This window comes from Nerophis ophidion, linkage group LG20, assembly GCF_033978795.1.
Source record: "Nerophis ophidion isolate RoL-2023_Sa linkage group LG20, RoL_Noph_v1.0, whole genome shotgun sequence".
In the NCBI taxonomy this organism is placed as follows: domain Eukaryota; kingdom Metazoa; phylum Chordata; class Actinopteri; order Syngnathiformes; family Syngnathidae; genus Nerophis; species Nerophis ophidion.
In genome coordinates, this window is record NC_084630.1 from 12,114,374 (window position 1) to 12,175,430 (window position 61,057).

Sequence of the window (61,057 nt, forward strand, 5' to 3'; positions counted from 1 at the left end):
TCTTGTGAGATGACGCTGGCTGCTGCCAGTTCATTATTATGAAAAAATGACAGAGAGGAAGGCGAGAAACACTTTTTATTTTAACAGACTTTCGCGCCGTCCCTTCCGTCAAAACTCTAAAGGCCGACTGCACATTTCCTATCTTCACAAAAAAGCCCTGCTTCATGCTGCCTGCGCTAACTAAATACAGAGTCTCGGAAAACATCACTTGTGCACGCCAGCTTTCTGAGGGATCGCTTGTGCACGCCAGTTTTCCAAGACTCTGTATTTAGTTAGCGCAGGCAGCATGAAGCAGGGCTTTTATTGTGAAGATAGGAAATGTGCAGTCGGCCTTTAGAGTTTTGACGGAAGGGACGGCGCGAAAGTCTGTTGAAATAAAAAGTGTTTCTCGCCTTCCTCTCGGTCATATTTTCATAATAATGATCTTCCAGCAGCCAGCGTCATCTCACAAGACCCTCCGGTACCGTGAATGTCATTTAAGTGACGTCTTGGTGAAGATTGATGATCACAAATTTTTAGGTCTATATTTTTTAAAAGCCTGGCTGGAGATCGACTGACACACCCCCCGCGGTCGACTGGTAGCTCACGATCGACGTAATGGGCACCCCTGCTGTAATGGATGGAAGTTTAGGGAAATTGGTTTAGTATTTTTAAGCCTGCTGATTGGGTCTGTCCTATTTAGTGTTTCACTGCATCACCAAGATTGCTGTGTAGAAGTTCACCGAGACGATAAAATGAGGGGAAAAAAACAAATTTATCGACCATTTTGACATAACATGCAACACTAAAGGCACTTCAATATTGAGGCTTGAAGTCATTCTGCAGCTTTTAGGAATTTCTGTCAGCTAATTTGTCTCTGCTTAAGACACTTAGTGTGTGTGAACGCACTCATCTATAAAGCTCTAACCACACATTTTCAATTAGGGCCTCTGACTGCGGGCGCCATTGCAAAACCTTCTGCTCACTCCCCTCGGGGTAGTATGGTGGATTACCAACATGTTTGGGATCATTATCCATGCTGCAAAAGGCTGATATTGGATTTTAGGATCAGGGGATAGAAGAGGGGGGTTTTTTCCCCCTCGACCGAGTGGCTGAAGGTGGCGTTTTTCAATGTGTCAGTGCAACACCACCACTCTCCGGGTCAATTTTTCTGCCTGCTTTTATAAATGCAATCATAAATACGCACCAGCTAACAAGGTTAGAACCCTTTAAAAATAATAGGGGGCCTTGATTTAACTCTTGTGTAATGTTCATATTGTTGTTAGCCAGCCAGCGTAAAATACTGAACAGATGTTTACCTTATCCCAATAATCATCTGTTCAGTATTTTAACATAAGTGTTTGATTGTGAGGCATTAAAAGCCACAAAATGCAACGGGTGCACCAGACCCACACAGACTGGCTGAGTAACAACAACATGAACGTTGCACAAAAAATGTCTTTGCATCCCACAGGGATTCTTCTTTTGTGTTTCTGCACCTGTTCCCACACGAGGTTGCAACATTGTTTGTCAACACCGTCTGCTCTCATTTTCTCGCACATTTGACCCTCTAATGTTCTATGTACCTACACTCTGTCCTCCTCCTGTCTAGGCCTGCTGTGTGTGTGTGTGGGTAGGTGCGTGTGGTACAATTTTCAAACTTTTATTAGCCCCGGGTCCAGTGGACCCGGACAGCTTATATGTAATAGAAAGAGAAAAAAACGGTAGAAAATGGATGGATGGATATATATTCTTCACAGAAAATGAGCCAAAGTCAGTGAGTCTCAGTTTGAAAAATATTATTAATTGTATCATGTTTCTTTTAATATAAAATGAAAACGGGTCCCACAGACCCAAACACCACACAAGAAGTAGTACGGAGTATGAAATAGTCAAATAAAATGCACCAATGCACATTTGAGCAGACTCGTTTTAAAAATAATCATGCTTTCATGAAAAGGATCCCTTTTATGGCAGGATTTATTATATTATAATTTTAACAGAAAATTAATTTGTATCTCTGTTTTCAAAAATGTTTTATTTGTGTCATATTTTTTCACTGGAAACACAATTATGAGTATTATCTTTGTGAAGGCAGATTTTTGGAGAAAACTTGTATTGGATTACATTGCGCAGCTGTACCTAATGAAGTGTCCAGAAATTGAACATCTTAATCCTCAGGAGACAAAGGCAAATTTGCTTCTCCATTCAATACATTGTTCTTGTATTTATGTTGTGTTCCTCCAATTCATTTTCCCGTGTTAAATTCTAAAATTTTATTTTTTACACAGCTGTATGACACACCGGCGGTTATTCAACAATACCCCAAAGTCAAGCGAGACATTGAAATTCATTTTTCATACAGCCTAGAACAGGGGTCACCAACCTTTTCGAAACCAAGAGCAACTTCTTGGGTACTGATTAATGCGAAGGGCTACCAGTTTGATACACACTTAAATACATTGCCAGAAAGCCAATTTGTTTAATTTCCCTTTAATAAATAAATCTATATATATATATATATATAAAAATGGGTATTTCTGTCTGTCATTCCGTTGTACATTTTTTTTCCTTTTACGTAAGGTTTTTTGTTGGGAATAAATGATGACAAAAACACTTAATTGAACGGTTTAAAAGAGGAGAAAACACGAAAAAAAAGAAAATTTAATTTTGAAACACAGTTTATCTTCAATACCTACTCTTTAAAATTCAAAATTAAACCGAAAAAAATTGAAGATGTGAGTGTGAATGTTGTCTGTCTATCTGTGTTGGCCCTGCGATGAGGTGGCGACTTGTCCAGGGTGTACCTGCCTTCCGCCCGATTGTAGCTGAGATAGGCGCCAGCGCCCCCCGCGACCCCGAAAGGGAATAAGCGGTAGAAAATGGATGGATGGATGGAACTAGCTAATTTGAATCTTTTTGAAAAAAATAAAAAAAATAATTTATGGAACATCATTAGCAATTTTTCCTGATTAATATTAATTTCAAAATTTGGATGACATGTTTTAAATAGGTTAAAATCCAAACTGCCCTTTGTATGAATATATAACAAATTGGACCAAGCTATATTTCCAACAATGACAAATCATTATTTCTTCTAGATTTTCCAAAACAAAAATTTTAAAAGAAATTCAAAAATTTGAAATAAGATTTAAATGTGATTCTACAGATTTTCTAGATTTGCCAGAATATTTTTTGGGAATTTTGATCATAAATTTGAAGAAATATTTCACAAATATTCTTTGTCGAAAAAACAGAAGCTAAAATGAAGAATTAAATTCAAATGTATTTATTATTCTTTACAATAAAAATAAAAAAAATACTTGAACATTGATTCAAATTGTCAGGAAGGAAGAGAAAGGAATTTAAAAGGTGAAAAGGTATATGTGTTTAAAAATCCTGAAATCATTTTTAAGGTTGTATTTTTTCTCTAAAATTGTCTTTCTGGAAGTTATAAGAAGCAAAGTAGAAAAAATAAATGCATTTATTTAAACAAGTGAAGACCAAGTCTTTAAAATATTTTCTTGGATTTCCAAATTATATTTGAGTTTTGTCTGTCTTAGAATTAAAAATGTTGAGCAAAGCGAGACCAGCTAGCTAGTAAATAAATACAATTTAAAAAATAGAAGCTGGTAAATGCTGCTATTTGAGCTATTTTTGGTCCTTACGGGCTACCTGGTGCCCGCGGGCACCGCGTTGGTGACCCCTGGTCTAGAAAGTAAAACATTTTGGATCCATTTTTTTTTTTTTTGCTCCAATCTCAACTTCAGCCATAAACAAAAATACCAAACATGTTCTGTTTTTTTTTAATAATTTGAAGGCATTTTCATCAAATCTCATTTTGTAATTAGTTGAAATGTGTATACCATGATTTATTTTACTAATTTTCAAACCTGTGACATTAGCTGATCAAAAGGGTCAACATAGATGCATTCAAGTCCCGCCTTAATTTATATACCGGTACTCCAGTTTATACATAGAACCCTTTTTAGACCAGCTGATCAGACACCTTTCTGCTCTGTTCCCCCTCAATACCAGACGGTCACGGACCATTTCTGGGGTCTGGATAAGGCGCTAGCTGACCCAAGTTGTGACCCTGAGTGGAACACTCTTTCATACACAGCTGACATGGCAGAAAACTGAAAGAACATTTCTCTATGACTATCAGTTGGCTCACAACTTTATCTAGTCATGTAACAATTTGGTAATTATACCATCTCAGCATCCATTGTAGCCCATCACACCGGAAGGTGGTCTCTAAATCTGCGGCACATTCTCGAGGTTTGTGTAGCCCGCTGAGACGAGACACTTGTGATTAGAAACGGCTTTTTTGAAAGAATCCAACAATACAATTCAGAATTGATTCTCGATTCAAACAGGTACAATAACTATACTATAATGAAGCTTTTTCATAACAGGCTAGAAAATATATTTCTGGTTGCATTCAAATGGCCTAAATACATATTTTAAAAAATGTATTCTTATAAAGAAAAAAAATGTAACGTTTTTTTTTTTACATCGATTTTGGAAAATTATGAATCAATTTAGAATCGGATTTGAATCAATATTTTATTACCCCTATAAGACAGTAAATATGCATGTGGTCCATTTTCCTCTTACTCACCACCACCTTCCTCACTGCATGCTGGCATCCTCCACCTTACACAGGTCTGACGTGTGAAGCAGGCCAGGACACTCAAGGGCAAGGGTTTAGCAGCTTGAGAAAAATAAAGAAAAACATCATTTTCCAAATGGTTTACTCCAACTTCAGTTACATTTTGAAGGTAACAATTGAGCTCCTACGGTCTGTGGTGAGCAACACAATTCCTGATGCCTGCTACACATCCGCTGAAGCGTTGCACCACCTCCCAGACCTGTCAGTGCCACTACACCTCCCACCCGTGGAAGAAAGGAGAACAAATTAAACAAATACTATCAGTTCACACAATTGAAGGGAGTGCAACATGCATTCATCAATGAACCAAAGAAAATGTAGTTTGATTACCACTGTTGGTATTTTTTTAATGTACAGTCACTTGAAATAATACTAAGTGAATACACATATCATTTAGAAAAAAAACATTCAATGATATAAAATAAAAACGCCGAGCAGTACAAGTCATGTCACTTGCCATGAAGAAAGAAGAAGCAGGATATGGGAACTTTGACAGTTCAACAGTTCCTTTTACCATTGACAGGATAAAACCTCCTCAACACAAAGAAAGTTCCAACTCAGTCCTTTCCAAGTGATGCAAATTTACAAGATAAAATACTTCTTAATGAAAATGCCCCCATTCAAAAATAAGCGATGAGAGGCTACTGCGTTTGTTTTAAACAGAGGATGCCAATGTTTTTATTCCAAAAAAGTGCATAAGAGCAGCAGCATTACTGGGACAGTGTGGGACAAAAGATCATATTTTAAAAAATTAAGTTAAAAAGGAACTTTTTTTTTTTAGGGAACCCTGTCAAAAACTGAGACAAATTGATGATTTTAATACAAAAAGGTGTCAAGAAGGGGTTACCTGCCAATGTTTTATGATCAAACCGTTTTTTTGAGGCTCTGATACACTCGCCAACATAAGTCCTTAAAAAATGTTTGATATGTTGGTCGATGATCGAGTGGATGACAGCTAATTAGCCCAACACTGAAGATATCAAACAAGTAAACTGAAGTAAAATTGCACTCAAGGCAACAGCCAGGATTTGTATACATTTATAAAAACATCCATCATTTATCCCGTCACCGATGCATCTTTTAGCGCACAATAACAGATGGGGGCGGGGTCACACGGCACCACCCACACTGGAGAAAAGTCCAACTTTTTTTTTTTCCTTTTGATTTGTATTTCTCATATGTATACGTTACTAGCTTTACATTGTACAACTACTGCTGCAATCTGTTTTGAAAAACACCACTAATCGCCCCATTTCGTAAGTGATGATATCGCTGGACCAAATCGATCCAACAGCAACACGAAAGTTAAAAACAGCAGTAATAAAAAAAAAAAAAATTGAAATAATTTATGTCTTTGTATTCTCATGGACAATAGTGTTTAGAATGATCCAGTGGTTCATTTCTAAACATAGGCACAATTAAAAAAAAAAAAAGAAAAAAAGAAATCAAAAATTATATTTAAAAAAAAACAAAAAAAAACAGTACAAAAACTATAAACACGCCATCATTAGACCTTTGTTCTTTACGGTCAAGAAGTATTTAACGCAAGTTATCTCCGGTGAGAAATGATTATGTAAAAAATAAAATATATATTACAAAAAAAATGACACATTAAATTATGGCAGCAGCAGTAAATGTGAAGTTCCAAAGACGTGTTTTGTTTTTTGCATATCCTTGCTGACGTAGTCGATGCTTGTAATTACTGTAAATATGTTGGCAATGGGAGCACGCTTTGTATAATTAGAAGACTCGCCACTTAGCTCACAGTTACATATATATATATATATATATATATATGTTATATATGTATATATATATATATGTTATATATGTATATGTATATATACACACAGACATATATTATATATGTACATATATTATATATACATATGTATGTATATATGTAGATAGACACACACATATACATATATACACATATTTATGTGTGTGTATATATACATATATATATATATATATATATATATATATATATATTATATATATATATATACATACACACACACACACATGTATACATATAAATTCATATATCTTCAGTTTTGGCAAAGAGATGGAAATATGTTCCTCGATTCGGAATGAAAAGATGAGCGGAGGGTATTAAAGTGGAACAATGTAGAGTCTCCATTGCTTCTCCTTGTGTCCGCCCAAAGACTGAGAGAAAGAGTCTCTTCTCCACCCACCTCTTCTTCTGTGGCACCACCCCCGACATTGATGGCGAGGGGGGGCGACTACTTTACAGTGTATGATACACGGAATGGGGCGGGCGGGCAGGCAGGCATGAGGGTGCAGAGCAAGCGATGGGGGTAGGGGGCTCTGGCCTCAGACCATGGCACGGTAGGGTCCCTGCATCTTGAGGAACTGGATGATGAAGGAGGGGCCCCCAGCCACGATCTGGGGTGGAAGGTGGCTGAGGGGACAATTCTCGATGCTCATGATGGACAGCTTGCTGCACAGGGCCAGCTCGAAGGGGAGGCTGTGCAGGTTGGGGTTGTCATTGAGGTACAATTCCTCCAGGTTCTCCAGTGTGCCTGAGGATGCACACCATTGTGTGTTAGAAGAAACATTAAAATGGGGCACAAACAGACCACAGAGTGACAATAAAGGACTTTTAAGAATAAGAAAATAGCAGTGTTTTGTTTTTTTTTACTTGAAATGTATCAAATATTCATGTCGAAACAGCTTTTCCAGGGTACAACTCAAGGATTTTCTATATCAGACAATTTCCAGGAGGTTTTAACAGTCACTAATTGTGTTCATATTTGTTTTATTATGGTTTAAATCAAATAAAATCTTGTGAGAGGCGAGCAGGAACACGTTTTTGTACAGCTTTATGGCCTGGTGTTTTACTACTTCATATAAAGAAGCAATCTTTCCAGCGAGGGAGCGTTATGCTGTGTATTGAAGAGATACAATTCCAAGAGATTTTGCGTGTTTAAGTACTCAATGAACCCTGGTTGTTTCTTCTTTGTCTCATCGGTAAAGCTGTCAAAAATAACGCATTACCCATCCATCCATCCATCATCTTCCGCTTATCCGAGGTCGGGTCGCGGGGGCAGCAGCCTAAGCAGGGAAGCCCAGACTTCCCTATCTCCAGCCACTTCGTCTAGCTCTTCCCGGGGGATCCCGAGGCGTTCCCAGGCCAGCCGGGAGACATAGTCTTTCCAACGTGTCCTGGGTCTTCCCCGTGGCCTCCTACCAGCTGGACGTGCCCTAAGCACATCCGAAGGGAGGCGTTCGGGTGGCATCCTGACCAGATGCCCGAACCACCTCATCTGGCTCCTCTCGATGTGGAGGAGCAGCGGCTTTACGTTGAGCTCCTCCCGGATGGCAGAGCTTCTCACCCTATCTCTAAGGGAGAGCCCCGCCACCCGGCGGAGGAAACTCATTTCAGCCGCTTGTACCCGTGATCTTATCCTTTCGGTCATGACCCAAAGCTCATGACCATAGGTGAGGATGGGAACGTAGATCGACCGGTAAATTGAGAGCTTTGCCTTCCGGCTCAGCTCCTTCTTCACCACAACGGATCGATACAACGTCCGCATTACTGAAGACGCCGCACCGATCCGCCTGTCGATCTCACGATCCACTCTTCCCCCACTCGTGAACAAGACTCCTAGGTACTTGAACTCCTCCACTTGGGGCAGGGTCTCCTCCCCAACCCGGAGATGGCACTCCACCCTTTTCCGGGCGAGAACCATGGACTCGGACTTGGAGGTGCTGATTCTCATTCCGGTCGCTTCACACTCGGCTGCGAACCGATCCAGCGAGAACTGAAGATCCCGGCCAGATGAAGCCATCAGGACTACATCATCTGCAAAAAGCAGAGACCTAATCCCGTGGCCACCAAACCGGAACCCCTCAACGCCTTGACTGCGCCTAGAAATTCTGTCCATAAAAGTTATGAACAGAATCGGTGACAAAGGACAGCCTTGGCGGAGTCCAACCTTCACTGGAAACGTGTCCGACTTACTGCCAGCAATGCGGACCAAGGTCTGACACTGATCATACAGGGAGCGGACTGCCACAATAAGACATTCCGATACCCCATACTCTCTGAGCACTCCCCACAGGACTTCCCGAGGGACACGGTCGAATGCCTTCTCCAAGTCCACAAAGCACATGTAGACTGGTTGGGCAAACTCCCATGCACCCTCAAGAACCCTGCCGAGAGTATAGAGCTGGTCCACAGTTCCACGACCAGGACGAAAACCACACTGTTCCTCCTGAATCCGAGGTTCGACTATCCGGCGAAGCCTCCTCTCCAGTACACCTGAATAAACCTTACCGGGAAGGCTGAGGAGTGTGATCCCACGATAGTTGGAACACACCCTCCGGTCCCCCTTCTTAAAGAGAGGGACCACCACCCCGGTCTGCCAATCCAGAGGTACCGCCCCCGATGTCCACGCGATGCTGCAGAGTCTTGTCAACCAAGACAGCCCCACAGCATCCAGAGCCTTAAGGAACTCCGGGCGGATCTCATCCACCCCCGGGGCCTTGCCGCCGAGGAGCTTTTTAACTACCTCAGCGACCTCAGCCCCAGAAATAGGAGAGTCCACTACAGATTCCCCAGGCACCGCTTCCTCAAAGAAAGACGTGTTGGTGGGATTGAGGAGGTCTTCGAAGTATTCCCTCCACCGATCCACAACATTCGCAGTCGAAGTCAGCAGAACACCATCCGCACCATACACGGTGTTGATAGTGCACTGCTTCCCCTTCCTGAGGCGCCGTATGGTGGTCCAGAATCGCTTCGAAGCCGTCCGGAAGTCGTTTTCCATGGCTTCCCCGAACTCTTCCCATGTCCGAGTTTTTGCCTCCGCGACCGCTAAAGCTGCACACCGCTTGGCCCGTCGGTACCCGTCCACTGCCTCCGGAGTCCTATGAGCCAAAAGAACCCGATAGGACTCCTTCTTCAGCTTGACGGCATCCCTCACCGCTGGTGTCCACCAACGGGTTCTGGGATTACCGCCACGACAGGCACCAACAACCTTGCGGCCACAGCTCCAATCAGCCGCCTCGACAATAGAGGTTCGGAACATGGTCCACTCGGACTCAATGTCCCGCACCTCCCTCGTGACATGTTCAAAGTTCTCCCGGAGGTGTGAATTGAAACTCTCTCTGACAGGAGACTCTGCCAGACGTTCCCAGCAGACCCTCACAATGCGCTTGGGCCTGCCAGGTCTGTCCGGCATCCTCCCCCACCATCGCAGCCAACTCACCACCAGGTGGTGATCGGTAGAAAGCTCCGCCCCTCTCTTCACCCGAGTGTCCAAAACATAAGGCCGCAAATCCGATGACACAACTACAAAGTCGATCATGGAACTGCGGCCTAGGGTGTCCTGGTGCCAAGTGCACATATGGACACCCTTATGTTTGAACATGGTGTTTGTTATCGACAAACTGTGACGAGCACAAAAATCCAATAACAAAACACCACTCGGGTTTAGATCCGGGCGACCATTCTTCCCAATCACGCCTCTCCAGGTTTCACTGTCGTTGCCAACATGAGCGTTGAAGTCTCCCAGTAGGACAAGGGAATCACCCGGAGGAGCACTTTCCAGTACTCCCTCGAGTGTACCCAAAAAGGGTGGGTATTCTGAACTGCTGTTTGGTGCGTAAGCACAAACAACAGTCAGGACCCGTCCCCCCACCCGAAGGCGAAGGGAAGCTACCCTCTCGTCCACTGGGTTGAACTCAAACGTACAGGCTTTGAGCCGGGGGGCAACCAGAATTGCCACCCCAGCCCGTCGCCTCTCACTGCCGGCAACGCCAGAGTGGAAGAGGGTCCAGTCCCTCTCGAGAGAACTGGTTCCAGAGCCCTTGCTGTGCGTCGAGGTGAGTCCGACTATATCCAGCCGGAACTTCTCTACCTCGCGCACTAGCTCAGGCTCCTTCCCCCCCAGTGAGGTGACGTTCCACGTCCCAAGAGCTAGCTTCTGTAGCCGAGGATCGGACCGCCAAGTGCCCTGCCTTCGGCTGCCGCCCAGCTCACAATGCACCCGACCTCTATGGCCCCTCCTATGAGTGGTGAGCCCATTGGAGGGATGACCCACGTTGCCTCTTCGGGCTGTGCCCGGCCGGGCCCCATGGGAACAGGCCCGACCACCAGGCGCTCGCCATCGTGCCCCAACTCCGGGCCTGGCTCCAGAGCGGGGCCCCGGTGACCCACGTCCGGGCGAGGGAAATCTGGGTTCATTTCGTTGTAATTCCATAGAACGCATTACCTCATGTGATTAATCACAAGAAATTATCACATTAATCATGTACACATGCAGATTAATTACAAAGGATGTAACAGTATTGTAGATACCGGGGTTTTAAGATTTCAAAATCATCACCCAGATGCCACGTTATAAAACGAAAATCTAGTGAGTGTAGTTTTTTCTGACGCTTTTGAGTTGGTCGGTATAAAAATACACAATCTCCCATAATCCTTTGCGCAGCGCGGGACTAGAAGGTGGGGGCATGGAACGCAGTAAAGGGGAAAAAAGGAGGAAGCATGCGGGAGAAGTGTGATCAGTGTAAATAAGAGGAATTAGTTTTTTATGGACATTTACTGAACATTTCATCAAAATCCACCCATAACTTTTGAGTAATGTTGCAAACACACGAACAAACCCTGGCAAAAAAACATAAGCTCTTTGGCTGTGGTAATAATAATAATGGATTTTATTTGTAAACGCACTTTACATTGAGCAAACAACCTCAAAATAGAAAAGTCTGCGGGCTATAGAGCGTTTTCCGTTCGGGCTCCAGTACTCTGGAATGCCCTCCCGGTAACAGTTCGAGATGCTACCTCAGTAGAAGCATTTAAGTCTAACCTTAAAACTCATCTGTATACTCTAACCCTTAAATAGACCTCCTTTTTAGACCAGTTGATCTGCCGCTTCTTTTCTTTCTATGTCCCCCCCTCCTTTGTGGAGGGGGTCCGGTCCGATGACCATGGATGAAGTACTGGCTGTCCAGAGTCGAGACCCAGGATGGACCGCTCGCCTGTATCGATTGGGGACATCTCTACGCTGCTGATCCGCCTCCGCTTGAGATGATCTCCTGTGGACGGGACTCTCGCTGCTGTCTTGGATCCGCTTTGAACTGAACTCTCGCGGCTGTGTTGGAGCCACTATGGATTGAACTTTCACAGTATCATGTTAGACCCGCTCGACATCCATTGCTTTCGGTCCCCTAGAGGGGGGGGGTTGCCCACATCTGAGGTCCTCTCCAAGGTTTCTCAGTCAGCATTGTCACTGGCGTCCCACTGGATGTGAATTCTCCCTGCCCACTGGGTGTGAGTTTTCCTTGCCCTTTTGTGGGTTCTTCCGAGGATGTTGTAGTCGTAATGATTTGTGCAGTCCTTTGAGACATTTGTGATTTGGGGCTAAATAAATAAACATTGATTGATTGATAAATAAATAAACATTGATTGAAAAGCGCTACCTTCGTCTCCAGCTTTCCAAAGCAAGACGGGGCGGGTCAGAGTGCACCGCCGCGGACGGAAAGCGTCCAGTCTTACAACACCGCGGTAAATATGAGAAGCCGACAAACCATCACTCAGGACACATTTTTTAAGCTCTATCGAAGCCAAACAATCATTTTAAGGGTATATATGTTATTAAAAATTAAATTGTCAAGATATTTTCTTGAAACAGTGGAAGTTTCCACACAATTCTTTGCACTTAAAAATAAATGTCTGTAGTAATAAATATAATTAGAACACTTGAGCATGAAGTTTGTCTTCGATTACAATTAGTGTTTATTCTTAACATTACTGGTCAGTGTATGTTTTGGTATTGGAATTTTCTTTTCATAAATGGAAATTGAAAAACAAAAAAAGAACTGGTGTATTGGAATTTGATTTTAAAGTACAAAAAATAACATTTAAAAAACCTCTCACCTGGATAGTAGAAGGATGAGGACGTATTACGACAAGTTGGTACACTTTGACAGTCAATTTTGATGCGGAAAAGGCAAAAACGACACGAAGAGAGACTTGGTTCCACCCCAATTTTTTTTTTTTGAGAGGATTATGAAACATTCTTCATCTCAACGGGAATATATGAACATCCTAGCAGTCGCCAACCTAATGAAAGCAGACCTTGTACAGTAAGTGATGTTTTATTATGTTTGTTGGCTTTCATGAAGTCTGCAGTGAGTAATAATCAGTGACACTGTAAAAAAAAAATTGCGAACAATGTGATGCATTTTCAAAATTAATGCGCCATGTGTGCTTAAAATGAGCAAAATTTGCAAATATCAAATGTTATAAAGGTACCTGTTAGTACATTTCATACATGCTTACATCATGTATACAAAGCCTTATTGGAGGTGTTTTGATGTTTTTTAAGCGCTTTATAGGCAGAATAGTGCAGCTCTCACATGCTCCATTGTAAGCGGACATTTGATCACATGTATTTACTATTTAGATCAGGGGTGCCCATTACGTCGATCGCGAGCTACCAGTCGACCGCGGGGGGTGTGTCAGTCGATCTCCAGCCAGGCTTTTAAAAAAAATAGACCTAAAAATTAGTGATCATCAATCTTCACCAAGACGTCACTTAAATGACATTCACGGTACCGGAGGGTCTTGTGAGATGACGCTGGCTGCTGCAAGATCATTATTATTAAAAATGACCGAGAGGAAGGCGAGAAACACTTTTTATTTCAACAGACTCGCGCCGTACCTTCCGTCAAAACTCTAAAGGCCGACTGCACATTTCCTATCTTCACAATAAAAGCCCTGCTTCATGCTGCCTGCGCTAACTAAATACAGAGTCTCGGAAAGCTGGCGTGCACAAGCGATCCCTCAGAAAGCTGGCGTGCACATCACTTGTGCACGCCAGCTTTCTGAGACTCTTATTTTGTTAGCGCAGGCAGCATGAAGCAGGGCTTTTATTGTGAAGATAGGAAATGTGCAGTCGGCCTTTAGAGTTTTGACGGAAGGGACGGCGCGAAAGTCTGTTGAAATAAAAAGTGTTTCTCGCCTTCCTCTCGGTCATTTTTTCATAATAATGAACTGGCAGCAGCCAGCGTCATCTCACAAGACCCTCGGGTGCCGTGAATGTCAATCAAGCAAGCTACGGAATTTGCCGCCAATGTTTTTCTTGTAAAGTGTATGGAAGCTGGATGAATTAGATGCCAAAAAACAACCACTTTCATGTGATATTGTACAGAAAGGACAACTTTTTTTCTCCTCCATTTGAAAATGTGGGCGTTATCATCATTACTGTCTGATTCCAATCAATGCAAGTCATCAGAATCAGGTAATACACCAACTTATATTCTTGTCTTCGTGAAAGAAAGACATCTATATGTGTTACACATGGTTGTATTATCATTAAACACATTTAACTTGTTTACAAAAATGTCTCTTTCATAAATAAATCAATATAAATGATATATATAAATGAGGTAGATCCCCTCGAGTTGGTCAATTGAAAAGTAGCTCACCTGCAGAAAAAGTGTGGGCACCCCTGATTTAGATGGTATTAAAAAAATACATCCTTGTCATGTCTTTCATATAGATTGTGAATGATAGGTAAAATTCCCCCCAAAAAAGTGCACTTCCTCCTAATAACAAATCCATTGTGTTCCAGCACTTGAAAAAAAAAGGCTTGTTCCAGTGAGTCAAAAGCTTTATAAAAGTCCAAGAAAAGCAGACTGTAATCAAATCCCTGTATTCAGTAATGTCCCTTACGAGCCTTATGTTGTCATGAATAGAGCGCCCTTTGAGGAATCCTGATGGTGTTTAAAAAGCAGGGATAATTACTACAGTACCCGAGTGCCTGTGACTCTGGCTAAAATGTCATTGAAGCGCTACACTCAAAATATTTTACAGATGGCACAAAAAGGATTGACTTCTACAGAAATATTTACGAACATATCCACTATAACAGAAAAACAGACCAAAATGGATGTGTTTTCATTTTCTGACATTGGAACCGAAAGTAGCGATTTTAAAGACAGGAAAGTAGGAAAATCTGCACTGTGACGCATGAACAAATCCTTTCTGCTTCCACTTTCGTATATATACATAGAGATACCTGGAAATGTCAGTCCTCGTGCCATGTCCAAAACCATTTCTGTGTAGGGCTCCAAAGACATTTTAGCCAGGCACACGGATACAGTAGTATCCCTGCTTATGATCTCAGAATAAAACTTCCGTAGGCACAATTTGTGCAACACAATAATCAATATAACATTGACCGGAATATGTAAATAAAACACTTTCTGTATCATCAGTTCAAAGGTACAGTCATCCATCCATTTTCTACTACTTGTCTCTTTTGGAGTCGCGCGGGGTGCTGGAGCCTATGTCAGCTGCATTCGGGCGGAAGGCGGTGTACACCCTGGACAAGTCGCTAGTCTTCAGCAAAATAAATAGGCTTTTCTGGGTTAATGTACAACATTTGCGTGAGGTTTAATAGGTTAGATCAGTGGTGCTCCACCTTTTTTCAGTGATGTACCCCCTGTGAACATTTTATTAATTCAAGTACCCCCTACAATCGGGCGGAAGTAGTTGAGATAGGCGCCAGCGCCCCCCGCGCCCCCAAAAGGGAATAAGCAGTAGGAAATGGATGGATGGATGGAAGTACTCCCTAATCAGAGCAAAGCATTTTTGGTTGAAAAAAGGAGATAAAGAAGTAAAATACAGCACTATGTCATCAGTTTCTGATTTATTAAATTGTATAACAGTGCAAAATATTGCTCAGTTGTTGTGGTCTTTCTTGAACTATTTGCAAAAAAAGATATAAAAATAACTAAAAACTTGTTGAAGAATAAACAAGTGATTCAATTATAAATAAAGATTTCTACACATTGAAGTAATCATCAACTCAAAGTGCCCTCTTTGGGGATTGTAATAGAGATCCATCTGGATTCATGAACTTAATTCTAAACATTTCTTCACAAAAAAATTAATCTTTAACATCAATATTTATGAGACATATCCAGAAAAATGAATATTGCATGGTTGCATTTATTTTCACAGTTTATGAACTGACATTCATATTTTGTTGAAATATTATTCAATGAATATATTTATAAAGGATTTTTGAATTGTTGCTATTTTTAGAATATTTAAAAAAAAAAATCTCATGTGCTCCTTGGCATGCCTTCAAGTACCCCCAGGGGTACACGTACCCCCATTTGAGAACCCACTGGGTTAGATGACCTCTTATGTCTTAAATGTTGCAAAAGTGTTTTATTTTAGCACGACACAGCTTACATAAAACATGGGTCGTCAAGTTTACTTTTTTCGTGGACACTCTAGAAGCCCACACGTCTGCTTTTAAATTAGACAAAGTTGGTCAGATCTCACAGCAGATTCGGCTGCTGTAGTCAGCTATGTTTGTTTTGTCTGTCCAGCATGTCCGCCTTCAAAAGTATCCCAAAGATGACGCGTACTGTGCTTCATAGTTCCGCATTTTGGTATGTTCTGTGTTACAGTACTTACTCCAAATTCATACATTTCTCCCACCCCTATACCTTGCCCACATATTGTATTTTTAAGTCATCGCATGCTGTTCCAGTCTGAATACTACCACTTTAGACTCCCTCCTCCACTCATGTTAATCTGTGGCTAAACTCACAACTTCAGCAGTAAACAGCCTAGCCAACACCAATTAAGCAGTGGAGGGGTCAAAAGCAGGACAAATAGTGGACCGGTAATCTCTTAAACCCTGCTGGTTAACACCAAATATTTATTAAGAAACTATGGCATTATCAAACATACAATGACATGATTATGCACCAACAGACAAAGTTAGTTCAAGGATGCAGGGAGTCTAGCACTAAAAAAACATTTAGCGAGATAACCAGCTATGAGCATCATCTCATGCATGACTTGGAATTCCAAGCACTGATCTTAAAAAATTTGACCAGATTGATTTTAAAATGTTACCTGACTATAATGGAACATTTATCAACTTCTGACCCATAAAGACTTTTGAGTGCACACCTGAATTCTTGTTCCTGAACAAATGGCACTTTTACATTTAGTGGTCAATTGAACGGAATATGTACTGAACTGTGCAATTTACTAATAAAAGTTTCAATCAATCAATGAGATACAGGTAGATGTGTGAAGGGAATTAACACAAGCACTTACCAATCTCCTCAGGAAGATGTTGTAGCAGGTTCTCCCCCAAACCCAGATGAGTCAGGTTGGTGAGGTGGCCAATTCCTCTTGGTAATGTCGTCAGCTGATTATTCGTTAACACCAATTTCTAATGACAATCAGAGGGCAAGACAGTTATTAATTATAAGTCATGCATCAATTAAAGGGGCTGTTTGCAACTTTCTCAACCAAAAAATATAACAAGAACACCACTAACTACAGTAGGTTATATTACCATTAGAGGTTTAGCAAAATATATATCTTAAAAATGTGCATATTTTTCGCAATTTTTGCTAAATCGATATATACAACTAACCACACACAGAGCTAATGTGCGTACGTGTGACGTAGGGACATAGTTTACATCAGGGGCGCTCACACTTTTTCTGCAGGCGAGCTACTTTTCAATTGACCAAGTCGAGGAGGTCTACCTCATTCCTATTTATAATTTATATTTATTTATTTATGAAAGAGACATTTTTGTTAACAAGTTAATGGTGTTTAATGATAATACAAGCATGTGTAACACACATAGATTCCTTTCTTTCATGAAGACAAGAATATAAGTTGGTGTATTTGATTCTGATGACTTGCATTGATTGGAATTAGACAGTGGTGCTGATAACGTCCGCATTTTCAAATGGAGGAAAAAAAAAGTCCTCCTTTCTGTCCAATACCACATGAAAGTGGTTGGATTTGGCATCTCATTTGTCCAACATGCATACTCGTTTTTAAACACTTTGTTATGAGAGTAGCATATGTGTGTGGCCCTTTAATGTCTGGCAGCAGGTGAGTGACGTCAGTGACTGTGCGGGTGGGCAAGCAAGTGAGAAAGCGGTCGCTGAGGCCGGGGGAGAAATACATTGGCATCAAACTCCGTAGCTTGCTAGCTTGTGCACACTAGCTTTCTGAGACTCTTATTTTGTTAGGACAGGCAGGATGAAACAGGTCTTTTATGGTGAAGACAGGAACTGTGCAGTCGGTCTTTAGAGTTTTGACAGTAGGTACGGAGTCTCTAGAAATAAAATGTGTTTCTCTGCGTCCGCCCTGTTAGTGATTTTTTTCTTAAATATGAGCTCGCAGCAGCCAGCGTCATCTCACAAGATCCTCGGGTGCCGAGAATGTAAAACAACTGACGAAAGTGAAGTCTTGGTATGATTGATGATTGCTCATTTTTATGTCTATTTTTTAATGCCTGGCTTGAGATCGACTGACACACCCTCCGAGATCGACCAGTCGATCGCGATCGACGTAATGGGCACCCCTGGTCTACATCATCATGTACTAAAAGAGGGTAGGTAAAATGTTTGAAAAATGATCACCCTCTATACATCCGCATAAAGGTGGCAAAGGCCAATCTTTAAAGGAGAACTACAGTTTTTTTTTTTTTTTGTAATTTTGCCTATTATTCACAATCATAATAGAAGACACGAAACCAGACATATATTTTTTTAATGCATTCTAACACGTAAACAAACGTGAATAAAAGTCCGCTTACAGCAGTGCTAAGTGGAAGGTCATTCAGCCCCCCCAAAAATTATAAAAAAAACACACAAAAACTACCAACAATAACCCACTTACATCTCATGACTTGAATATTAACCAAGTATTAGTGATATTGTTATTATATAGAGGCGGCGTGATCACAAGCTTGCGTGCCAATGTTGACATGATCGATTGATCAGCTGCTTCCAGGTTTCCTTGCCAGTCAAACTTTATTGTAGATCATAAAGCATGACTCTCACATTGACAGTAGAAGAACGAGGACGTACTTTGACAAGTTGGGACACTTTGACCCCTTTTTCTTTGGGGAGTAATTTTTCATCTAAATAGGAATATATAAACAACCTAACAGTCGGCATTCTAATGATAGCAGTTGTTGTACAGTGAGTGATGTTTTATTAGGTTTGTTGGCTCTCATGAAGTCTGCAGTGAGCAGTAATCGGTGATGTTAAAAAAAAAGCGAACGTTGTGATGCGTTTTAAATTACTGGGCCCAGTATACTTAAAATGATCAAAATACGTCAATATTAAATTTTATTATAAATGTCCGTGTTTGAAATACTATCCATCCATCCATTTCCTACCGCTTATTCCCTTTTTGGGGTCGCTGGCACCTATCTCAGCTACAATCGGGCGGAAGGCGGGGTACACCCTGGACAAGTCACCACCTCATCGCAGGGCCAACACGGATAGAGAGACAACATTCACACTCACATTCACACACTAGCCGAGTGTGAAGCGGCCGAGTCCATGGTTCTCTCCCGGAAAAGGGTGGACTGCCATCTCCGGGTTGGGGAGGAGACCCTGACCCAAGTGGAGGAGTTCAAGTACCTAGGAGTCTTGTTCACGAGTGGGGGAAGAGTGGATCGTGAGATCGACAGGCGGATCGGTGCGGCGTCTTCAGTAATGCGGACGTTGTACCGATCCGTTGTGGTGAAGAAGGAGCTGAGCCGGAAGGCAAAGCTCTCAATCTACCGGTCGATCTACGTTCCCATGCTCACCTATGGTCATGAGCTTTGGGTCATGACCGAAAGGATAAGATCACGGGTACAAGCGGCCGAAATTAGTTTCCTCCGCCATGTGGCGGGGCTCTCCCTTAGAGAGAAGCTCTGCCATCCGGGAGGAACTCAAAGTAAAGCCGCTGCTCCTCCACATCGAGAGGAGCCAGATGAGGTGGTTCGGGCATCTGGTCAGGATGCCACCCGAACGCCTCCCGAGGGAGGTGTTTAGGGCACGTCCAACCGGTAGGAGGCCACGGCGAAGACCCAGGACACGTTGGGAAGACTATGTCTCCCGGCTGGCCTGGGAACGCCTCGGGATCCCCCGGGAAGAGCTAGACGAAGTGGCTGGGGAGAGGGAAGTCTGGGCTTCCCTGCTTAGGCTGCTGCCCCCGCGACCCGACCTCGGATAAGCGGAGGAAGATGGATGGATGGATGGATGGATTCACACACAAGGGCCAATTTAGTGTTGCCCATCAACCTATCCCCAGGTGCATGTCTTTGGAAGTGGGAGGAAGCCGGAGTACCCGGAGGGAACCCACGCATTCACGGGGAGGACATACAAACTCCACACAGAAAGATCCCGAGCCTGGATTTGAACCCAGGACTGCAGGACCTTCGTATTGTGAGGCAGACGCACTAACCCCTCTGCCACCGTGAAGCCCGTTTGAAATACTAACATGGTGTAAATAAAACCTCAATGGAGGTGTTTGGATGTTTTAAGGGCTTTATAGGCAGAATAGAGCGACCACCATAGGTTCCATTGTAAGCGGACTTTTGATCGCATTTGTTTAATATTTAGAATGCATTCAAAATGCATTCTAAATGTCTTTCATAATGATTGTGAGCGATAGGCAAAATTACAAAAAAGTCAGTTTCCCTTTAAGTAATAATTTTGCCAGTATTGTTCTGGAAACCCTCACTAAAATATAAACGTAAGGTTAGAAAACTTCGCTGATACCAACATCTATCAAAGGTCTTTTGGCTGTAGATTTTTACTGCTCAAAACCTTTCAACATGTGGCTACTAAGTCCTTCTAAATTCCACTTTGCACTTCAACTTCCCACTAGCTTAAACTCTTTTAGTCTTTGATTGCCATGCAATAAAGAACTGTCTTTGCCAAACTTGCCTGTAATTCTTTGAGATAAGCAATTTCGTTGGGGAGTGATTCCAACTTGTTTTCCTCCAAGTCAAGCTCTCGAAGCTTCCTTAAATTGCCAATACCATGTGGTAACTTCTTCAGAAGATTATTTGACAATATTAACACCTGTGAAGAAAAAAAGAGAGTGATCATGAAATTGGGCCCAAGCATCACTACTGTTTTGCACATGCAATCAAAATGTTGTATGCTGTACAATAGTAACTCATTTTGGTAACTCCCACTTTTTGTATGATTCAGTTTGACAAAATGTTACCCTTGTTTTCATAGACAAGTTTGGGTATTGTACAGCCAAATATTGTGTGGAACATCGCCCACAAATCATTCCACGGAATCTAGTAACCCAATGTTCACACACATTGGTGACTCGGTCCTTGTTTTTTAATAAGTATGACTGAAAATGTAGCCTGAGTGGGGCCAAAAAAGTTGCAAGTGTCTGTACTATGATGAAGAAGATGAGAAACAAGATTGAATTCAAGAAAGAACAGGGTGTCCGCATGGTGCTCTGCTCATCGCTATGATTTCCAAAAAAGGTTTTCAATATAATTTAAATTGATGTTGTCATTTATCAGGGCTCCTACTGTATCCTTGAAAAAAAATGTCCTAGACATTTCCAGGATGTTTTCAGCCGCTACAGAGACAAGTTATAAAGTCACATACGGATGTTGCTTTGAAAGTGTTATTTTCTACAGTTATAACTTGATTGTATCCACATTGGTTTTATGTTTATTAAAGTTAAAGTACCACTGATTGTCTCACACACACACACTAGGTGTGGTGAAACTAACCTCTGCATTTGACCCATCCCCTTGTTCCACCTCCTGGGAGGTGAGGGGAGCAGTGAGCAGCAGCGGTGGCCGTGCTCGGGAATCATTATGGTGATTAAACCCCCAATTCCAACCCTTGATACTGAGTGCCAAGCAGAGACATAATGCGTACTATTTTTACAGTGCTTTGGAATGACTCGGCCGGGGTTTGAACTCATGGCCTACTGATCTCAGGACGGACACTCTAACCACAAGGCAGTGATCAGTGTTACTCAGGCGTTTGATGTGTTGTCCATGGATAGAAGGACTAATCTACAACAAATAAATATGACAAACTGGGGTAATTCCCAACTCAACTTTCTCTTCTGTCATACTACAACATTCGGTTTTGTATTTCCTCTAAAAAGTATTTTTGTATATCTTTAGTAAGTCACTGTAATCAGTATGATCTTTGTTTCATCTCAGTTTGCAAATGCACATTTGATTGGCTGGTAGCCTTGCGCGGGGCGAGAAGTGATATGCCTTCATGTTGCTACAAGATAAGGTAAGATTAGACCAGCCTAACTGTTTGCATTTACTCAAAATGCAGGGGAGGATAAATCATTTGTCAGGATCACGTGACCATTTCCAAGACATTTGACCTTTTTTCTCATTCCCAACGTGTTTTCAGTTACGCAACATTACGCCGATCATTTCTCAGGGTTTCCAGGGTGCATGGGAACCTTGGTTCATCTGATTTGGCATTATTTTCTGCACATATAACGTCAATTATTCTGTATAAAATGGTTTGTGGTATTTACATCGGGTGACCGAAACGAAAACCAAGGTACCATGGTATTTGATTATTGGTCCGCTCTAACTTTGGCTTGATATTACCTATGATAACAAACACCTTTTTCCAATACTCAACCAGGGGTTACTTTTCAATGGCTGTTATATAAATTACATTGTACTCATATGGAGCTATGAGCTGCATTTGTGGCTTACCTCCAGAGACACCAGGCCGCAAATATCCTCTGGAATCTTAGTCAGCTGATTGGTAGCTAGGTTAAGCTCCACCATGTTGTTCCATGTGCCAAAGTCCAATGGCAGAGAAGTTAACTGGTTGTCCTGATCAAGACAAAAGTCAGGATTATTCATTAAAATGTGAGACAATTACATCCATCCATTTTCTACCATTCAATTACAATTACTGCCATTACAAAGAGTGCACTGTCCAAGCAGCTGAGCACACCAGTGCACTTTGGTAACTGTTAGCTGGCATCAGAAAATATTCTGACAAGACTTGAATCCAAACGGCTTAAACAATCTGTCTGTAAACAATGTCAATACCAATAAAGACCTCAGTAAAATTGCTGTTCAAACATGATGAAAACTGAATAATCACTGGAAATAACAGGAATAGTTTTTACATGTGCAACATTCATGATTACTTTGCCAATGAGAAACTCCTCATCCTTCCTCTATGCGAATGAACCAGAATAAAGGGTACATAATAAATAGGTTGTACTTGTATAGCGCTTTTCTACCTTCAAGGTACTCAAAGCGCTTTGACACTACTTCCACATTTACCCATTCACACACACATTCACACACTGATGGAGGGAGCTGCCATGCAAGGCGCTAACCAGCACCCATCAGGAGCAAGGGTGAAGTGTCTTGCTCAGGACACAACGGACGTGACGAGGTTGGTTCTAGGTGGGGATTGAGCCAGGGACCCTCGGGTCGCGCACAGCCACTCTCCTACTGCGCCACGCCGTCCTTGGCTAATCTATACTTTTCTTTTAGCCTCGTTTTAATTAACTGTTAAGCAGATAAATATTTATGTTGGATGACAGCACAGCAACTCAAGTTTAATTTGCAGCCAAGCCTCACAAAAACCTAAAGAAACACAAGACAGGAGACTCACATTTCACGGAACTTGACTTAAATCTAAATATTTATATGTATTGGTTGTTTTAATACATTCAAAGTACTTCTCCAGGGTGTACAGCGCCTTCCGCCCGAATGCAGCTGAGATTGGCTCCAGCACCCCCCGCGGCCCCAAAAGGGACAAGCAGTAGAAAATGGATGGATGGAATACATTCAAAGTCATACTCTACAGGAAAGTTCAAGTGTCAAAAGACCATAACATCTAGCCTACACATTTAAGTTTCCAAAGTGGAAAAACCTCTGAGCTTCAAGACAGCAAACAAGCTTATGAGTAGGCACTAGTACTGTATATATCTACAGTATTTGAAAGTACAAATTGCAATTATATCATGCTGACATGCACAAAACATGCAAATATACCTTCATGTTAAGCTTGCTTAAAACGTTGGCCTTAAAGAAGATTCCAAATGGGATCTTGTTGATACGGTTGTGCTCCATGTTGAGCGAGTAGATGGTCGAAAACTGGGAGGGTCCGCCCACTGGGTATGACTGGAAGCAGTTCCTTGCTAGCGTCAGACTAGTCAGCTTGACCAAACTCGACAGGAGGCCCTGTTTAATATCAAGCAGAGGCACAACAAAACTCAAATATAAGGAAACAAAAAATGTTTTTTTATAGACTGGATGTTCTTTGAAAGACGCTCAAAGGGGTCATACTATGTTTTTTTTATTTAAATTAAAAAACGTCATTGTTATCTACATAATATCAGTGCTGTGAATATTTGGGCAACACACAATTCGCTTAAGAATCTAATCTTGATTCAAAACAATTCTAGATTCAAAAGCTATACTTTTTTAATAACATTGAATGCCAGTTCTATGATTAATTACATTCCTCCATAATAAAGATAAACAGCTCCGATCAATTTCTATTTTACTTAAAAGAAAACTGGTTTTGTTTAACAAAATGCTTCCCAAATATTTAATAAATACAAATAAGGCAACAAGCGAAGTATCTAACACTTCTCTTTTCTAAAGTACATCTGTACAGCAGATAAGGGCTACATCAAAAATATGATTTGCCTGAGAGTCTGGATAGGACAGAAAAAAAAATGTTGTTTGATTTTTTAATAAATTAAGAATCGTTACCAATAAGAATTGCGACTTTTGACACTTTTGGACTATAAGCCGCTACTTTTTTCCTATGTTGTGAACCCTGTGGCTTTTAAAACGGTGCGGATAATTTAAAGATATTTTTGGCTGAAGGCCATAATACAATAGTTAAAAAAAAAAAAAATCAAGCAAACACACTGATGGTGTATTATTTTTTGTGCTATGGCGCCATCTTTTAGACGAGTTTGCTCACTGCAGGTGCTGCAGTGTCCTTCCATTTAGTCCTTTCAAGTTACTGGAAGTATAATTGCCGTGCAGTCTTCTCGTCGTCCATAGTGTTTCTACTCGTATGTATTCACCATTGATCATTCCAAGCAACGTTTGTAAATTTTACAATATAACTTAAACTATTTTCCTTACTAAACTGTCTCATGTGTGATGTCTGTTTTTGTTTTCATGCATATTTGTATGTACTATTGCATTTGTAATGAAGCCAGCGTCGCTAGTCTTAGCTAATATGCTAACACGTTTATGATGGTCTGTGTTAGTATTATTAACTTACAACAGCAGTTTTACAAATTCCTTGTAAATTCAACCAGATGTCACCGTGGACTTGTTGAGTCTGTTTTGCTCATTAGAGACCAAGCTTCCGTAGTATGACGTTGACTTTGGTTTTGTCCGATCACCTGTTTTACTGACGTGTTACAGGCACCGTTTGGAAACAATTAAAGTATGTAAAAAAACATTAACAAAACCTTTCTGTGTGGAGAACTTTGTTTGGTAACATATATCTGCGGCTTATAGTCCGGTGAAACTAATACATGGAAACTATATTTTTTTGCGAAAATTTTGTGGGTGCGGCTAGTCTGGAAAATACAGTATGTATTAAGTTTTACATACCGTTTTCAAGCTGCTTTCTGACCGTCTTTTCAGGATGCCCCGTTTTGTGGGCGGTCTATTTACGTACCCCCACTTTGACTGTGTCTTCTCCCCACTAGCCATGTTGTAGTTTTTCTATATGTAGTCTTGTGACAAATATAAGTTCAAACTAAACAGTACTTTGTATTAGAAATGGCAACACTGGATGATTTTAGCATGCATGTGTATGTACGAGCCAGTCTGCCCCACAGACTTGTTGACTACCACGTCGGACTTGAATGGCGGACTTGCGCAAAGCTATTCGGGTAAAACTTAATCTTATATCGGGATATCCGCTGACTTCAACAATTGGAAAAATATCACAAGTTTGGCAAATTTCAAACGGCTCAGGTGGAGGAAGTATGAAAATAAGGAAAGACTGTTTTATAATTATCTCCGCTATGCCTCCATGGTTTGATTTCCAATTTTCTGCAGATCTCAAATGCACAAAAACAGGTTCTAATAGGTAAGGCAAGATGGTTTTCATAATAGGACTCCTTTAAAAGCATTTTAAAACATCAAGTTTTCTGATAATATGGTTGGGAACATGATTGCCTATGCTGTGTATTTCAGATGTTGAACAAGTTAATGGTTGCACCTACCTCCGGTAACACTGATATGTTATTGTTTTCGAGATTTAGCTCTTCCAGTTCTCGACATTTGGCTAACGATCTGGGGATAGCTGACAATCTGTTGTATCTCAGACCTAAGCGGTTTATGCTGGCAAAATTTCCTGAAACAAAAAAACGGAAACAAGTTGCACATTTGCGTTTAATAACGCGGGCAAATAATGTAAAGCTGTCACTGAGGTAAAACTAATTAAGTACTACACTCTGCATACCTATGGTCTCTGGGAGGTCTAAGAGCTCATTGTGCTGCAAATCTAGGTTGGTTATCTGTGTGCAATTCCCAATCTCCTTCGGTAAGTGCTCCAACTGATTATGGGCAACATCCAGAGTACTGAGGTTGCAGAGTTCCCCTGCAAAAAAATACAAAGAATAACTCTTCAAATTGTGTTTGCAATAAAAATGTATCATTTTATCTAACTACGGTTCTGACTAGTTCATTGCTTGCATGATTTGTTGGACCTACCTATCTCTGCGGGAAGCTGCTTGAACTTGTTTTCCCGGATGCTGAGTGTTGTGAGCTTGGAAAGATTTCGGATGTCCTTCTCCACCGTTGTGATGCGGTTGAAGCGTAGGTAGAGCGTTTTCAGAGACTTCAGCCGGTAGACTACTGGCGGGATCTCTCTCAGCTTGTTGTGCCGAAGATCGAGCATTTGAAGCTTCTTAAGGGAGTCCAGTGAGTCAGGCAAGCTGGTTAAAGAGTTCTCGCTCAGAGCTAAAGTGACCAGGCCTGAGAGGCATCCCACTTCAGGTGGTAGGCTCTGCAGCTTGTTGCTGTATAGGTAGAGTTCAGCCAGCTGCGTCAGCTCCTTAACGGAGGTGGGCAGCATGTGAATAGAGCGTTTAGATAGATCCAATCTCATGGAATTTTCCTCCCGGCACTTGTTAAGCTCCTTAATCACCTCAGCATTGCTAGACTTCTTGCGTGTACCTGGTGCTGGGTTTGGCCGCTTTATCGTATTGTCAACAGAGAAGGCAACACCCGGTGCTGAGCTGCTGGTGTCCTTTTTACCTTCTTTGGCTTCTTTCCCTTTGGTCTTTGTTTCTTTGCCTCCATCCTTGACCAGGCCTGCCAGAGCCTTGGCCTCCTTTTCCCTTTCTTTACCTCCCGAACCACTTTTAGGGTCCTTTTCTTTTGAATCCTTTTCTTTTCCTAAAGTACTACTCATGTCGACGTTATCGGGCGTCCTGCAGAGTTGCTCATGGGACTTTTTCGTCAGGTTACTTATTCAGGAAAAAAAGGGACTGGACAGCTGAGGAGGCTTTAAAGCAAACATCCCTGTGCAGGACCACACGTTTATCTTTGTCTTTGCTTGAAAACTTGAGCACTTTTCAATTGTTTCTTTTGGAGTTAAAAATCCTTTGACGAAACTGGACTGTGGCATCCATGGGCCACATGCTTGAGCACTGAAGCTGCATACAATCCCGGGACTTTTAGGTAAAACTTGTGGAATTCCTTATGGCTCAAAAGGTCACCAAGGTTTTAGAAATCCATTAATAATTTTCTGTTGAAGACAAAAAAGTTATTTTCACATTGTTTGCAATATTAATATGTACAGTTGTTCTGAGCAGTTCTGTTCTAAAATCAGTTTTAGTGTGGTGACACTAACTGTCACCAACTGTCTTCAGAAATACAAAAATGAGAATAAAACCATAAAGCAGAGTGTAATACATGGTTTGATAAACTGGTAGTTTCATCAACCCTGGAGCTTGGCGATATATATATATATATATATATATATATATATATATGTATATATATATTAGTATAATATAAATACAAATACATATACACACACACACACATATATATAGTTTAATATACATATAAATACAAATACACACACACACACACACACACACATTAGGGCTGCAACAACTAATTGATTAAATCGTTTAAAATTGATTACAAAAATTGTTGGCGATTAATTTAGTCATCGATTCGTTGGATGTATGCAATGTTTTTCCCCTAAACCTTTATTTATAAACTGCAACATTTAGAAACAGCTGAAAAACAATATTCAAAATAAGTACAAAACAGCACCAGGGCGGCGCTGAGGCTGCGTCTCATGTGGTGGCAGTGAGCCAGCCAATGATGTGTCATGTGCAGCTCACGTGACCAAGCAGTCTCCTTTGCCTGGAAAATTTCGAAAAATGGTGGAGGGAAACAGTACGGATAGTTCAGCGGAGAAACATCTCGAGGTTATTGTTTCAATGGAGAAAAGTGTCCGACCTAAGTCGTCAAAAGTGTCGGAACACTTTACTTTAAAGACATTCCCTGCAAAACCTGCAGCATGGACATCGCGTGGCACCGAAGGACAACATTGCTTCGGCAGCACCGGAAGAAGATGAAGGGAAGAACTCGCAGTATGTAACTTTTTCAAGTCCATAGTCCGAGTATATAGATCCGTTGTGTCCGTTTTTGTGTGTTTTGTTAACGAGGATATTTTTTTTTAAGGAAGCGCAGCAGCAACTGTTGTGTATTAACTTTCAGAGTGTTAGGAACGTTTTGGATAGTGTGACATCTTCATTTTCTGTGTTGTTATGAGCGGCAACAGGCATTCATAAGTTAACGTTAACGCTATAGGTCTTTTTTGCAACGTGGGGTTGATAATGTGTCTACGGCACATTTGACTCCGTTTTGAGAGAGGAAAACGCACGTTTACCGATTTCGAAATAAACGTAACGGACAGAAATATCCCAGGTTGGTTTCATAATGGATCAATAAAGCTATGTAAATCTATTTAGACTTGAGTGACGCTTTAGTATAACTAAACATTATGAAGGTGCTGGAATATTTCATGCTATTATTCAGATGTAGCCTAAAGTGAATTCTTTATTATTCAGAACAGAAATGTGTACTATATCTGATCCAGTTCTGATCTGATGAGTTACATTTCTGTGTGTTGTTATTAGTGTATTCTGCAACTCCAACGTCCATTTATTTAAATTTGCTGTTTTTTTAATGTGGTGGCGTATTTGTCTTTTACGTCAGAAATTATTAATTAAATCAACTCGGTTTGTATTGAGTTACATGTAAATGATGCTACTATGTACATTCATAATATATTTTCTCTCATTTCAGAAAGAATCAAGCCAGCATTAGCGACTTGGTACAAAGGAAGGTCTGCACACCACGGCAAGCGGCTGCACTGAGTGATGCTATCCTGAATATGTTGCTAACTGACATGAGGCGACTATCAATGGTGGAGGATGAAGGTTTTAGACAAATGATTCACGTCCTTATTGAGGGAAGAGTGTAACCAGGGTTGAGGGCTCCTCAACCCTGGTTACACTCTTCCCTCGAGGAACCATTTTACCAACTGATGGAGAGGAAGTACGAGCGGACATTCCATGCAGTGTAGACTGACATAAAAGCCACCCAGAGCAAAATTGCTCTCACTACTGATGTGTGGACAAGTGTAGACACGGAAGCCTACTTTGGCAATATATGCCACTACATTGGCGACGAATGGAACATGAAGTCAATCTGCCTTACGACCATGACACTAGAGAAAAGACATTCAGCATCCAACATTGCAGAATGGTTGGAATAGGTATTAGCCAGGTTTGAAATTCACCTAAGCAAAATTATTGCTATTGTGCAGCACAATGGTGCACATTTTTGTAACACTTGCCTTGTTTTATTTGGCAAGTCGAAAGGACATGGTGCCAGTATGCTGTTTCTTAAAATAAAGTATTGGAAAGGATAGAAATGTAGTTTGTCTCTTACATCCGATTATTAATCGAAGTAATAATCGACAGATTAATCGATTATCAAATTAATCGTTAGTTGCTGCCCTAACACACATACATACAGACATACACACATACATACAGTACATACATACATATACACATACACATATACATACATACATACATACACATACATATGTAAATGACAGTGGTGCACTGCCACTGCAAGATAAATGCTGTATATATAATACTAGGGGTGTAACGATACACAAAAATTTTGGTTCGGTACATACCTCGGTTCAGAGGTCACGGTGCGGTTAATTTTCGGTACAGTAAGAAAACAACAAAATATAAATTTTTGGGTTATTTATTTACCAAATTTGTAAACAATGGCTTTATCCTTTTAACATTGGGAACACTATAATCATTCTGCCCACATTAATCCACGTTAAATTGCCTCAAGTTGTTGCTTTGATTAAATAAAATGACAAAACCTTTCTTCTACATATAAAAAGTGCAACATTAAACAGTTTCAAATCAACTCATCATGTTACATTTATTACAGCATTTGGGAAGCCTGTAGTTGACTTTTATTATGTAAATGTTATATTTTTGTCAACATGTGATAGGAGGGACCCTGTCATTCAAAACTAGGCTGCTACATTACTAATGATTAATATAACTATAGCTGAAAGAATAGTACAATAGCAATAGGAGAGACTATTCATCCCTGAACACCATGGAGTTCAATGAAATAACAGGGGGGCGGTATAGCTCGGTTGGTAGAGTGGCCGTGGCAGCAACTTGACGGTTGCAGGTTCGATTCCCGCTTGTGCCATCCTAGTTACTGCCGTTGTGTCCTTGGGCAAGACACTTTACCCACCTGCTCCCAGTGCCACCCACACTGGTTTAAATGTGACTTAGATATTGGGTGTCACTATGTAAAGCGCTTTGAGTCACTTGAGAAAAGCGCTATATAAATATAATTCACTAATTCACAACAGACAGACAGGGCTTTGCTGCCCCTAACACACACACACACACACACACACACACACACACACACACACACACACACACACACACACACACACACACACACGCACGCACACACAGCAAAATGAGATAACGTTATGCTAAAAGCTAATTAGCCTTCACCTCAAACCAGAACTGCGAGCGAGCTGAGGTGCAGTTTAAGTTTCTAGAAGGTCAACGGGCTCATAGTGATGTTAGTAGTAGTTGTGACTGGGAAATGTTTTTTATAATTTGGGGAGAGTACGCTGTCCGTTGCTCCCCTGCTAAACACCTATCTGCTTGACGCTGAAGCATTGAATACATGTGCTCTGAATACGCACTGCTGATTGGTTGTTACATCGCTCTGAATACGCACTGCTGATTGGCTTTGTTTGTAACCAATCAGATGGTTGTGTTGGTGGGTCAATGCTGGGTGCTGTGTCAGAGACAGAGGCAGAAAGCAGAGCAGCTTGTGAAGACCTTTGCTTACAAACTCGTTCGGTACACCCGCGTGCTGAACTGAAACCCCCGTACCGAAACGGTTCAATACAAATACACGTACCGTTACACCCCTATATAATACATATTTTTTCATGAAAACATTTTTACATGAAAAAAATATGTATTGTATGAAAGTATATATACTGTACATAGTCTATTATCTACAAGCTATTGCCCATAACAAGTTTAAAAAAAACTTCTCAATATCATAAAAATTGTTCTATGCTTTTTAAAAAACTAAAAACAAATCTAAATCGCCCCTTAGGAGTGCGGCAGCTGTTCATGCAGCTAAACAGAGTTGAAACTCTGCAAAAGTAGAGGTAATTTAAGTTAATTTAGGTATTTCTTGTTGAAGCCAATGCAAACTACCCTAATACTTTTGACCTGACTACCAACAGTAACGTCTAATTTTACAGAGTGTGCGTTTTCAAACCATCGTTTGGATATGCATGTTGTCCCTGTGCATGTGTTTTCTCTCTAGGTACTCCAGTCACCTCCCGCATTCCAAAAATACACATTTTAGGTTTATTGGAGACTAAATTGTCCATAGGCATGAATGTGAGCGTGAAGCATTGTTTATCCATGTACCCTGCGATCGGCAATGTTAATTTTGTTTAGCCTCTCAATGAGCTACTAATCTATTGTACGTTAGCATTAACTTGTTCGGAAACATTAAACACATTTTATGTCATGTTGTTCGTTGCGTGTTATGCAGTCTGCAGAACATGGAGGAATGAGTAGCGATTACCTGCTCAACTTTGTTTTTAGCATTAGCATTTAGAGTCCACAAAATGCTGAGGTTTTCTTCTTCTGGAATTTGCTTGACAGACAACAAATGCACAACTGCCACTTACATGCTTTTAGTGGGACACCACTGACCAGACAGACTGCAGTCAAATTGTATACAGAGCATAACTTTTGCCTTTATTGTAAAGGCCAAAATGTGAAACTTGTTCCCAATCATTTTGCTAAATTTGGCAACTGCCAGCCAATCCTTGAAACAACACAAAGCTATTAAATGTGTTTTATTCAAGTAAATCCAATTTAATTCTTACTCAGCCGCACACATGATTTATCTGATGGGGGCTGAGAAAGGTTTTGCATATATATTGTTGCTCTAGTGATCCTGCCAAGTGCTGTGTTTATATGTAAACTACATAGCATAGGGGTGTTATTACTTGTCAAATATTTTTTCTATTCGATGAAAGGCTGAACGAGACACACTTTGAACAGGTTTGGTGGCTGTTCTGTAGCGTTGGGAACATGTAGGTATGTCAGTCAAAGCAAATCTGTTAAGCATAAACTCACAGCAACTTTCTGCCGCTAAATAAATATGGCCCACAGGGTGTTGACATTACTGATGCCTCCAGCCCCACCTTTTACCTTGCATGCAGTTATAAGTCATTCTGCCATGTCAGCAATACAAAGAATCATTGGATATTTATATTTTAAAAACATTTAAGCAGACATACAAGTCTTTGCATATATATTTTTTTTGTCATTAAGTAGCTTCATTTGATGCAGTCCGTTTTTAGCCTCGGCAGCTATTCAACCTCAGCGACTTAATAATACTCACTTGTACAAGCTAAGCCGCGGAAAAAAGAGAGACCGGTTTGGATCAGGATCAGAGCTAAAAGAAAAGGTTAGGACTGCTGAGAATAATCTTTAAAAGTGGCCTTCAAAGCATGGAGCCCCAACAACCAGAGGTCTTATGACCTTTAGGGGAAACAGCACCTCTTTCATGACCTAATGCTTCAAAATAAAATAAGTCTATGGTCCGTGACAGACATGCGTGTGTGTAAAAGAATTACTAGCATACATTGAGAAAAGACAGATCAGCCCCACTGTCATCTAGTCCAAACTGAACAAGCAACTTCCTTTTATGGTTGTACACTTTATGTCCCTGCAGTACTACATGTAGGTAGTTCACTGACAGCAGAAAAGCGAAGTCTTTGTGAGAACAGAAAAAATGTGCAAAACCCTATTGTTTCATTCTGGAAAACATATTAATGAGTATTGACGTTTAATAAGGGCTTCACGGTGGCAGAGGGGTTAGTGCATCTGCCTCACAATGATAAGTTCCTGCAGTCCTGGGTTCAAATCCAGGCTCGGGATCTTTCTGTGTGGAGTTTGCATATTCTCCCCGTGAATGCGTGGGTTCCCTCCGGGTACTCCGGCTTCCTCCCACTTCCAAAGACATGCACCTGGGGATAGGTTGATTGGCAACACTAAAATTGGCCCTAGTGTGTGAATGTGAGTGTGAATGTTGTCTGTCTATCTGTGTTGGCCCTGCGATGAGGTGGCGACTTGTCCAGGGTGTACCCCGCCTTCCGCCCGATTGTAGCTGAGATAGGCGCCAGCGCCCCCCGCGACCCCAAAAGGTAATAAGCGGTAGAAAATGGATGGATGGATGGACATTTAATAAATGAGACAAACTATCAACCAATCTATCCTGTGTGCCATATAATCAATATTATTTTGAATGTGCAAAAGCGGTTTTCTTTTCAGAAATAATAGCACAAACACAAAGTCCAGGTCCATTTCTGTGTTGCAAATGTTCTAGCAACACGTGCAAAGCATACAGCCTAGGTCTGTTACCCGTTTGTCGCAGTCATGTAGTGAGTTTGATGGTCTGGTTAAGGCTGCGTGATATGAGGAAAAAAAAAAAAAATCAAAATTTTCTATATAATCTGATCTCAATTAAAACCACGTTTTGTATTGCATTAGGGGAAGCACGGTGGAGGAGGGGTCAGTGCGTCTGCCTCACAATACGAAGGTCCTGAGTAGTCAGGGTTCAATCCCGGCTCGGGATCTTTCTGTGTGGAGTTTGCATGTTCTCCCCGTGAATGCGTGGGTTCCCTCCGGGTACTCCGGCTTCCTCCCACCCCAAAGACATGCACCTGGGGATAGGTTGATTGGCAACACTAAATGTGTGAATGCGAGTGTGAATGTTGTCTGTCTATGTGTGTTGGCCCTGCGATGAGAAGGCGACTTGTCCAGGGTGAACCCCGCCTTCCGCCCGACTGTAGCTGAGATAGGCACCAGCGCCGCCCGCGACCCCAAAGGGAATAAGCAGTAGAAATGGATGGATGGTATTGTATTGTTTTTTTACGCCAGCCATTTTTAAATCAGCTGTACTGAAAACAAAGGAAACTAGAGATTAGTTCAACATAGAGCTGGGCGATGTGGCAAAAAAAATGATCACGGTTAATTTTTTCATATCATCCGATCTCAATTAAATATCACACTTTTGTATTATTATTTTTAATTGAAGCGTACTCTCCCCTGCAGGATTTTACAGAGTACCAAATCCCTACTGTTTTCTACAACCATGTTTAATTGAGGTAATATGTGCTAACAGCTGACAACTGTCATTTTGTTCATATCTATTATTGTGTTTACTAGGAGGTACAACACAGGTAACACACGCTACAGTCCGTACCTGCTTTTAGAGCCACGGTTTTGCTTCTTTTTCGATACGTTTCGTGTTTTTTTTTTCCCTCTCAAAGTTAGTGTTTTTTTGCTTGTCTTTACAAACAGTCTGCAGTAAACAGAGTATAATTGGTGTACTGAATACTATGAGACTTTTGTTTCAGGTTAACATTTACTAAACAATACTTTCCAATGGTAAATTAACATTTGTATTCTTTAATCACTTGAATACAACAGTGATTCTCACCAGTGCTTTGGCAAGGGGCAAGCGGTGACTGACCCACATTGTGGAGTTTTTTAAAGTCAAATGTTGTATCTCATATTGAATGAATCTACATTAAAGTGCAATAAGAATTTTATGTGTACCAGCGCATAAAACAGGTTTAATGATTATGTCAGACACAAAAAGTATTTTTTTGTCCACAAACAAACAAAAAGAACACCAAGTGTCTGTCTGCAGAGTTTCTTTATACCGGTCCTATTGTCCGTAATACTCCAACAACAGGGACACGTTTTTTTAGTATATGGTAAATGTGTTATACTTGCAGAGCGCTTTTCTTCCTTTAAAAAGGTACTCAAAGCGCTTTGACACTATTTTCACATTCACCCATTCACACACTGATGGCGGGAGCTGCCATGCAAGGCCCTAACCACGACTTATTAGGAGCCAGGGTGAAATGTCTCGCTCAAGGACATAACGAACGTGACCAGGATGGCGGAAGCCGGGGATCGAGCCAGGAACCCTTAGGTTACTGGCAAGGCCGCTCTGCCAACTGAGCCATGCTGTCCCGTAGTATCTGTTGTATCAGAAGTAGAATTTTTGAAGACACATTTACAAACAATCTGATTAAACAATATTTAGATATAAAAATGCCTTTTCTGAATAAAATAAGTGGCTGTGTTGATTCTCCCAGTCAGGACCAATACAGTCACACAGACATTCTCTAAATGTCTGCAAGTCTGCCTTCGGGGCAGGATTACTGGTGAGCCGCAGAAGATCGTGAAACTAAAGTCGCTGCTCCTTTTAAATCCTGTGTTTCAACTTCTATGCGACTATTAGTCATATTTCTTTATCTTGTTAACCTGGGCTGCAATTTCAGCTGCGTAAGGGGACTAGGTACAACGTGATTGAACATTAACCATGTCGTGAGGAGACTGACTTTCGCGACGGTGGAACTAAATGGTCGCGCACACAAGACACACTTTTACAAAAACACACGCAAACGTACACTAACACACACACACACATTCACAGACACACAGAGGATCACGGTTAATAAAGGTGGAGTGTTTTGTGCAGGATTATACCAAGCATCACTACTGTTGACTACTGCAATAGCTTCTAACAGACATTTCCGCCATGTTTGATTGTGGAATTATGCTATCAGCTGATCACCGTGATTGAACTCAATCGCTATCAACGATCTTGATCATATAATAGCCCATTCCTAGTTCAACATTTTCAAAACTGCTTGCTCTTCCTCCCAGTGTAATTAAGTTAAAGTTAAAGTACCAATGATTGTCACATACACACTAGGTGTGGTGAAATTTGTCCTCTGCATTTGACCCATCCCCTTGTTCACTCCCTGGGAAGTGAGGGGAGCAGTGAGCAGCAGCGGTGACGCGCCCGGGAATCATTTATGGTGATTTAACCCCCAATTCCAACCCTTAATGCTGAGTGCCAAGCAGGGAGGCAATGGGTCCCATTTTTATAGTCTTTGGTATGACTCGGCCGGGGTTTGAACTCACGACCTACCGATCTCAGGGCGGACACTCTAACCCAGGGGTGTCAAACTCAAATACAGAGTGGGCCAAAATTTTAAAAGGAACAAAACCGCGGGCCAAGGTTGAACAAATTAACCTTTTAATAGGGACCCAAACAAGTTTTGCATTAAATATTGAACAAACAAGGCTTATATAACTGTAGTGACATGCAAAATCCAGTTTCAAATAATAATAATTTAAAAAATATAAATGGCATATCAAATAAAATAAAAATAAAAATGTTATGCCTTTTTTTCTATTTGGAATCTTCTGAGGTAAATATCAAATTTTTGGCACAGGCTAATGATATATTTGAAAATAAAATAACAATAATGAATGAACCAAACATTCAAGCCTTGAAATAGCAAGAGAAAATGCATGAATAAAACATTAATTATGTCAGTTAGCTGGAAGAGTTAGTGCTGCAAAGGGTTCTAGGTATTTGTTCTGTTGTGTTACGGTGCGGATGTTCACCCGAAATGTGTTTGTCATTCTTGTTTGGTGTGGGTTCACAGTGTTGCGCATATTTGTAACAGTGCTAAAGTTGTTTATACGGCCACCCTCAGTGTGACCTGTATGGCTGTTGACCAAGTATGACTTGCATTCACTGGTGTGTGTGTGTGTGTGTGTGTGTGTGTGTGTGTGTGTGTGTGTGTGTGTGTGTGTGTGTGTGTGTGTGTGTGTGAAAGCCACAAATATGTGACGCGCTGTGAGTATGGAGGAAAAGCGAACGTGACGACAGGTTGTAGAAAACGCTAAAGGCACTGCCTTAAATGCACGCCCCCAATATAGTTGTCCAGGTGGAAATTGGTAGAAATTCAGGAGAATGGTTGCCCCGGGAGATTTTCGGGAGGGGCACTGAACTTCGGGAGTCAACCGGGAAAATTAGGAGGGTTGGCAAGTACCCCGAAAGGGAATAAGTGGTAGAAAAATGGATGGATGGATGGCAAGTATGAGTATTAGCGGTGAATGCGGTGTTACAGCGGCACCGACGCTGTATAACACCAACGGGCCAGCTCTAATGCTAAATTGATATTGCCTAAAGGGCCACATTAAATTACACGGCGGGCCAGATTTGACACCCATGCTCTAACCCAGGGGTGCCCAAACTTTCTGCAGGCGAGCTACTTTTCAATTGACCAACTCGAGGGGATCTACCTCATTTATATATATCATTTATATTTATGAAAGACACATTTTTTGTAAACAAGTTAAATCTGTTTAATGATAATACAAGCATGTGTAACACATATAGATGTCTTTCTTTCACAAAGACAAGAATATAAGTTGGTGTATTACCTGATTCTGATGACTTGCATTGATTGGAATCAGACAGTAATGATGATAACGCCCACATTTTCAAATGGAGGAGAAAAAAAGTTGTCCTTTCTGTACAATACCACATGAAAGTGGTTGGTTTTTGGCATCTAATTCATCCAGCTTCCATACACTTTACAAGAAAAACATTGGCGGCAAATTCCGTAGCTTGCTTGATTGACATTCACGGCACCCGAGGGTCTTGTGAGATGACGCTGGCTGCTGCCAGTTCAATATTATGAAAAAATGACCGAGAGGAAGGCGAGAAACACTTTTTATTTCAACAGACTTTCGCGCCGTCCCTTCCGTCAAAACTCTAAAGGCCGACTGCACATTTCCTATCTTCACAATAAAAGCCCTGCTTCATGCTGCCTGTGCTAACAAAATAAGAGTCTCGGAAAGCTGGCGTGCACAAGTGATGTGCACGCCAGCTTTCTGAAGGATCGCTTGTGCACGCCAGTTTTCCGAGACTCTGTATTTAGTTAGCGCAGGCAGCATGAAACAGGGCTTTTATTGTGAAGATCGGAAATGTGCAGTCGGCCTTTAGAGTTTTGACGGAAGGTACGGCGCGAGAGTCTGTTGAAATAAAAAGTGTTTCTCGCTTTCCTCTCGGTCATATTTTAATAAAAATGATCTTGCAGCAGCCAGCGTCATCTCACAAGACCCTCCGGTACCGTGAATGTCATTTAAGTGACGTCTTGGTGAAGATTGATGATCACTAATTTTTAGGTCTATTTTTTTTAAAAGCCTGGCTGGAGATCGACTGGTAGCTCGCGATCGACGTAATGGGCACCCCTGCTCTAACCACTAGGCCACTGAGTAGGGTAGCATAGTTTATGTAGCATGTTTAGCTTCATCCTCCAGTGATACTGATATGAGTTTATTTGCTGCAATGGAGAATTATCAACTTACGCCTTATATGGAAATAGTTTGTTGCTCAGTCTTCCATGTCGGCGGAATAAGCATGGAAAAATAGGAATCCACGTTTAAAAATTGGGGGTTAAATCACCAAAAATGATTCCCGGGCGTGGCCACCGCTGCTGCCCACTGCTTTCCTAACCTCCCTACGGGTGATCAAGGGTGATGGGTTAAATGCAGAGAATAATTTCGCCACACCTAGTGTGTGTGTGACAATCATTGATACTTTAACTTTAAAATGCGGACGTTCCGGAAGAATCAGAATGTAAGACTCTGTTGTCATTGATGCGCAACCATATGAATACTACCTATATATTTATATAAATATTTTTTCTTTTTATTGCATTTAAAGACAAATGAGCTACAAGCAGTTTGTGTTAATCTATGATTTATTTGAAAATGATTAAAGTTGAAATGGTAAGCACTTTAGTGTTTTGACATTTTGTTACCTTGGTGTACTGAGATATGTACTGAACTTCAACACTAAAACCCAGGAACATACCAACATTGTGAGGATGTCATACCATTTCATCCCTAGCATGGATGGGACTTAGCTGCATAAGCAGAATCAAATAATTGAAAAAGCAGAGCTGGAAATCTTAGGAGACCTCACTTTAGGGCTACACAATTTTCAAAAAAAAAACAACAACCCTAATTGCGATTTTTTTTGTCCAAAATTGTGATTGCGATTTGATTTGCAATTTATATATTTTATACATAAAAATGCAGGAAACTGCAAAAAAAAAACAATTGAAGAAAGACATGTTACTTTTAGACTGTCAATCAACATACTCTGATCTCAAAAATGCCACACATTAAAATATGGAATAATCTACTTCTGAAAAATATTTGGCGTTATGCGTTTTGTCTACATCATGCCCTTTAACTGAAGAAATAATCGAAAACAACTATGCAGCGTTTATAATGTAATGTATTCATAATATTTATTATGAATGCAAGTATTCATTTACAAGAATATGAACTTATATTTATCATTATTGTAGAATTGTTTACCATTGTACTGTAAATGGAAAGTAAAAAACTTTGTTAAACTAAATTAATTAAAAAAAAACAAAAAGTTATTCTAATTAGACATTGAACATCTTAAAGTGTATTTTTTTTCCCAGTTGGAAAAATTAGGTTTGACATTGTCTTTTTGTTTATTGCAATCATAGGGCTGGGCGATACGGCCTTTTTTTAATATCTTGATATTTTTAGGCCATATCGCGATACACGATATATATATCTCGATATTTTGCCCTGGCCTTGAATTAACACTTGATGCATATAATCACAGCAGTATGATGATTCTATGTGTGTACATTAAAACATTCTTGTTCATACTGCATTAATATATGCTCATTTTAAACTTTCATGCAGAGAGGGAAATCACAACTAAGTCAGTTGACCAAAACTTTATTTTTAAACAGTAATTAAGCAGTGGCACAAACATACATGTCATTTCCAATACAGAAAGTGCAAGATTGTCAGAGACATTTTAAGTGTCAAATTAAAATGAGCTGCATAATACGAAATTAAATAGTATTCATCCTTCGATATGTGGTAGGTTACTAAGGACGTTATTAAATTCCGTTGTTGACTAGTTTTTTCATACGGTGTTGATGTGGAAATGTTTGCCTCGGCATTTTGATGGTGTGGGCGTGTGGCACCGAATGGAGATGTTGACATGCGGAGTAAGGACTCTTCATTCTCTAGCGGGTGACTTTTCAAATTGCGCTATATACTAGCAGTAATGCTACTTTTTATAGCGACGCTTTTGGCCCACACTTGACAAATTACGATTGTCTGTTCGACATATTTCCACTTGAAGCCAAACCACCGCCAGACGATGGACCACATGCTGTTTTTCTTGGGAATTAATTCTTCCTTCATTTGTTACCAGATTCGCACCTTCTTTCTCTCGTATTACCACTTGCACGGCTCTGCCAGTATCACAGCTAACGTTACCCATGCTGCTACCTCTCTAATCCGCAATGGCGTATACGTATGTGATGTATGACGTGACAGTATGTAAGATGCGCTTGTCTATGAGAAGGAGAGACAGCAAAGAGCGAGAAGAGTCTGTAATGTAACGCTCGCAGCTAAAAGCAACTGCGTGAGAACGTATACTCGAATATCACGAGTCATTTTCTATATCGCACAGAGACAAACCCGTGATATATCGTGTATAATCGATATATCGCCCAGCCCTATGCCATCACGTGATCACAACATTTTTGCTTGTTCGTCCGTGTTGTTGGGCTCCTATCGCCCATTTGATTTGAAGCTGAAACATACCCACAACGGGAACCTCCAGGCACTCTGGCTTCCTCCCACTTCCAAATTAGGCCAAATTATTCATTAAAAGATTAAAAATATAATTCGTATGAGGTTCATGAAAATTATTTTGTCATGAATATGTTTTCAAGTGGGGCTTCACGGTGGCAGAGGGGTCAGTGCGTCTGCCTCACAATACGAAGGTCCTGCAATCCTGGGTTCAAATCCAGGCTCGGGATCTTTCTGTGTGGAGTTTGCATGTTCTCCCCATGAATGCGTGGGTTCCCTCCGGGTACTCCGGCTTCCTCCCACTTCCAAAGACATGCACTTGGGGATAGGTTGATTGGCAACACTAAATTGGCCCTAGTGTGTGAATGTGAGTGTGAATGTTGTCTGTCTATCTGTGTTGGCCCTGTGATGAGGTGGCGACTTGTCTAGGGAGCAACCCGCCTTCCACCCGAATGCAGCTGAGATCGGCTCCAACACCACCCGCGACTCCGAAAGGGACAAGCGGTAGAAAATGGATGGATGGATATTCCCACATTTGGCTTTATAATCTTATTTTTTTCACCTAGTTTGTTACTTTGCGGCACTTCTCACTGAGTTTTATCACACTGCTATTACATTCCAAAAAAATAATTCGACCCTACCTTCAACTATTCCTAATACTTAAAATATTAGTCTTCACGTTAATGTGATATTTGTCACATGTTTCACTCGACAATATCTAAACCGCTGACAACAGATGAGCTGGTAAACATTTTGCATCTCCCCCTCCCCCCGATGTAAAAAACAATCCAGTAAGCAAAAAAAAAAAGAAACTTTGTTTCTAGTTCAAGCATCAGCCAGCTGATAGCAACAGACATACACGTGCCTAAGTAAACAGAAGCTTAAGATTGCGTCGCTGTGTCATGGTCACGGTCATAATTGCATCACTTGTTTCAAAAAAACAACATTGTAGGTAGGCAGGGTGGACATTGTTTAAATCAATTTCATGTGGTGTCCAAATGTCAGGGCTCTACAGTGCGAACATTTCAAATACGCCTACAAATACATTGTGCGCATACTTTTTTTTTGGAAAAAGGGAGCACTCGTACGCATACCGATTTCAACCCCTTCATTTGCAATTTGCTATTAAACTAAATAAATAAAAAGTGGATTAAAATAGAGTAAGGTGTCCAAAGTGCGGCCCGGGGGCCATTTGTAGCCCGCAGCAAATATTCTAATGATCCTCCACACATTCTACAAATACTTGTAAAAAAACAGATACAAGTTGAATTAAAAGAGCATCCATCCATTTTCTACCACTTGTCCCTTTTGGGGTGCAGGGGGGGGATGTAGTCTCTCAGCTAACGGGTGTCAAGTAACGAAGAAAAGTCTAAATGTTGACATAAAAAACTAGCGACGCAAGAGGTTTTTGTTTTTTAAGCAACCACCGACAACTTCTTTCTTTTCAATAAACATACTGATGCGTTCTTTTAAATATATAATTTTTTTAAATGTAGAATTTAATGTAGTTTGTGCACAACTTTTTTTGCAATTGGCTTTGAGGGAGATTCTTCAGCAGCACAAGTGCCTGCGCAGACTTTCAAAACACGGTCGTAGCGAAGCACGTGTTTCAGGTGACTGATAAGAAATAATTCGTTGAAGCGTGATTTTTTTTGTTCCCTCTTCACGGAATGTTTGCAGAACATTTAGTGCAAACAGCATGCAAAATGTCCCAAATTATCGACGCCATGTTTGTCAACGATAATCCCTCATAATTATCTATCAGATATTTATTATGCCCCCCACTAATAACAAAATAAACCCCACGAGCAGGCTGTTTTTTTTCTTTAAAAAAAAATCGATATTGTATAGCAATATGCAATGATTTACTTTAAATAATAGTTGGCTTTATGCGAACAGACCCAAAGCTTTTGTCTAAAACATGATCTTAAACTGAAAAAAATAACCGATAAATCTATGCAGTGAATATAATGCAATGTAATCATAATACATAATAATAATGCAAGTGACCATTTAAAATGATATAATCTTGTATTTCCCATTAGTGTACAATTGTTTACCATTGTACTGAAATTGGATGGTAAATAACTTTTGTTATCCTAAATTAGGGGTCAGCAACCCGCGGCTCTTTGATCACTCTGATGTGGCTCAGCTGCTAAATTGTCGACCCTAACAACTATTCTTTGAGGTTTCCGAATTTCAATTCCTTTCTCAGAAATCACCCTCTCCAATTTTCATCTGGACTACAATAATGAGGGTGTGCAGTGATGGCAATGTCTTTAACTTCCTCTACAACATGTCGTCGCGCCCGCTTTTCCATCATGCAATCTGCGTATCGGCTGATCATTTTATGTTCAGCCTCTGTTAATACACGAAAGCGACTGCAACGCTGAGGGTTGTAATATAAACAACTTTAACACTAAATAATATGCGCCACACTGTGAACCCACACCAAACAAGAATGACAAACACATTTAGGGAGAACATCAGAACTGTAACACAACATAAACACAAAAGAACAAATACCCAGAATTCCATGTACTACTCAACCGGGCTACATTAGCACCAAACCCCGCCCCCTCCAACCCCACCCACCTCAACCGACCATCGTGTGCCAGCTGAAGCCTCGCACGACATCTGACTGGGCTGGCAAGCTGATTGGACGTGTTCTAGAGGGCGTCATAAGCAGCACGTTCATAGGTTGCCATGATTATTGTTAATCGAGGGAAATTCTGCAAACATTCGCGAGAATGGTTAATCTGACATTCGGTAGTCTCTCGGAATATTCGGGAGGGTCGGTAAGTGTAATGCTGTCAAGCAGCATTCATAAAAACCTCGCGGGCCCCACTATCATTAAATTTTCATATTAAGGTGTGGGTCGCGTGTCTGAGACCCCTGGTTTATGCGTGAAAAAAACTCTGTGTGCAGTGTTATTTCATTTTAAATTTCAAAAGAGTTTTGTGGCTCCCATTGTTTTCTTTATCCTGTGAAACGGGTCAAAATGGCTCTTTGAGTGGTAAAGGTTGCCGACCCCTGTCCTAAATAAATAAACATCCATCCATCCATTTTCTACCGCTTATTCCCTTTAACAAAAAATGAAATTAGATTCAACTCTGTAATCAAAAATTTGACTTAAATTAATATTGAACATCTTATAAAGTGCATTTTTTTCCAAGTTGTAAAAACTACAGCAAGTTTTTTTTTTTGTTGCCATCACGCAATAGTGGCATTTTTGCTTGTCCGTTCGTGTTGATGGGCTCATATTGCCTATCCGGGTTGAAGCTGTAATATTCCCACAATTTGGCTTTGTAATCATATTTTTTGTTACTTTGCGGAACTTTTTACTAGCGAGTCGCGAGGCTCTCTGTATGTGTATCCTGTGTGTGAAAGTGAGCGGTCCTGCACTCCACCCACCAAGACAAAAATTGTAAATGACTGAAAAGACGGTTCATTCTACTGTTAAATAAACTGGCTCAGGTGGTGAGAGAGTTGCAGAGATTGAACCCTCTTTCTCTCTGTTTGAAGCAAATGACTAAAAACAAACACACATGGACATAGCAATTTATCAATGCCATTGTATAGCAAAGTATTCCGACTCCATTTTCATTTATTGTTTAATTGTTTGACCTATTATCGGCTCAGGCCTAGTCACCATTAAAACTTTTTCCTAGGTGCAAGTGGTGTTTGTTAATAGCGTACTGGCTGCCTCCATTGCAGCGCACACAAAATTATTGTTTCTTTAACACATTTGATAGGCTACGAGGCAAAAAAAGTGCGGCTCTACGATTCTGATTTGAAAAAAAAAACCATACCCATCTCGCAGGTATCTATTGCATGAATTAAAACCTCAAAGTCGAATCGATGTCAATTAATCATGCAGCTTTATTCCACCACCTTCAAACTGGAGACAAACTGCATTATGAGGCGTTTGTGAAGCTATGCAAATGCAGAAAGCTCACTGCTAGCTTCTTTTTCCTGTTCTTGAAAGGAAAAGTTGTGCGCTATTACTAAAGTGCTGTCCCATAACCCTGCCAAAGATATGTTCCCAGAATCAACAGTAGAAAAAAAGCTCATTTAAAAAGCTGCTGGAAATAATTGACTTGTTATATAAGCTTCCCAGTCACAACTACTTTGCACAAGAAGCACTGACACAAATGTACACAATCTGAAAGGGGGTGTCGCTGCAATGGCAATATAGTCACCTACTGCAAAGTATCCCTGAAGCAATTAACAAATCAAATTAACTTTATTTATAAAGCACATTTAAAATTTACCACAGGGGTAGCAAAAGTGCTGTAAAATGGGTAGGTTAAAAGATAATACGAGAACCGAGCAAACAACACAACACAAACAGAACCTGATAAAAAATAAATAAATAAAACATAAAAACAGGTTCACAGCAGGTGTATAACGGGGCGCCATTGCAGGATGGATATCACTTAGTGTTAAAATAAAAGGAATAAAAGTATGTTTTTAAGAGAGACGTAAAAACAGGAAGACAGGAGGCTTGTCTAACACTAAGAGGTAGGTCCTTCCAGAGCTTGGGAGCAGCAGCGGCGAAAGCTCTGTCACCTCTAAGCTTCAGCCTTGTGTCAGGGACCGTCAGTAGCAGCTGATCGGCTGATCTTAGGGATCGGGTGGGGCAGTAAGGCTGAAGGAGGTCGGACAGATATGTTGGCGCGAGGTTGTTTAGACATAAAAAAACAAATAGGAGTTTAAAATGTATTCGATAACGCACAGGGAGCCAGTGAAGGGACGCTAATATAGAGTGATGTGCTCACGTCAGCGGGTCTGTGTTAGCAGACGAGCAGCAGAGTTCTGCACGAGCTGCAGGCGGACGAGGGAGGCCTGGCTAATGCCTACATACAGGGCATTGCAGTAGTCTAAACGATTCGAGATAAAGGCGTGAATTAATTTCTCGAGATCATGTCCTGAGTCAGGTTGGTGTTCAAGGCTAAAATTTTTGCAGGACAAGAAAGACATGCGTATCTTGTCTAAAAATGTTTACCTTTAAAAACACCACAGTTAAAGGTAAATTATTTTCCAAGTTGCTGCTGACATTTAAACATTTCCTCAAAAACCAGGCCCATCTTCATAGTTTGTTGTGTTTTTGTTAGCCGAAGATTTGAGCATTGCTCAATGTGTGTTTTAAACAAGAGTGAAGATTATATTTTACTTTTCTTATATCGTTTTCAAGGAGGATTCTTTTTTCTTATCTTAAAAAAAAACTCTTCAGTTAGGGCCCTATTAGGCATAACCTACTTTTCTTACCTATTGGTACTTGTTTTGGGGATCTGCATAAGCCCCGAAAATGTTTAATCAAACCATGATTGCATGGCTGAGGTATTTACTTACGTTAGCAAAAATCTCCATATATGGTCAAGCTTTGGGCGAGTCCACCATTTTTATTCAGTTGTAGTCACTAAGTTCCTTCTTTTTCTCTATCCTCTTGTTGTAGGTCAGACTGGCTCATACATGCACATGCATGCTAAAATCCTGCTCTGTTGACATTTCTAATCCAAAGTAGTGTATAGTTTGAACTTATATCTGTCAGGAAACTCGATATTGATGCGCTAAAAAGTAGAGAAGTCGCAGTCTAAGTGAAGGCACGTATATAAGACTGCCCAAAAAAAACGGCACATTTTAAAGACATAGTCGGAAAGCGGCGTAAAGATTGTCTGTAAAACATAAACAATTCAAAATGCAAAATGCTCAAAGAACCACCATTACAAGTTACTTAAACCATAAGGAAGTGTTTTAGGGAAATATTTGAAGAACTTTGCGTGAGTCCGCTATTTTTATCCAGTTGTCGTCTAAAGTTCCGTATTTTTCTTTATCCTCTTGTTGTGGGGCAGACTTTCTTGTGCATGCACATGTATCCTTAGCTTTAAGCATTTCTAATAAAAATTGGAGTATAGTCTTAACTACGGCTGGGCGAGATATCGATATATACAGTATATCGCAGGTTTGTCTCTGTGCGATATAGAAAATGACTATATCGTAATATTAGAGTATACGTTCTCACGCAGTTGCTTTTAGCTGCGGGCATTACACTACAGGCACTTCCCACTCTTTGTTGTCTCTCCTTCTCACAGACAAGCAGGCGCACCTTCTTACACACGTCACATACTGTCACGTCATACGTCTCATACGTATACGCCATCGCCCAGCAGAGAGGTAGCAGACTGGGTATTGCTAACGTAGCCGTACGAGTTGTAATACGACAGAAAGAAGGTGCGGATCTGGTAACAAATGAAGGAAGACTTATTTCCCAATAAAAACAGCAGGGGGTCCATCGTCTTGCGGTGGTTCGGCTTCGAGTGGGAATATGTCGAACAGACAACCGTAATTTGTCAAGTGTGGGGCAAAAGCGTTGCTATTAAAAGTAGCATTACTGCTAATATGTAGCATCATTTGAAAAGTCACTTGTTAGAGAATGAAGAGAATTTTATAACGTCCGTAGTCACCTACCACATAGTGAAGGACAAATACTATTTGATTTCCTATTATGCAGCTTATTTTTATTTGACACTTAAAATGTCTCACAATCTTGCACTTTCTGTTTTGGAAATGACATGAATGTTTGTGCCATTGCTTAATAACTTTAATACACTTTTGGTCAATTGACTTAGTTGTGATTTCCCTCTCTGGATGAAAGTTTAAAAGTAGCATATATGAATGCAGTATGAAGAAGACTGTTTCAATGTAGACACATAGAATCATCATACTGCTGTGATTATATGCATCAAGTTTTCATTCAAGGCCAAGGCAAAATATGGTAAGATATATCGTATATCGCGATATGGCCTAAAAATATCGAGATATTAAAAAAAGGCCATATCACCCAGCCCTAGTTCTAACCTATATCTGTCAGTAGACTTGGTATGGAAGCGCTAAAAATGACAAGACAGACAGGGTGGGGGGGGGGGGGTTAAAAGGTGTCATGTTATGATATCTTTGTTATATATTTTAAACACCTCCTTGTGGTCTACGTAACATGTAATTGTGGTTATTTTGGTCAATATTTTGGGTATATCATGTTTTACAGACCATCTTAAAGCTGCTTTTTGACCATCTCTTCAGGATGCCCCATTTTATTTACGTGCCTCCACTTCGACTGTGTCTTCTCCCCGTAAGCATCGTTGTAGTTTGTAGTGCTTCCTTATCAAGTGTACTGACCTATATAAGTTTGAACTTGAACTATATACTACTTTGTATTACAAATGGCAACAGTGGAAGATGCATGTGCATGTACGAGCCAGTCTGCCCCACATCAAACAGAAAGAAAAAGAAGGAACTCATTGATTATGACGCTGGACTAAAATAGTGGACTTGACCAAAGCACTTTGTGTAAAACTTAACCATAAATATAGATATTTGATAACATCACCAATGGTAACAATTTTACATATGGGGAAAATTACAAACGGCTTATTTAAAGGAAGTATGTGAAGGAAGGCAAGATTGTTCTACAAATATCTCTGCCATGCCTCCATGGTTTGATTTCAAATTTCTGGGACTTATGCAGATCCTAAATACACAAAACAGGTACCAAGGTAAACAAAAAGTTGGTGTTGCAAAATAGCTCCTCTTTAAATAGAAAAAATTTAAAATCATTACATGACCCCGTGAAAATAACTTGCAGTGAAGCAAGTACTCAGTAGACTTAATTTTATTTCAATGTTGGCATGAACATAGTGAGACTTACTGCACCTGATTTAATAAATACTTAAAAAATTATGCACGTACATCCGAACAATACTGACTGTTTTTCATCATCGTATATTTATTCATTTAAAAAAATATAAAAAAAATGCATCAATGTGGTTGTATATTGAATGTGAAAATGGGCTCTTTAACAAAACACTAGATGGCTAGGTATTTGTTAAAAAAATATGTACTGGCTTACAATGGACAGAGTGTACATTGCAAGCCAATATCGTTTTTTGTACAGTACAGTATGTGTTGCTCATGCAATTTAATTAACATTAAAATGAAAAGTGCAAAAGCGCCAGTTGTTTAACCAATGACAAATCCTGGGAATAAGACTAAGCTGCCTGAGAATACCATTTCACCTTTTAAGATGAGTTCATTTACATGAATTATAACATGATCATTTTACTATTGAGGGGCGGCATGGCGTGGTGGGTAGAGCAGCCGTGCCAGAAACTTAAGGGTTGCAGGTTCGCTCCCCGCCTCTTGCAATCCAAATCACGGCTGTTGTGTTCTTTGGCAGGACACTTCAGCCGTGTCGCTCACAATGGTGATTGAATGATGGGTGGTGGTCGGAGGAGCTGTAGGCGTGAACTGGAAGCCACACGTCCGTCAGTCTACCCCAGGGCAGCTGTGGCTACAAATGTAGCTTACCACCACCAGGTGTGAATGAATGATGGGTTCTCACATTTCTGTGAAGCGCTTTGAGTGTCTAGAAAAGCGTTATATAAATCTAATCCATTATTATTATTATTGCATATACTGCCATTTTTCGGATTTGACTCTCAAACCTTAGAAAGATACCTAGTTTAGTGTTTAGTGTTCGTGGCGCAGTGGGAGAGTGGCCGTGCGCAACCCGAGGGTCCCTGGTTCAATCCCCACCTAGTACCAACATCGTCACGTCCGTTGTGTCCTGAGCAAGACACTTCACCCTTGCTCCTGATGGGTGCTGGTTAGCGCCTTGCATGGCAGCTCCCTCCATCAGTGTGTGAATGTGTGTGTGAATGGGTAAATGTGGAAGTAGTGTCAAAGCGCTTTGAGTACCTTGAAAGTAGAAAAGCGCTATATAAGTACAACCCATTTATTAAGTTGAATAATAATTTTTGCCTTAGTTACCGTCAACAACCTGACGTTCAAATCGAAAAACAAAACAAAATTCATGTTGGGTAACACAATAACAAAATTAACTTGCATTTTTGTCTACATATAATGACACAAAAATCCATCCATCCATCCATTTTCTACCGCTTATTCCCTTTCGGGGTCGCGAGGGGCGCAAAAATGTCAGACAAAAACCAATCATGTTTAATTTTGTTTTGTAGATGGGTGAGACAAGTTCGGAATATATCCAATCACAACTCTTTAACAGCGCACTTATGAAAGACGACCTGCAGTTAGTTACCAAGGAAAGCCAATCAAATGCTTTTCCTTGTGAAATGGGGATGTTCCATTTTTCACCGCAAAAGCAATAATGCGTGGATTTAACATTTACCACATCATAATAGGGCTGGGCGATATGGCCTTTTTTAATATCTCAATATTTTTAGGCCATGTCATGATACACATCTCGATATTTTGCCTTGATGCATATAATTACACCAGTATGATGATCGTATGTGTCTACATTAAAACATTCTTGTTAATACTGCATTAATATATGCTACTTTTAAACTTTCATGCAGAGATGGAAATCACAACTAAGTCAATTGACCAAAACTATATTTATTAAACAGTTATTAAGCAGTGGCACAAACATTTATGTCATTTCAAAACAGAAAGTGCAAGATTGTCAGACATTTTAAAACAAGCTATGAGTGCCCTTTTGTGCATGAAGTCAGTAAGGTGACATATCAAAACAACACTAAGTTAAACTGCACCTTTTGTACAGAATGGCACTACAATAAATGATAAATGGGTTGTACTTGTATAGCGCTTTTCTACCTTCAAGGTACTCAAAGCGCTTTGACACTACTTCCACATTTACCCATTCACACACACATTCACACACTGATGGAGGGAGCTGCCATGCAAGGCGCCAACCAGCACCCATCAGGAGCAAGGGTGAAGTGTCTTGCTCAGGACACAACGGACGTGACGAAGTTGGTACTAGGTGGGATTTGAACCAGGGCCCCTCGGGTTGCGCACGGCCACTCTCCCACTGCGCCACGCCGTCCAATAGTTTAATAGTTTTAAACAATAGTTTAAAACAAATAAAGTGCACTTTTGTGCATGATGTCATACAAAATCCTTCAACAACTGTCAAATAAAAATGAGCTCCATAATAGGAAATTGAATCGCTATGTGGTAGGTTACTGCAGACGTTATCTCCTTATGTTGTTGACTATTTTTTTTCATACGGTGTTAAGAAAATGGTTGCCTCTGCATTTTGTTCGTTTGGCACCGAATGGAGATGTTGACATGCGGAGTAAGCACTCTTCATTCTCTAGCAGGTGACCTTTCAAATGATGCTACATATTAGCAGTAATGCTACTTTTGGTAGCAAAGCTTTTGCCCCACACTTGACAAATTACGGTTGTCTGTTCGACATATTCCCATTTGAAGCCAAACCATTGCCAGACGATGGACCCCCTGCTGTTTTTCTACGGAATTAATTATTCCTTCATTTGTTACCAGAATTGCACCTTCTTTCTCTCGTATTACCATTCGCACCACAGTTAACGTTACCCATGCTGCTACATCTCTGCTCCGCGAGGGCGTATACGTATGGCAGTGGTTCTCAACCTTTTTTCAGTGACGTACCCCCTGTGAATATTTTTTTAATTCTAGTACCCCCTAATCAGAGTAAAGCATTTTTGGTTGAAAAAAAGAGATAAAGAAGTAAAATACAGCACTATGTCATCAGTTTCTGATTATTAAATTGTAACAGTGCAAAATATTGCTCATATATAGTGGTCTTTCTTGAACTATTTGGAAAAAAAGTATAAAAATAACTAAAAACTTGTTGAAAAATAAACAAGTGATTCAATTATAAATAAAGATTTCTACACAGGCTTCACGGTGGCAGAGGGGTTAGGGCGTCTGCCTCACAATACGAATTTCCTGCAGTCCGGCTTCCTCCCACCTCCAAAGACATGCACCTGGGGATAGGTTGATTGGCAACACTAAATTGGTCCTAGTGTGGGAATGTGAGTGTGAATGTTGTCTGTCTATCTGTGTTGGCTCTGCGATGAGGTGGCGACTTGTCCAGGGTGTACCCCGCCTTCCGCCCGATTGTAGCTGAGATGGGCACCAGCGCCCCCCGCGACCCCAGAAGGTAATAAGCGGTAGAAAATGGATGGATTTCTACAATGAGAAGTAATCATCAACTTGAAGTGCCCTTTTGGGTATTGAAATAGAGATCCATCTGGATTCATGAACTTAATTCTAAACATTACTTCACAAAAAAATAAATCTTTAACATCAATATTTAGGGAACATGTCCACCAAAAATCTAGCTGTCAACACTGAATATTGCATTGTTGTGGGGTTTTTTTCACAGTTTATTAACTTACATTCATATTTTGTTGAAGTATTATTCCATAAATATATTTATGAAGAATTTTTGAATTGTTGCTATTTTTAGAATATTTTAATAAAATCTCACGTACCCCTTGGCATACCTTCAAGTACCCCCATTTGAGAACCACTGCTCTAATGAATACATTGGCCTACCACGCTAATGTATTTAAATGTCGGTCGTTTTTTCTGAGGTGGCACTTGGTAATTAAAGTGAACACTGCTACTCAAATAGAGAAAAGTGAAAATATTCTATGTAACATTAAATACCGTGTTGCTGGCTGAACCCAATTCGAAAACATTTTTCATGACAATATAATTTTTGAGCCTTATACAAATTATATTTTAATTAATAATTTTGCCTTATACGCTACTGTATTTAATATCGGTCATTTTTTTCTGGAGGTGGTACTTGGTAATTACAGTTTGAGAACCACTGTTTTAGTTGACTAAATGAACTGAAATGTTTGCTGACTAAAATGTGTAATTTCGTTGACCAAAATGTAATCAATTTAGATGAGTAAAACACATTTCGTCAAAGGACTCCTGTCAAAATAAACACTGCTACTGTAGTACAGAAAAGTGTAAATATTTTATTTAACATTGATTATCGTGTTGCTAGCTGAACCCAACTTGAAAACATATTCATGACAAAATAATTTTATGAGCCTCATACAAATGATCTTTTTAATCTTTTAATGAATACATTGGCCTACTACGCAACTGTATTTAAATGTTGGTCGTTTTTTCTGAGTATGAGTACTTGGTAATTAAAGTGAACACTGCTACTGTAGTACAAAAAAGTGTAAATATTCTACGTAACATTGCTTATCGTGTTGCTGGCTGAACCCAACTCGAAAACATTCATGACAAAATAATTTAATGAGCCTCATACAAATTATATTTTTAATCTTATAATGAATACATTGGCCTACTACGCTAATGTATTTAAATGTCGGTCGTTTTTTCTGAGGTGGCACTTGGTAATTAAGGTGAACACTGCTACTGTAGCACAGAAAAGTGTAAATATTCTATGTAAAATTGAATATCGTGTTGCTGGCTGAACCCAACTCGAAAACATTTTTCATGACAGCATAATTTAATGAGCCTTATACAAATGATCTTTTTAATCTTTTAATAAATACTTTGGCCCACTGTATTTAAATGTCGGTCGTTTTTTCTAAGGTGGCACTTGGTAATTAAAGTGAACACTGCTACTGTAATACAGAAAAGTATAAATATTCTATGTAACATTTAATATTGTGTTGCTGACAGAACCCAACTTGAAAACATATTCGTGACAAAAAAATTTTCATGAACCTCATACAAATGATATTTTAAATCTTTTAATGAATAATTTGGCCTACTACACTACTGTATTTAAATGTTGGTCGTTTTTCTGAGGCAGTACTTGGTAATTAAAGTGAACACTGCTACTTTAGCACTGAAAAGTGAAAATATTCTACGTAACATTGCTTATCGTGTTGCTGCTGAACCCAACTCGAAAACATATTCATGACAAAATAATTCTCATGAGCCTTATACAAATGATTTTTGTAATCTTTTAACGAATACTTTGGCCCACTGTATTTAAAATGTCGGGCGTTTTTTCTAAGGTGGTACTTGGTAATTAAAGTGAACACTGCTACTGTAAAAGAGAAAAATCTAAATATTTTATGTAACATTTAATATTGTGTTGCTGGTAGAACCCAACTCGAAAACATATTCATGACAAAATCATTTTCATGAGTAGGGATGCACCAAAATGAAAATTTGTGGCCGAAACCGAATAAAATTTGAGCGCTTGACCGAAGGCCGAATACCAAATAATAAATGCAGTTTTTCACAACTTTTTTATATTGCATAAATAGCCTAGAATAACTTTTTAGACATGTTTTTCAAATAAAGTATATTTTTATTGAATATTGACATTTTTTAATATTCCAGTAGCTTTTGCGTTTTCAAAAAAACAAAAACAGTTTTTCATTTATATTAGGCCTTCAAACAAAACATGCATTCCAAAAAAAAATAAAGTGCATTAAAGTGGATAAACCCACAACAAATGAATTATTGTCCTTTTGGCAATAGTCTGCTTAGCCACAGTAGATATGCTAATGATGTAAACAGAAGGCTCAAGTAAATCTCAATTAAGTGTGTGCTTGTAACCTCATACACTTATACAGGTAGCCTACACAACAGGCTAATAATGTAAACAGAGGCCCCACTAAATCTCAATAAGTGTGTGCTTGTAACCTCATACACTTATACAGGTACACAACATATCCCAGGCCAGAACAGATTTGTCAATAACAGTACTTCAGCTTCAGAATACAAAGAAGGAAACCAACCAAGTATAAAACAATTTAAATTTAACACTGCACGTTGGTTGATTGCGTCACCGCGTCAAAAAATTGCGTCTTTGCGTCACACGCCACTATTCGGCCTTGCTTTTAACTCATTCCACCGAAGGCCGAATGTGGCTTTTTTTTGCCATATTCGGCCGAATATATTCGGTTACCGATTAATCGGTGCATCCCTATTCATGAGTCTTATACAAATTATCTTTTTAATCTTTTAATAATACTTTGGCCCACTGTATTTAAATGTCGGTCATTTTTTCTAAGGTGGTAATTGGCAATTAAAGTGAACACTGCTACTGTAATAAAGAAAAGTGTAACTATTGCATGTAAAATTGAATATCGTGTTCCTGCTAACCCAACTTGAATACATTTTTCATGACAAAATAATTGTATGAGCCTCATACAAATTATCTTTTTAATCCTTTAATAAATACTTTGGCCCACTGTATTTAAATGTCGGTCGTTTTTTCTAAGGTGGCACTTGGTAATTAAAGTGAACACTGCTACTGTAATAGAGAAAAGTGTAAATATTTTATGTAACATTTAATATTGTGTTGCTGGCAGAACCCAACTTGAAAACATATTCATGACAAAATAATTTTCATGAACCTCATTCAAATTATATTTTTAATCTTTTAATGAATAATTTGGCCTACTACACTACTGTATTTAAATGTTGGTCGTTTTTTCTGAGGCAGTACTTGGTAATTAAAGTGAACACTGCTACTTTAGCACAGAAAAGTGAAAATATTCTACGTAACATTGCTTATCGTGTTGGTGCTAAACCCAACTCAAAAACATATTAATGACAAAATCATTTTCATGAGCCTTATACAAACGATCTTTGTAATATTTTAACAAATACTTTGGCCCACTGTTTTTAAATGTCGGTCGTTTTTTCTAAGGTGCTACTTGGTAATTAAAGTGAACATTGCTACTGTAATAGAGAAAAGTGTAAATATTCTATGTAACATTTAATATTGTGTTGCTGGCCGAACCCAACTTGAAAACATGTTCATGACAAAATAATTTTCATGAACCTCATTCAAATGATATTTTTAATCTTTTAATGAATAATTTGGTCTACTACACTACTGTATTTAAATGTTGGTCGTTTTTCTCAGACAGCACTTGGTAATTAAAGTGAACACTGCTACTGTAGCACAGAAAAGTGTAAATATTCTACGTAACATTGCTTATCGTGTTGCTGCTGAACCCAACTCGAAAACATATTCATGACAAAATCATTTTCATGAGCTTTGTAATATTTTAACAAATATTTTGGCCCACTGTATTTAAATGCCGGTCGTTTTTTCTAAAGGTGGTACTTAGTCATTAAAGTGAACACTGCTACTGTAATACAGAAAAGTGTAACTATTGCATGTCAAATTGAATATCTTGTTGCTGGCCTAACCCAACTCGAAAACATTTTTCATGACAAAATAATTGTATGAGCCTCATACAAATTATCTTTTTAATCTTTTAATAAATACTTTGGCCCACTGTATTTAAATGTCGGTCGTTTTCTAAGGTGGCACTTGGTAATTAAAGTGAACACTGCTACTGTAATAGAGAAAAGTGTAAATATTTTATGTAACATTTAATATTGTGTTGCTGGCAGAACACAACTTGAAAACATATTCATGACAAAATCATTTTCATGAACCTCATTCAAATGATATTTTTAATATTTTAATGAATAATTTGGCCTACTACACTACTGTATTTAAATGTTGGTCGTTTTTCTGAGGCAGTACTTGGTAATTAAAGTGAACACTGCTACTTTAGCACAGAAAAGTGTAAATATTCTACGTAACATTGCTTATCGTGTTGCTGCTGAACCCAACTCGAAAACATATTCATGACAAAATCATTTTCATGAGCCTTATACAAATGATCTTTGTAATATTTTAACAAATACTTTGGCCCACTGTATTTAAATGTCAGTCGTTTTTTCTAAGGTGCTACTTGGTAATTAAAGTGAACACTACTACTGTAATACAGAAAAGTGTAACTATTGCATGTCAAATTGAATATCTTGTTGCTGGCATAACCCAACTCGAAAACATTTTTCATGACAAAATAACTGTATGAACCTCATACAAATTATCTTTTTAAGCGCCCCCCGCGATCCCGATAGGGAATAAGCGGTAGGAAATGGATGGATGGATCTTTTAATAAATACTTTGGCCCAGAAAAGTGAAAATATTCTACGTAACATTTCTTATCGTGTTGCTGCTGAACCCAACTCGAAAACATGTTCATGACAAAATCATTTTCATGAGCCTTATACAAATGATCTTTGTAATATTTTAACAAATACTTTGGCACACTGTATTTAAATGTCGGTCGTTTTTCTAAGGTGGTACTTGATAGTTAAAGTGAACACTGCTACTGTAATACAGAAAAGTGTAAATATTGCATGTAAAATTGAATATCGTGTTGCAGGCCTAACCCAACTCGAATACATTTTTCATGACAAAATAATTGTATGAGCCTCGTACAAATTATCTTTTTAATCTTTTAATAAATACTTTGGCCCACTGTATTTAAATGTCGGTCGTTTTTTCTAAGGTGGCACTTGGTAATTAAAGTGAACAATGCTACTGTAATAGAGAAAAGTGTAAATATTCTATGTAACATTTAATATTGTGTTGCTGGCAGAACCCAACTTGAAAATATATTCATGACAAAATAATTTTCATGAACCTCATTCAAATGATATTTTTAATCTTTTAATGAATAATTTGGCCTACTACACTACTGTATTTAAATGTTGGTCGTTTTTCTCAGACAGTACTTGGTAATTAAAGTGAACACTGCTACTGTAGCACAGAAAAGTGTAAATATTCTTCGTAACATTGCTTATCGTGTTGCTGCTGAACCCAACTCGAAAATATGTTCATGACAAAATCATTTTCATGAGCTTTGTAATATTTAAACGAATACTTTGGCCCACTGTATTTAAATGCCGGTCGTTTTTTCTAAAGGTGGTACTTGGTCATTAAAGTGAACACTGCTACTGTAATACAGAAAAGTGTAACTATTGCATGTCAAATTGAATATCTTGTTGCTGGCCTAACCCAACTCGAAAACATTTTTCATGACAAAATAATTGTATGAGCCTCATACAAATTATCTTTTTAATCTTTTAATAAATACTTTGGCCCACTGTATTTAAATGTCGGTCGTTTTCTAAGGTGGCACTTGGTAATTAAAGTGAACACTGCTACTGTAATAGAGAAAAGTGTAAATATTTTATGTAACATTTAATATTGTGTTGCTGGCAGAACACAACTTGAAAACATATTCATGACAAAATCATTTTCATGAACCTCATTCAAATGATATTTTTAATATTTTAATGAATAATTTGGCCTACTACACTACTGTATTTAAATGTTGGTCGTTTTTCTGAGGCAGTACTTGGTAATTAAAGTGAACACTGCTACTTTAGCACAGAAAAGTGTAAATATTCTACGTAACATTGCTTATCGTGTTGCTGCTGAACCCAACTCGAAAATATGTTCATGACAAAATCATTTTCATGAGCTTTGTAATATTTAAACGAATACTTTGGCCCACTGTATTTAAATGTCGGTCGTTTTTTCTAAAGGTGGTACTTGGTCATTAAAGTGAACACTACTACTGTAATACAGAAAAGAGTAACTATTGCATGTCAAATTGAATATCTTGTTGCAGGCCTAACCCAACTCGAATACAGTTTTCATGACAAAATAATTGTATGAGCCTCAAAAAAAAACATCTTTTTAAGGAGACGTGACTGAGAAATACAGGAAATCAGCTCAGCTAAACGTCAACAGCTAACGTCAGACTGCTAACTGGCTAATGTCAGCTCGCCGGCCAGCCAAGCATTCCGAGACTTGGAACAAGTGGAAATATGCAAACCACAGATGAATAATATGTTGTTTGCAGTAAATGTCATCAGCTGACAATGTTGTCCACTGAGTGCTAGCCGTTAGCTTCGGCTAAGTGTGTGTAGGCCCGAGCACAGACCCTCTGCTCCGCCTTGACTTCCCCCGCGCATAGAAGCTTCTACGGCGGCCAGCTGAGGGCCGTCGGTGGGCGCACAGCCGGCGTTAGCGAAGCGACACAACCGAGGGGGAGGAGGAGGGCGAGGACTCGTCTCCAGTGCCCCACTATGTTAGTCGAAGCAGGGGAAAGAAAACACTCTGCAACAGCGGCCATTCCGAAGCTGAACAAAAGAGTGCGATTGTAGTCGTTACAGTAAAATGACACTCGGGGCATTACGTAAGTTTTAGTGGGTGTGTTACGTCCGGGCTTTGCGTGGCGGTGTGCGGCGCGGCTTGGAAAAAAGGGCCGTAGTAAATGTGATAATATAAGTGTTTTACCTTCAGAGGTGTGACTCCGCCATCCTCGCTGCTTCCTCCTCTTTTCCTACACTGCTGCTCTCCGCTGCCCCGCCCCGCCCTCACGGACGCCAAACTGCGTCATTCGCTCCCCGGCCAATCACATCGCTCGCACGCCAGCTGCGCCTCGCCTGCACCCGCAGACATGCGCAGTGCGCCGCAGCTCCAAAACATGCTAAGAACAACAACACTGCCTGAAAAGCTTTCTAAGAACAGCAGTTAAGTTCAGAGAAAAAAAATGTATTTTTTTGTTTTTTCTTTATGTGGGATCTGTCAGTCAATCATTCCCCACGACCAAGCTATTCGTCTACGAAACGTGGATAAAGGTTGTGACAACTCAATAATGTTGAGGGGAAAATACCATTTTGAAACATATTGTTGTTGACGATGGTAGGCTTACCATTATGACTACATTTTGAAATACACGTTACAAAACAGGGAGTTTAAAATATATATTTGATAAACAAAACTCAATGTAAGAGTCAACGTGTACTTCAATGGTCCCCAAACTTTGACTCAGGGCCAAAATCTATTCATTTTACATATACATACATACATACATACATACATATATATATATATATATATATATATATATATATATATATATATATATATATATATATATATATGTGTGTGTGTGTGTATATATTGATTGATTGATTGCTTTATTTGTAGATTGCACAGTTCAGTACATATTCCGTACAATTGACCACTAAATGGTAACACCCAAATTAGTTTTTCAACTTGTTTAATAAGTCGTGGTCTAAGTTATATATATATATATATATATATATATATATATATATATATATATATATATATATATACACATACACATATATATACATACATATATACATATATACACACATATATATAAATGTATGTATATATATATATATATACATATATACATACACACATAAATATGTATGTATATATGTATATATACACACATATACAGTACATGTATGTATACATATATAAATATATATATATATACATATATACACATATATATACATATATAAACACACATATAAATGTATGTATGTATATATATATATATATATAAATGTATGTATGTATATATATATATATATATATATATATATATATACACACATAAATATGTATACATATATATATATACATATATATATATATATATATATATACACATGCATACATACATACATGTATATTTATATACGAAAACAATTTTCCAAATGCATTATTTGATATAACAATTATAATGGAACATTTTCAAAACAGGTTACAGGTCAGAAAAGCTTCTTCTGATTGCATGGAGATGGCCTAAAACATATTTAAGAACCACAACACTGCCTGAAAAGCTTTCTAAGAACAGCAGTTAAGTTCAGAGAAAATAAATGTTTTTTTTGTTGTTTTTCTTTATGTGAGATCTGTCAGTCAATCCTTCCCCACGACAAGCTATTCGTCTACGAAACGTGGATAAAGGTTGTGACAACTCAATAATGTTGAGGGGAAAATCCCATTTTGAAACATATTGTTGTTGACGATGGTAGGCTTACCATTATCACTACACTTTGAAATACACGTTACAAAACGGAGTTTAAAATATCCATTCATCCATCCATCCATCTTCTTCCGCTTATCCGAGGTCGGGTTGCGGGGGCAGCAGCCTAAGCAAGGAAGCCCAGACTTCCCTCTCCCCAGCCACTTCGTCCAGCTCCTCCCAGGGGATCCCAAGGCGTTCCCAGGCCAGCCGGGAGATATAGGGCCCGGAATGAGAATCAGCACCTCCAAGGAGTGCCATCTCCGGGTTGGGGAGGAGACTCTGCCCCAAGTGGAGGAGTTCAAGTACCTAGGAGTCTTGTTCACGAGTGAGGGAAGAGTCGATCGTGAGATCGACAGGCGGACCGGTGCGGCGTCTTCAGTAATGCGGACGTTGTATCGATCCGTTGTGGTGAAGAAGGAGCTGAGCCGGAAGGCAAAGCTCTCAATTTACCGGTCGATCTACGTTCCCATCCTCACCTATGGTCATGAGCTTTGGGTCATGACCAAAAGGACAAGATCACGGGTACAACCGACTGAAAAGAGTTTCCTCCGCCGTGTGGCGGCTCTCTCCCTTAGAGATAGGGTGAGAAGCTCTGCCATCCGGGAGGAACTCTAAGTAAAGCCGCTGCTCTTCCACATCGAGAGGAGCCAGATGAGGTTGTTCGGGCATCTGGTCAGGATGCCACCCGAACGCCTCCCCCGAGAGGTGTTATGGGCATGTCCAACCTGTAGGAGGCCACGGGGAAGACCCAGGACACGTTGGGAGTTTAAAATATATATTTGATTAACAAAATTCAATGTAAGAGTCAACGTTTACTTCAGTGGTCCCCAAAATTTGACTCTGAGCCAAAATCTATTCATTTTATAT

General features: G+C 39.8%; 1 protein-coding gene across 1 annotated transcript; it reads right to left on the reverse strand.

Annotated features, from left to right (window-relative positions):
• Window positions 1-4,970: 4,970 nt before the first annotated feature.
• On the reverse strand, window positions 4,971-58,737 carry shoc2 (SHOC2 leucine rich repeat scaffold protein). Its single transcript, XM_061880480.1, has 9 exons — window positions 58,630-58,737; window positions 26,203-27,241; window positions 25,952-26,089; window positions 25,713-25,843; window positions 23,503-23,691; window positions 22,198-22,320; window positions 20,414-20,551; window positions 16,776-16,893; window positions 4,971-7,203 (listed from the first exon to the last, which is right to left on the reverse strand). The coding sequence occupies exons 2-9, from the start codon at window positions 26,903-26,905 to the stop codon at window positions 6,995-6,997; spliced, it is 1,749 nt and encodes a 582-aa protein (XP_061736464.1). The 5' UTR covers window positions 26,906-27,241; window positions 58,630-58,737; the 3' UTR covers window positions 4,971-6,994.
• Window positions 58,738-61,057: the final 2,320 nt, after the last annotated feature.

Excerpts from the sequence above, each read along its gene's own strand:
- shoc2 (XM_061880480.1), bottom strand. The coding sequence starts at position 26,905 with ATGAGTAGTACTTTAGGAAAAGAAAAGGATTCAAAAGAAAAGGACCCT. Across the intron at positions 26,090-26,202 it reads GCAGCTTCCCGCAGAGATAG|GGGAACTCTGCAACCTCAGT; the intron begins GTAGGTCCAACA and ends ATTTTTTTGCAG. Across the intron at positions 25,844-25,951 it reads AGACCTCCCAGAGACCATAG|GAAATTTTGCCAGCATAAAC; the intron begins GTATGCAGAGTG and ends TTTTTGTTTCAG.